We start from the raw sequence: 72,089 nt of genomic DNA, 5'->3' as shown, positions 1-72,089 counted from the left end.
ATACTGAGACGCGATATCTTAATTGCACAGCTGCGCACACAGCAAGAGAACGCGCCTAGACTTCTGCTAGGCTCGGTTCATTCCGTTAATTACAACGAATTCTGTAATGCGTGGTTCACTCCGTTAATTAAAACGGCCTCTTAATTACGCAGCAGCGCCGCGCTCGACTTCTGCTAGGCTCGGTTCATTTCGTTAATTAAAACGGAATTAAAACGGCCTCTTATTGCACGGCAGCACCACGCTCGACTTCTGCTAGGCTCGGTTCATTCTATTAATAAAAACGGCCAGCGTCGCTCATGCACTCGCGAAATGCACCGCGGATAGCACCAAACTCTTACGGAGAAGCCACAACTACAGGAAAAAAAGTTTCAATCAAGCAATGCACCGCGGATAGCACCAAATTCTTACGGAGAAGCCACAACTACAAGAAAAAATTTTTCAGCCAAATTTAGCAGTAGTCTGGCAACAACCACCTCTAAGTCTGGCAACAAACTTATGCAACGCCAAAAGGAACCTTGCCGTTCAGGCAGCGAACGACGCCCGTGTGAATTTCGGCATTGCCCTTGATTGGGAGCCTAGGTAACCTGAAGCCAATTAGTGAACACGTGCAGTGGATTGTGACTGGCTCTAAGTCAGAGCACAGCGTAGGATAATCGGACAACGTGAGTTTCCAAGCAGGAACCCAATGTTGACGCGAAGCACCACGGCGGATTTGTGGATTGTGTACGGGGCGTCGTGTGTGTGATCCTTTTGAACCGTGATGGCTTTTACGTGTGTATAACCTGCAGATGTCAGAATGATCGCCTACAAATCAACGTGGACGATTGGACCAGTTGGTGATTCACGATCGATGTTTACTGCGCGGTAGAAAAAACAGACGGGGGGAAGGCAAGGACTGCGCTTGTTGTCTTTTTCCCATCCGTCTTTTCTACCGCGCAGTATACATCGATCATCGCCTGCAAAAGCATGACATGTATTAGGAAGTGAAAGTATAGTTTTAGCCATGCATTTGTAGTGCATGTGGATGCGTGTCCATGTTCTACCAAGCTCAGGTGATTTTTCTCGCACGCTCAGGTAATTTTTCTCGATTTTTCTCGCATAGGCATTTGCACGAGGCGGGGGGGGGGGGGGGTCAGCGAGGCAGTTCCACTCTTTAGTCATTTAATGGGGGGGGGGGGGGCGTAAAGCCAGCCCCACACATTGACATAATGCCAGGGGGCTGCTGCGACTCGAATGGGAGGGGGGTTCAAAGTCAGCTCTATACCTTTACATAACATGAGAGGGGCGCTGCTACAAGCCTTCGCCCACCTGAAGGAGAGCCCTGCGCACGCCTATGCCCTCTCGGCCTCTTCATCATTATAAAAGCAGCTTTCATGGCACGTAAGCACGCCAGCGCCAAAAAGAGCATTTCTGTAGTTAGCGCTTAGCAATCCCCTTTGGTTCTCTCTTTGTCTTACAAAATGTCCGTAGCAAAACAATAAATTTTAGATTTGCAGTAAGCGCTGTTCTTCGTCGTCTCTGTGATCTCGTGCTGATACAGCTAGCTCCAACACGCCAAGCTACTACACCTCGTTGGAAAAGATAGGCTTGTTTCATGCCTTGACTTATGTGTTGCGTCATCCAATATTAATTCTTATAGCTTCTCTATTAGATGGCGCAAAGCAACACTCGAAGGCTGAATGTTTTGAGGTGAGAGAAAAATAAGGTTTGAAGAGAGGCCAAAGAATATGAAGAAAAGTAGATGGGCAGTGAAGGTGTTCCGTTATTTGTATAGAAAGAGCACTGACACACAGCGGAGAAAATAAACTAGAAGGCTCAACAGTAAATATACCGCTAGCAGTGTAAGTGGTACGACAACAAATAGCTATAAATGAAAAGTTGGAGAGACTGAGAAGATTTACTGGATGACAGCAATGGAGAAGAAAATCTCTATACGTAAAGTGCAAAATCAAAATAAGGAGAGAGAAATTTTCAAATATTAAAGGGGAAGCACTTACTGTTTCAAGTGAGACTGAGCTGCCTTAGAAAGTGAGATTTGGTAAAGAACAACAATGTATATGCTATGGGCAAGATAAAGAAATGATGCAGCATGTTCTGGTTGAATGTGGAGATATACACCCAGGTGTATGCTTGGGTTATAGCCTACATGAAGTCTTGGGTTTAAGGAATGGCAATGGAAAGCTGAACATACCCGCAATAGAAGTAAGGGGCGGTTAGAGTATTGGTGGCAGAAAACTGGAAACAAAAGACAAAAGTAGTAGGGAAACTAAGGACATTCTGTCGTAAATGGCAGAGAATTGGTCGATGGATTTGCATTTTTTCCTCTACACTGTGATAGGTTTAACTGGAATAGACAATTAGACATTAGGCCACCTTCACAAACAAAAGAGGAAAAAATCTTTTTTTTTCAATTTATTTATCAAACATGGTGGCACACTTCTCGTCACCCTGTTATAAAGGGTATGCTCATAGCATCTATCATCTAGGAAAGCCTGGTGACCCAGGGTGAAGCACATGTTTCGCATGTTGTGCACAGTAATGCTATAGAAGGCAGCCTCACAGTTCGTGCATGCTGCGCCCAGCACGTTGTGGGCGTACACTGAACTAAAATCCTGTATTATCTACATAGCAGGAGACAGAGGTGTTTTACTAGCTAATATCGATTACTTTCAGTTCGCTCAATTGTAATTCGCCATTTTTGAAAATGACAGAACACCACCCCGCCGCGGTGGTCTAGTGGCTAAGGTACTCGGCTGCTGCATTTCCGACGGAGGCGGAAATGTTGTAGGCCCGTGTGCTCGGATTTGGGTGCAGGCTGAAGAACCCTAGGTGGTCGAAATTTCCGGAGCCCTCCACTACGGCGTCTCTCGTAATCATATGGTGGTTTTGGGACGTTAAACCCCACATATGAATCAATCAAAATGACAGAACACATCACTTCAGGGAGAAGACGACTAAGCAGTGTGGGTCAATTCTATTTCTGGGCATACTTGTTTATGAGCTTATCTCTTTCATTTAAAATAACATCTTTTTGAATAATCTTTCACTGTCTTAAAAGTGCTGCTGCATACAAGCATGTTACAGTTTGCATGCATGTTTTCAGTGTGCATTTTAAATGAGAATCGTTTGACTATTTCTCCCTCCCATTTTTATTCATGAGGATTAATCATTGATAATTGCTGCCACTTCATTTTTGTGCATGGTTATAACCTTTTATAATTACTTTAAAAAAACTGGTCTCAAATATTTTTTAAATGTTGGTTTAGTCAGTAATCAGCAATAAAAACTACAGGGTACTGAAGGTTTCATTTGTTTTTCTAGTAATAAGTCTCAAGCTTGGCCAGATTTTTTCTTTTACCCGCTTCAAGCTTAGATGACGGAAGGCTGAAAGTAGTGCTATTTCATGTTGATTTTTCTTGCTGCAAACTTTCTGTGCAAAACTCCGATTCGGCCTAGTTGGAACACATTCATCTTGAAATATTTCCACAGGCACACAAGGACACAGATAGGATACACAAAAACAGACCTGTCTTGTGTCGATTCTGTGTCCCTGTGCTAACTTTATGTGAGTGCAAGACATATTCTTTGAAAAGGTTCACTCCTTTCAAGCATATGTGATGGCAGGCAGAAGGCAGTGCTATGTCACATTTGTTTTCCTTCCAATGCACTTTATGTAAATACAAGAGATCTTTTCAAAAGGGTTTCCTCCGTTCCAATTATCGTAGGTATTTTGACACAGATGTATGCTGCAACACCCTCCTTTGCTTCTATTGTGGCTACCGCTTGCTCGAAGTACTCATTAAAAGATTTCTTTCCCCAAAAATTTAGCTACTGTCTCCGTACCGACACAAACTGAAATGCCATATCTTAACTGCAAAAACACTGTCATTTACTATACCCAATCCACCTCTTTTTTATGTCATTGAAGCAGAAAGTGCAAAGCTGTCTTACTTGTACTGCTCAAAAACATTACAAATTTTATGCCTTGGTTTGACTTCGATACAAAAAAAATTTGTTAGCTATTGCCAACAAATAATCTTGAAAAAAATGTTTAATATAATTCTGCTTTGGTGGTAGTATAATTTTGCCCCGCCACGGTGGTCCAGTGGCTAAGGTACTCTTGCTTATAACCCGCAGTTCGTGGGATCGAATCCTGGCTGCGGCAGCTGCATTTTCGATAGAGGCAAAAATGCTGTAGGCCCCAGCTTTGGGCGCCCGTTGAAGAGCTCCAAGGGGTCTAAATTTCCGGAGCCCTCCACCACGGCATCTCTCATAATCATATGTTGGTTTTGGGACGTTAAACCCCACATATCAATCGATAGTGTAATGTTTAGTTTTAATAGCAGGAGACTGTAACTACAAGCAGCCCCGGCTTAACCGTTACTGTGGCGTTTGTAACCTGCATACTGGTTCTAACCACGGCAACGGTACTCCTATACGGGAAATAGAGGCGAGGACAAAATATTTAGTAGTGCAGGATTATGTGTGCAATGATGGAACATTATGGAACAATGATGGAACATTGCAGAAGAACTTCCCTAGTCACAGCTGGACATACTCACCGCTAATGAAAGACGAAGACAGAAAGAGGAAAAATGCTTGTTTTATCATGTGTACCTAAAAGCAGACTGTTTTGATTTTGGCATATTTTGGCCAGGCCAGTGGAAATGTGCACAAAGTGTGGAGAGAGAGCTGTTGCCTCCAAGAAGCAACCACCAGTGCTACATACCTAATGAATTCTGTGAGGCACTCTGTGCACGGGTTTGAATCATGTGTGGAGTTTCTTTGTAAATACCCTTTGACACACTACTATTTCGTATCTGGTGTTTTTGTGGAAGTAATCTGTGGTTAAGGCATCATTTTTTTTACATACTGGTCTTTCTTCTAAAGAAGCACATTAACATAAATATGCAAGCTTGCTTTTCAGGTCTACTTACCAACTTTGATCCATATGAAAGGTACTGCTTGTATGGGCCTCGTCTCCGGCTTGAATTCATCTTTCTGTCGAGCGGTGACAGGGTTTGTTTGCTTGTTCACTAAATGTGAAACATCAGGTGCATCAGTTTTCACACTTTCTTATGGAAGAGATATTGAATATTCCTAGGATTCAGGAAGCACAATGACAGCATTGGATTGCATCTTGCCTGTTGCTGTAATGTCTACAAACAAAATGCAGTTCGTGTCCTGGCTCTGGCAGGGAATGTGACATCTGGCACTCATTTAATGCAGTTGTTTCCATGACAGTAATGTAATATTCCCGGTATAAATGCATGTCTTACGTACACTTTTGACCGCTTAAATTCATAACTACTCAGTGACATTACAGAAAAAAATGTAAATTTTACATGCACATGGTTGCCTATGTTAAATATCATGCAAGAGTGCAACTACTTTATTTGAATATTTCTTTGGCTAATCACAGGCGTCAATCATCTTTTTTCTAGCATTTGACCGCGTCCTGACTGCACCGTACCACAAAAATAAATTTGATTCTTAATATGAAAAGCGCAACCAAACACTTCATTATGATTTGTTGGGCTGCAGTAAAACTTCGCCAAAAAATTTCACGTATACTGAGCCACGCTATCGACACGGCGGTTGTCCTTGCGCCGTTCGACATTGGCAGCTATAGAAGGGCCGCATTAGGGGCTCGTTAGTTGTGCATATAGTCGACACTTTCAACGCGCTGATCCAACACAAAGGCACACAGAAGAACACGCGTGTTTACACAGGATGAGTACTCGTCTTGTGTATACATTTATGTTTTTTCGGAGCGTTTTTCTTTGTGTTCGAGCAACACGTTGCGAAGCGTCTACGTCTCTTCTATGGTGTCAGAAAAATAATTTTTCCTACACCAAGGTCTCTTCGTTCTCAGGCTGCCGTGCACCGGCGGTGTTGTTCATGCACGTACAACTCGCGACGTTATTCGGCAAACGCACAGAGCGACGAAGGAGGGCACTGATCTACCAACCCTAGTGGAGATCAGTGCGAAGGAGTGGCGGTTGTCATGGCTACATTAGCCGTCTCCTCCGGCTCCGCGTCGTCTGCTTCTCGCAATTTCCCCTTCGCTCTTTTTTTTTCCAGCCCACGTTCGTGGTGTCGCGTGGATGATGATGAAAAACATTTATTATAAAAGAGAGAGGTACGGGTCCAAAGCATGGCCCTGCTACATGGTCGGCGTCCTTAGTCCGGGACACCGCATGACGAGGCCCCTACTCGCGCCCGTCTCACCAGAGCCCGTTGAGACTCTAGTGATGAGCAGTTGAGGAGGGCAGTCTCCCATGCCTCTCGGGAAGGGGTAGGGGAAGGTGGGGATTTTTCGGACATGCCCATACCATGTGGAAGATATCACACGTCTCCCCACAGTGTGGGCACCGCCCATCTGTGTTCGCATCGAAATGCTTTAGGATTGAGGACAGAGTAGAGTACCTGTCTGCAGGCGCCTTAGAGTTCGCTTTTCCCCCTTACTCAGCCCCTTTGCAGGAGCCGGGTAAAGGCGGTGAGTGTCACGATAATAGGTCAGAATTTCTTTGAACCGCAGCAGCGGTGTATTGGCCTCCGAGTCATAAGAGCCAAGGTGAGGAGCCCGGTGGGTAAGCGCTCGGGCGGCCGCGTCAGCGGCCTCATTACCTCGTAAGCCCTGATGACCAGGAGCCCATACGATGCGTTTCGGGGCTGGATCAGCGAGAGCCCGTTTTAGAATTTGGCTGGCTAGGGGGGATATCTCTCCTACCAAGTAATGAGTACATGCTTTCCGGGAGTCCGTGATGATAACTTTCGAGTTGGGGTCCGCAGCAGCAAGCGCTATCGCGACTTCCTCAGCGCGCTCTGGATTTTGTGCTCAGAACGAGAGCCCATTGACATGCTTTTCCCGGTGAACTACAGAGGCCGTGTAAAATGCCGTGGGCGAAGGCCCTGCTATGTCCACGTAGAATACACCAGGTCGGGAGCCGTGTTGCCTCTCAAGCGTCCGAGCCCGCGCCTGTCTTCTGCTTTCGTGCGTGTGCTTATCCATGTTACTGGGGAGTGGAGCGACCGAGAGCATATGCCGCCACAGTTCCGGAATACGCTCCGCCTCCTCTGCAGTGCAAGTGTGCTGTATATGTAAGCGGTTTAGCAGGCGGCGCCCGGGAGCCGTCTGCACGAGCCGCGTATATTGATTCATAGGGTGGGCCTCCCGCAACTCCTGGTAGGAGTTGAGCACACCTAACGCCCTCAGTTTGGCGTTGGAAGTGGCCACCGGGAGATTCAGAGCTCGTTTAGTAGCCTTACGAATGATGGCATCTATTCTTTCGTCTTCTTGCTTGTTAGTGCGAAGGTATGGGACGGCGTAGAGGATCCGGCTAGTCACGAAGGCATGCGCGAGCCGAAGCGCGTCCCTGCCCCGCATACCACCCCGCTTGTTGGAAACGCGGTGGATCATGCGCCCTACCTGTTCGTCTATTCTCTTGAGTTTCGCTATAGTGGAGTCCGGTCTGAGTCTGTGGTGAATGAACAGGCCCAGAATCCGGAGCTCCTCTACCTCTCTGATGGGAACCCCAGACAGGGAGATGTGTATGGCTGACTTATCTCTTGGCTTCGCTCTAACGTGCAGAAGCTCTGATTTGTTTAGAGCACATTGGAGTCCACAATCGTTGGGATACGCCTCGACTATGGATGCGGCCTGCTGAAGGCGTTCCTGCATTTCACCAAGGCTCCCTTCAGTGGTCCAGATTGTAATATCGTCGGCATATACGGCGTGTTGTGTGCCTTCCACCTTGGCCAATTCGCTTGGAAGGCGCATCATAGCAATGTTGAAAAGGAGTGGTGATAACACTGCTCCCTGTGGGGTACCCCGTGTTCCCATAATGTACGGGCCATATTCCTCGTCCTCGATCCGAAGAAATGCCTGGCGTTTAGAGAGAAAATCTCTGACATATGCAAAGGCCTTAGCCCCGCAATCAGTGGAGCTCAAGTTAGCCAGGATGCTGCTGTGTTTAACATTGTCGAAAGCCCCCTTCAGATCAAGGGCGAGGATGGCTTTATCATTGTGTTGCATACTTATGGGCTGTATGACGGCCCTATGGAGCTGGAGAAGGACGTCCTGTGCAGACATGTGTGGGCGAAACCCAAACATGGTGTCTGCAAAGAAGCCCTTGCCCTCAAGGTATGGGGAGAGGCGATCCCGTACCATCGTCTCCATAAGCTTGCCCGCGCACGAAGTCAGTGATATGGGCCTCAGATTTTCCGTATTCACGGCCTTGCCTGCTTTGGGGATAAAAGTCACAAGTGACGTTTTCCATTCGGAAGGGAGCGCACGGCCGTCCCAGATCTCGTTCATGTATTCCAATAAATGGAGGTAGGCTGTGTCAGGGAGGTTTGCCAACAGCTTTACTGTTATGCGGTTCAGCCCCGGAGCCGTACCCCTGCGCATTTTAGCTAAAGCCGCTTTAAGGTCATGCAACTCAAAACGGGCATCGAGTTGGTGGTTAGGCTTACCAGAGTATGTGTACGCCGGCCCAGGCGGGTCCTCCGTACGACAGAGATACCTATCGCACAGAGCATCCGCAAGCTGTGCCGGAGTGCCTTGGTACCCTTGCAGAGCTCGCCGGAGCTGCTTCTGCGCCTCCCCTCTCGTTTGAGAGGGGTCTATGAGACTGCGAAAGAGAAGCCATGTCCCCTTCGAGCTCATCTGACGAGCTGCGGCATCGCAGCGGGCTATCCAATTTGAATCTGAGAGTTGGGCAGCATACGCTGCAGCTTGTTCCGTGAGTTGGGCTATGCGGATACGTAATTTGCGATTAGTCTTCTGCTTTTTCCAACGTTTTGTTAAGCTTCGGCGCGCCTCCCACAAGTGCAGGAGGTGAGTGTCAACTGCGGGGATTTTTTCGTTGGTTTGGAGGGTAGTAGTAAGTATTTTCTGAATGTTGTTTACGTGTTGAGCCCATTCTGCATAGCCTCCAGAAAATAGTACGGGAGGGATAGTCTGATTGCGAAATTGTGTCCTCGGTCAACTTGGCTTGACCGCATTTTTTATGATCCGACTTTTCCAGGAGTGTAACCTGGAGAAGGCAGTGATCACTGCCTAGAGAATCGCCCAAGTTCTCCCAGGTAGCATCCTTAGCGTTTTTTACGAAAGAGAGGTCCGGACACGTGTCACGGGTTACCGAGTTCCCCACTCGAGTGGGGTACGCTGGATCCGTGAGCAGCGTGAGGCGAAGGGTGGAGATAAGCTCCACCAGCTTACGTCCTCTGGCCTTCTCGTAGTGATAGCCCCAGTGAAGGCTGGGAGCATTGAAGTCTCCCACGATCACTAAGGGGTCCTTGTCTGCCAACTTGATCGCCCGGAGGAAGATTTCGCTAAAAGTTACGCGGGGCTTATGTGGGGGGCTGTATATATTTAGAATGTGTATTGACTGGTCGCGACGTCTGAGAGGCAGTACTCTGACCATTGTGTATTCTTGTTCAGTACTTAAGTTTAAATCGACCTGAATCGCGGTATATGCCTTGTTCACCAGGATGCATGACGAGGGCCCCCCCTGGAAAGTGCTATAATCAGAGAATTTAACGTCCAAACCGAGCTCCTGCAAAGCAAGCAAGGCGGGCATGTTTCCGAGGGACTGCAAGTAGAACTGGAGGTGCGACCGTTTTTTCCAGGCTCTAAAACCCCTGCAGTTCCATTGTGTAATCTCAATTTTTTGTAGATATTTAGCTTGTTTATTAGATCGGCTAGCCATCTTTTAGTATTTATTTACGGTGCAGAGGACCGGTCCGGACCTGGAGCCGGCCCCGAAAAGCCTTCTTCTGCTGCCTGACGGGAGGCCGGCTTGCGCTTAACCTGCGGGGAGTCGCTCTGAGTGGTGTTTTTAATTTGGGCGATAACCCAGGGCTGCATGGCTTTAAGGACTGAGTTAGAGACCTGCGCCACAATTTCGGGAAGTGCTTGCGTTAAGGCTGCCATGAACATGTCCTGAAAGGACTCGCGGACTGCCGACATGATTTGAGTGGGGAGGGCTGCCACGCTCACCTCTAATTCCTCGGTTTTATGCTCTAGGGACTCGATGCGACCGATGGATCCGGTAATGGAAGCTGGTCCAACTACCGTGTCCGCGTCCTGCCGCGAGACGCTAGTGAGGCGGGATGTGACGGAAGAACCGTCATCCCTGTCCTCTGCCTCGGCTTCCTGCACTGGCTCGGATGACCCAACCTGCTTCGCTTCTAATTTCTGAATTTTGCGCGCAAGAATTTGATTCTGGCGCCTGAGCTCCCCTATCTGCTGCTGTAGGGCGGTTTCGGTAGGGGAGGGAGAAGAGGAAGGTCCAGAGACTGCCCCACCCCAATAGCTCACCTGTGCTTGGACGGGTGTCAAGGGTGGGAAGTCCTTGACCAAGGCAGGAGGCTCCGACGGGGTCCCAGGCTTTACATTGGTGGAGTGCCTGGTGTTGGTCTTCTTGAGTTCTGGCTTATTCGACTTGGCGGCTGGTGCTTTCTTGGGGCCAGTCTTGGGAGTCGGAGCCTGTTTGTTCCTCCCGTTCCCCCCCGTTGTCCTCGGCTTGGATCCGCGTGGGGATCCCGACTTGACCGGCTGCCGGAACCGTCCAGCACAACCGGGAGCTCCAGTCTTGTGGCCACCGCCGCAGAGGAGGCAGCTCGGAATGCACTGGTGTTCCGTAGGGCCGTCAGGAGTAGCACCAGGTACCTGAACGCCGCAGCTTGTGCAGCGGCCGGGCTGCGGGCGCGGGCAAGTATCTGCTCGATGGCCCACTGTGCCACAAAGTGGGGATGCAGGCACTGTTTCTTATACAAGCGAACAGGGAGCCGCTCACAGTTGTATAACACCGTCCGTGGCACCTTGGTCCCTGCGAAGGTGATCACCGCAACCCCAAGCTTGCGCACAGACACTATATTTGGCTCAGCACTCAGCTTGCTTTTCACAGTTTCGGACGTTTCGTCCTGAGAGACATGCACGATGCCCCGACAGAACTCACCGGAGAGTTTGGGATGTCCCCGGAATGTTAGCTGGCGGCCCCCGACTGGCAGCTTAATGTCCCGGAGGAGTCTCTCGGCGGCGTCCACTGATTTGAGCGTGCACACAAGTACATTTTGATCCCAGAGGGGCCACACCGCAAGTCCCACACTTGCGTCGGCTCCGAGGATGCTGCGGACTGCAGCGCCGGCTTGTCCAGGACCAAACGTGGCCTTGAGGTCGAGCGTCTCACGCGGTTTCAGCACCACTATGATGTCTTCTTCGATGCGCGGCGTGTTCTTCGGCCGCCACTGGAGTTGCTTGGCGCGCTGCGAGGCGACGCTCGGCGCGTTCTTGCCCTGTGCTTGCTGAGGGCAAGACGCTGCTTGTTGTTTGGCTGCAGGAGCCCTGGCATCTCTCGACGCCACTGCTGTGTTCTTCCTTCCGCGCCAGACGCGGACCATATCCTTGTGGTACTCTTCCTCGGTTGGTAGAGGTGTCTCGGTTTGAGCGGTATCCATCTGTATTATCTGTAGGGACTCCGGATCGTAGCCGGTGACTTGATCTGGAGACGCCATTACCGGGGAAACCCCGGGCAGGGCCAGCGCGGCCCTTACTGCGGTTAGGCTTAACTCCGCGGTGGTTTGGCGAAAGCTTCAAGTGACCAAAAAAGGGTCAGAAGACGGCCCACCTTGACAAGACGTGATGTCTTCGGTTGCGGCTGACGTTCTTGGAGACGGTGGTAGAAGGCTTGCAGGAGAACGACTTGATGTGACGCAAATAATTGCGATATTTCACAGAGCCGACGTGGTATGCGACCGCTCCCGGATGGATGGATGGATGGATGGATGGATGGATATGGCTGTACCCTTTAGATCGGGCGGTGGCTAGCGCCACCAAGCCGTACTACTTAATGAACTTAAAACTATATTTATTTTTTTCTTTAAAAAGTGAGTTTGAGGATTCGTACTTTGCAGTGAAGAGTTTAATTTTCACTCGTGCCTTGACTTTAGCCACCAATCAGATAACCTCCTTCTAGTTAAGTCTACTTGCTTAAAGTCTATCTTGCCCTCCCGGTCCCTAAACCCCAGTGCTTTGAAAAACTCTGCGCCATCATCCTGAACTATAGGGTGAAGCCCTTTACAGAACATTATCAAGTGTTCGGCAGTTTCTTCTTCCTCTCCACACGCACTGCATACTGTGTCTACCCCTTCGTATTTGGCCCGATATGTCTTGGTTCGCAGTACTCCCGTCCTAGCCTCAAATAGTAGAGAACTACCCCGAGTATTATCATAGATCCTTTCCTTGGCAATTTCCTCCCTAAATGTTCGATAGATCTCTAGTGCGGACTTCTTAATCATGCCCATTCTCCACATGTCAGTCTCCGTTTCCTTCACTTTCTTCTTAACCGATAGTTCTTTTTGGTTTGGCCACCTGCTGTTTTCTGAGTATTTACCAGTCAACTTCCTGGTTCGCTTCCTCCATTTTGTATCGACATTCTTCATGTACAAGTAGCTGAAAACCTTCCTAGCCTAACGCTCTTCCCCCATTTCTCTCAATCGCTTCTCAAATTTTATCTTGCTGCTAGCTTCCCTGCCCTCAAATGATGTCCATCCCATATCACCTTGTACTCCCTGATTTGGTGTATTCCCGTGAGCTCCTAAAGCAAGCCTACCTATTCCACGTTGCTTAATTTCTAATCTTGCTTGAACTTCTGGTCTCATGCACAAGACCTTCATTGCCGAACGTCAGCCCAGGAACCATGACCCCTTTCCATATTCCTCTCACAACATCATACCTATTGTAATTCCACAGTGCCCTATTTTTCATGACTGCTGCATTCCTGTTACCTTTAGTCGTCACGTATGTTTCGTGTTCCCTCAGATACTCGGTCCCATTGCTTATCCATACGCCCAGATATTTGTATTTATCTGTTATCTCTAGCGTGACCTCCTGTATTTTAAGCTCACTACATTCGTTGTCATTGAAAATCATGACTGCTGATTTTTCCTTACTGAATCTAAAATCTAACCTATCTCCTTCATTACCGCAGATGTCCATCAATCTCTGCAAATCTTCCTTGTTGTTGGCCATTAGCACTATATCATCTGCGTACATTGATGCTGGTAGTGCCTGGTCAATAAGTTTTTCTTGTTTGACTAAAGAGAGGTTGAAGCCCAGTTCACTTCCCTCTAATTTTGCCTCTAATCCTTGTAGGTACATCATGAATAATAAGGGTGACAGGGGGCACCCCTGCCTAAGCCCCCGTTTTACCTCTGCAGGCTTGGATACCTGTTTTTCCCACTTTATAACTACCTTGTACCTTTATAGATACCCTTTAAAAGGTTAGTGACTACATGTTCCACGCCTAGTGTGTCCAGTATTCCCCACAATTCCTCTTGAACTACGCTATCGTACGCTCCCTTGATATCCAAAAATGCTAGCCACAGGGGCCTGTGTTCCTTTTCTGCTATTTCGATGCACTGCGTCAGTGAGAACAGATTGTCTTCCAACCTCCTGTGTTTCCGAAACCCATTCTGCAGTTCCCCCAGCACCCCCTCATCCTCTATCCACGCCTGCAGTCTTTCCTTTATAATCTGCATCCCGATGGATGGATGGATGGATGTGGCTGTACCCTTTAGATCGGGCGGCGGCTAACGCCACCTAGCCGTGATACTTAGTGAACTAATCATTACATTTATCTTTTTTTCCTTTATATATTGAAGTTGAGGATTCGTACTTCGCAGTGAAGGGTTTAATTTTCACTCGTGCCTTGACTTTAGCCACCAATCAGATAACCTCCTCCTAGTTAACTCTACCCGATTAAAGTCTATTTTGCCCTCGCTGTCCCTAAATCCCAGTGCTTTGAAAAACTCTGCGCCATCATCCTGAACTATAGGGTGAAGCCCTTTACAGAACATTATCAAGTGTTCGGCAGTTTCTTCTTCCTCTCCACACGCACTGCATACTGTTGTCTACCCCTTCGTATTTGGCCCGATATGTCTTGGTTCGCAGTACTCCCGTCCTGGCCTCAAACAGTAGAGAACTACCCCGTGTGTTATCATAGATCCTTTCCTTGGCAATTTCCTGCTTAAAAGTTCGATAGATCTCTAGTGCGGACTTCTTAATCATGCCCATTTTCCACATGTCAGTCTCCGTTTCCTTCACTTTCTTCTTAACCGATAGTTCTTTTTGGTTTGGCCACCTGCTGTTTTCTAAGTATTTACCAGTCAACTTCCTGGTTCGCTTCCTCCATTTTGTATCGACATTCTTCATGTACAAGTAGCTGAAAACCTTCCTAGCCCAACGCTCTTCCCCCATTTCTCTCAATCGTTTCTCAAGTTTTATCTTGCTGCTAGCTTCCCTGCCCTCAAATGATGTCCATCCCATATCACCTTGTACTCCCTGATTTGGTGTATTCCCGTGAGCTCCTAAAGCAAGTCTACCTATTCCACGTTGCTTAATTTCTAATCTTGCTTGAACTTCTGATCTCATGCACAAGACCGCATTGCCGAACGTCAGCCCAGGAACCATGACCCCTTTCCATATTCCTCTCACAACATCATACCTATTGTAATTCCACAGTGCCCTATTTTTCATGACTGCTGCATTCCTGTTACCTTTAGTCGTCACGTATATTTCGTGTTCCCTCAGATACTCGGTCGCATTGCTTATCCATACGCCCAGATATTTGTATTTATCTGTTATCTCTAGCGTGACCTCCTGTATTCTAAGCTCACTACCTTCGTTGTCATTGAAAATCATGACTGCTGATTTTTCCTTACTGAATATAAAATCTAACCTATCTCCCTCATTACCGCAGTTGTCCATCAATCTCTGCATATCTTCCTTGTTGTTGGCCATTAGCACTATATCATCTGCGTACATTAATGCTGGTAGTGCCTGATCAATAAGTTTTCCTTGTTTGACTAAAGAGAGGTTGAAGCCCAGTCCACTTCCCTCTAATTTTGCCTCTAATCCTTGTAGGTACATCATGAATAATAAGGGTGACAGGGGGCACCCCTGCCTAAGCCCCCGTTTTACCTCTGCAGGCTTGGATACCTGTTTTTCCCACTTTATAACTACCTTGTTACCTTTATAGATACCCTTTAAAAGATTAGTGACTACATGTTCCACACCTAGTGTGTCCAGTATTCCCCACAATTCCTCTTGAACCACGCTATCGTACGCTCCCTTGATATCCAAAAATGCTAGCCACAGGGGCCTGTGTTCTTTTTCTGCTATTTCGATGCACTGCGTCACTGAGAACAGATTGTCTTCCAACCTCCTGTGTTTCCGAAACCCATTCTGCAGTTCCCCCAGTACCCCCTCATCCTCTATCCACGCCTGCAGTCTTTCCTTTATAATCTGCATCGCCAGCCTGTAGACCACTGATGTCACTGTTATAGGACGGTAGTTGTTTATGTCAGCTTTGTCCCCCTTTCCTTTATAGATCATGCTCATCCTGCTAAGTTTCCATCCATCAGGAACCTCACCATCGATTATTATTGTACTCACTGACTCTCTCAGAGCCTGCTTAGACTTCGGACCTAATGTTTTTATCAGCCTAATTGGAATGCCATCTGGGCCTGTTGATGTACTACTAGGAACCCTTTTCTCAGCCCTTTCCCACTCTTGTTGTGAAAATGGAGCCATTGCACCACTTGATTCGTCTTTGTCTATCGTGGTGCATAAAGTACTTCTTTGTTGAAATTTTTCTGTCACCCTTGTTCTTATATATTCAATAGGTTCGTCCCCTTCTAGCCTAGCACCTTAGGCTGTAGCTATAAAGTTCTGCTCTAGGCTCGTCTCATTTCTTAGGGAGTTTAGATGGTTCCAAAATTTCGCAGCTACCTTTCTATCTTTTTTATGTACTTCTGCCAGCCACTGAGCTCCCTTCCTTCTAATCTTTTCATTGATCAGAAGGGATGCATCCCTTCTACAGCTTAGAAAGGTTGCCCATTTTCTTTCCACATCATCTGTCGGTTCACCCCGCTGCTTAGCATGTCTGTGTTCCCTAGAGGCTTCCTGACGTTTTGCTATGGCTCTCTTAACTTCCTCATCCCACCAACTTTTGGGTTTGTGTCTTCTTTTCCGGGGTGACTTGTCACGCGTCTTAGCAAGCTGTATCTCAAAGAGTCTAATTAGATTCGTGTATCTCCACACTGTCTTATTATCCTCCGTGATTACTTTCTCAATTTGTTTAGTGGCTATTTCAATTTGCCTTTCTGGATAAAAATTTTCTTGTAGTTGCTCATCTTGTCTCCTTCCCACTTTCACTGCTCTTCCAAAACTTAGCTTGATACGTTTGTGATCGCTACCCAGACTTCTGGAGCCACCTTCATCTATGTGCATTTCCCTGAGCTTATCATACATCCTATGTGACATCAGTGCATAATCTATCGTCGACTGAAGCCTTCCTACCTCCCATGTTATTTGCCCTTCACACTTCTCGGTACTGTTGCAAATGATCAAATCAAGCCTTTCACACATATCCATGATCATTTTGCCTGTCGGGTCGGTATACCCATCTATATCTTCTATGTGCGCATTCATGTCTCCTAGTATAATTATCTCCCACTCTCTTCCTAACTCCTGAATGTCTTTTGATATACACTCTACCATTGCCTGGTTTTCCTCTCTGGCCTTTGCTCCCGTCCACAAGTACACGAAACCAAGGAGTGTCATTTGACCTGCCACTTTCCCTTTTAGCCATAAATGTTCCTTGCACTCCTGCTTGACCCTTTGCCAGTCTGTACTTTTATGAATCAATGCCCCAATACCACCCCCCTTTCTGCTGCCTTCTGTTCTATTACAATACTCCCACGCGTAGTCCGGATTGTTCGGAGGTTGTTCCATGTCCCTGAGATGTGTTTCTACAAAACCGTATACCATCGGCCTCTCTTCCCTTAGCTGTTCTTCTATCTCTTCCCACTTCAGCTTGTTCCTACCACCCTGCATGCTAATATACCCTATGTCTGAATTGGCTCGGCGCTCGTGGCTACGTCTATTTATGCCCCGGACTCTACCTATCTTGGGCACTGGTGCCACTTTGGAATCGTATCTGTCCATACCACCTGTCGAAGAGTCTCCCTGGTTGTTTTCCTCGTTACTAGCTATCCTGCACCCCGAAGGGCTCGCTTGCCCCCCAAAAAAGCTACTGCGCGTCCTGCAAGTCGCCAACCCACCTCATGACCTAGCCACCCATCGAAGTGAATTTTGTCTCGTTGAAAACCCCCCCACCTATGCACCTCTCTGTTTATTTCCACCACCTCAAAGCCTTTCTCTCGACTCATCCGCCATATCTCTTGGTTTGCGTTGACCACCGCTCTTTGCAGGTTGCTATCACGCACCGGTACTTCCGGTATCGTGCATACCACTACCTGCACCTTAGGAGAAGTGGCGCGCATGTCATCGACGCCTTTCGCCAGTGTGGCTGCTAGTCCTGCTGCATCTTCATTTAGGACATCGTTTAAACCACCTGAAATTATCACGAGGTTGCGTCTATCAGCTGTCGTTTTGAGCTTTGTGCTCGCTTGCTTCATGACTGCTTCCAGCTTGCGTCCTGGGAACGCCCCTACTGCAACCCTCTTGTCACCTCTTACCCTCTCTTTGATGGCTTCTGTGCATCGATTTAAATTTGAGTCCCCGGCGATTATCACATGCTGTGACTTTTCCGCTGGAGCGTTCTGCACCTGGGGGCTACTTGCACCTGTGACGCCGGCTCTTTTGTTCCCTTCCTGCCCCACCACTACCTCGCTGAAGCTGGGCCTTGCGACAGTTGAACCGGCTAAACCTGTTTTTTCCAAGCTTGCTTGCTTTTCCTTCTCCACCGTTCTGGTGTCCGGTTCCCTACTGTTCTCTCGGTAGGTCGCTTCTTCAGCTTCGCTAGTGCTTCCTCGGTGGACTTCAGTCTTTCTCCCATTGCCCTCGTTTTCTCTTGCTCTGTCGCCAACGCAGTCTCGAGCTCATCGATTCTCACCAGCAGTTCACTTTGGGCAACCATCATTTTCTCCATTTTTTCCTCGACCTCACATTGCCTACACTTCGCGACAGCCTCTTCTCCCTCCGCTTCTACGCTCGAGTCCACTTTCAAACCCACTCCACATCCTGAACACTTTACAGTCTTTTTAACCATGTCTTTCTGACACCAATTGTCCCTATACTCGATAATTACTAAACTCGAGCCCTGCACTACGAAAAAAAAAAGGGAAAGTCCAAGCTCTACTACAAAAATTAGCGTGTTCAATGTGCGCGCACCTCCCCAACGGGGTGGCAAAAGAAAAAAAAAACAACAACCAAAAAAATTTAAACACACACACCCGCACTAACTAATAAATACCTGGTGACTGGCCCCCGAAAAAGCCGTACCATAAAATAAGTGCTACGAAGATTTCAACCGCTGCCTTATAATTATAGAGACAAGCTAAAAACATGCAAAAACACTTATCTGCGCAGTCGATCCGGAGTGCTCAAAAAACACGTCCATCCACCTTGACAGCCTGAACTGAAAGTTCAGGCTGTCAATCGACGCCAGCGCCCCCTAGTGTCGCGTGGCGTTCACGTGGCGATCCCGCATGACGAGCATGGAAGTTATGATGGTGAGTGTGCGTTCCAGGCTGCAGCGTTTCGTGTAACTGCCGCCCCGGCGAAGCCTAATTGCCGTGAATTTTGGACACTTTTCGCGCAGCCAACGTTCTACAGCACCGAACGCAGGTTTGCCGCTACGACAGGCTTGCCTTCAGCGTGGCGCGGCCTTAAATGTACGTGCTTTGTTTAAATTGTGAAGTATCGAGCAATTTTATGCCAGTGCTGTGCTGAGTTGAAAGAAAGCGCAATGCGAAGATACGAGGCGCTTCCCGAGAGCGATCAGTCTTTAGGCGCCCTAATCTCGAATGGGCACGACCACAAGCTGCGCCACAGACCCGCAGCGCTGTCTGTGGCCTTGTGCCGTGGTTCGATATTCTCAGGCAATATCACTGTTCTCTCCCGAGAAAATTCTAGTGAATGTTACAGCTCTCTCTGGACTAAACTGAAATCATCAGTGGTTGCAGGATTGCTTTTTTTGCGATGAGGAATGCGTTTGGTTATAGTTTGAAAGTGGTAATTAACACCTCAATAATCTAGCACTTTCTAGGTTGAGTGACAGAGTGCGAAAAAATACTTACGTTGAACAGCGTCTTCGTTCGTAAGCTTGCTCAAGCAGACGTTGACGTTAACCACGATGCCTCCACCCTGACAAGACCGACACGTTGTTTCTTGGCGCCGGCCGTCTCGCAAATCGAGTGACTACGGAGCGCGCACGATCCCGACAGGCGCGATTGTGCCACTATGTTCGTGACCAGCGAAGGCACCTCCTTCTCTGGTTTGTATGTGGGGTTCAAGGAAGGGACAACACTAATATGCATGACCGGATATTGCCTCTCCGAAAATGCGTCGCCTTTCGCGTTCCCCCCGCGGACAGAAATTCCTTCTTTGAAACGCTAGGGCTAACCTCATCGTTCCCACGGTACTAGGTCCATTGAGCAGTCTGAGGACATTCCGTTTCTATACGAATGACACAAACTGTCCGGTTACTTTAGTCTGTAGTTTGGGGACCGGTGCCAATATTTTACCGGATCAGACAGATCACTGTGAAATATGTTTCACCTTTAGATATTCCGTCTTTTTATTGAAAATATCTTAACTCGACACTTGCGCAAGATATTTCGTGGTCAACCTTCGATAGGTCTTAACTTGAACCTGAACGCGCATGATACTGAGGAAAAAAAAAAAGAAAGGCCTTTAACGTCTGAAAATAAATCAAAATGAATAAGTATTATGTTGAGCTATAATTAAATTCACTAATGCGCGACAATGTTAACAGCAAAACCAAGTCAATTCAGCGAGTTACATCGACACATTCGCAAAGCATGCAGGAACAAGTGAAGAATGGTTCCGTTACGATACGAACTGACGATCAGCGGCGTATCGTACGTTGAAATATCTACGGTAATTGTACTGATCAAGATAAGAACCATGTGAAGATATAAAGTAAAACAGAGCAAAAATAATAATACCAACTCATATAAGCTGCAAGTTCATCATTAATGGGTAGGCATGCCGCCTGAAGAACGTGACTTTATTTCGCGCAACGAATTCACTATTGTCTAGGAATCTGAACTCTGAAAATCTATATATTACATTATTTCATGTTTCTCAGGATTGTAAAAGCGTTCGTCGCAGTCGGTCGTCAAACAGAAAAGCGGTTGGCCCGACAAATAAATAAAGGAAAAACAAGAACCGCAGTTTGTTGTAAAGCATGCAACCAGTGTCAATTGAATTTTGTGAAATATTTATTCCTGTAGGTTTAATTAAACCTGCAGAAATAAACATTACACAAAGTTTAAACTAATGAAATGCAGCTTTCTTCAGGTAGGAACACTACTTTATGCAGTAATAACAGTTTAGCCTAAGTTTATTCTCCTCTGTTCACAACTTCGCCGATGACACACTTAAATGTATGACTGCGCAAAGTATACTCAAACGGAATACTCAAACCAACAAAACAGTGTCCCAATAAGTTGAAAAGGAAATTCAGTGATGCGGCACGCACGCGCTGCCTATAAAGTGAATTTTAGCGACTGCACAAATCTGCAGCATGCACGTGCGACCACGGCCTCTACAAATATTATCCCCGCAGAATGTACTGTATCGTGCTATACAATGAGGAAATATGTTTTCGTTCGTCGTCATTAGTGTGATATATTATTTCACTAGTTGTAATCATGGCAATATGCATGTGCTATAAAAAATTGGCCGATTTTTTGCCTTGTTGGAATCGGTTTCACGAATTCCATAATTTCCAGGAACGTTCTCTACACTGGCGTTTATAGGGTGACTTATGGTGTGATGATACTTACCTCAAAGTCATCACTAACGTAGTTCTTATCGAATCGATGTTCTCTTTACGGTGAGAAATAGATGTGTTTCATACGTATAGCATTCGTTTGCGTGTTCCTCCGGGGTCGAGCAACGCTTGAATATATGTTGCGGAATCGTAGGGACACAAATATAATGTACATTAGAGTGCTATATAAAAGCAGAGGTAACACTGGAACCGCAATTGGTGTAATTCGGACATGACGCCTCTATTACATAGGTATCGTATATACTGTGTTATGCTATTCTTATAAATTGAGATGACCAGCAATACAGACGCAACCGACGTTGCACCGACACTACGCCCGCATACATGGCCGATTTTGTAAGCAGTTCAAGCTATTCGTTAGAATATACCTGTCACGCAGATTGTGTTTGGTTCGTGCTGGATACTGATTTTTATTCTTTGTATTCGTCGAGTCAACCTTGCCGATGTGGGCTTCGATCTCAACGATCTTTCATTTCATTTACCAATGTCAGTTTTTGCGCGCTTTGTATGCCGATACAAACTGGGAATCAACTAGCTGTAGCGCATACCCGCCTACCGCGGCGGATGTGTACCCGGTACACGAGTCTGGTGAAAAGGGTTTGACGCCGTACGCGACAGGATTTTCTCGTTGTTCATGGCACGACCTGACAGTCATATTCGTCGAACCTTTTTACCCTTCCATCTCAATTTCGATCTACTTAAGGAGGTGATCACGATAGCATCCTGACGCGTAGATAACAATGCTCAAATTAAGTGCATGTGATTCGCCAAGAAAATGGTCCGCCATTAAAGCTATAGATTCATAGCCTCATTACATCAAACGTGACAATAGTATTTGTAAAATATTTACTAAAGTTGAAATCGCGCAAATAAACGAAGCTTCATCTTTCACATACAATTCTTATAGAAGCATTGCAGTGTTTCATGGATTCGGTCACTGCTCATCGTCTTCACGACTGTTTATAAGGATTATGCTTGACATGCACGTGCAGTCTCGATCGAAAACAACCCAATACATGGAATTGCCGTTTGCTGGGAGTGTAGATGTTTAAAATTCTGAAAAAAAAAATCGAAACAAGACCGGGGGGGGGGGGGCGTTCCCGGTGTGCTAGTACGCCGCAAGTTGTGCGCTTTTAAACCTGCATTTACGTCATCTCAATCTGTGCTACGTGTTTCATTTTAACTGGCTATTTGTGAACAGCAGTTCCAACTCCCCACTCCTGGAAAAATAAAAGGACAGAACATATTTTGATTTAATTGACCATTTTCAGAAATCTGCAAGGCAGCTTTCCTGCTAGGTTGTTTTCCAACCATAAGAAAAACAAACAAAATAAAGCTCTCGTGCTCAGACTGCTTATCTTGCTCACTGTGCTTTTACCACTCCGATTCCAGTCAAGGCACGTGAATGCGACCAATGCGTTGGTGCGACAAAACAATTTTTACTTTGTGGTTGTCCCGTGGAGTTGCCCCACCTCGAACGAAACCGCAGTAGCGTTCTGGAAAGTGTAACCGCAGATCGCATGGCAGGCAATAGGCAGCCGTAGCTCGTAAAAATAAAGGATTGGGGTAATTTAGGCGAAAACACAATGAGTGAGAAAAGTAGTCTGGGAACGAGACTTTTTGGTTGGAAAACACCTTTGCAGAAAAACCAACTTGAAATTTGCGCATATGGTCTATTCTCGTCACACGTTTTTTTTTTCAACTTTTGTGGCACTTAGATTTTGGCTTAAAAAATTACATCGTTGTGTAATTTTTGTATATGCATATTTTTATTTTGTTTCCTGGCCACATCCTTCACAAGCCAAGCCAGGGTTAATCCAATCCTCTCTCTGAGTGGCTAAAAGCGTTTTAGCGCCACACGTGTGTTGTTGCGTTGCTGCAGTTATTTTTATATCAGAAATGATGCAGTTCTGCTTAGTGCGTTTTGATGGCGATCCGGACAAGCGAACAACTTTCGACGTTGTCAAAATGACTCGCGTCGTGAGCAAAGAAGATGATGATCCCTGCGAAGGATCACAGGTGCAAGTTCGGTGGCGGGACAAAGGGCTGTTTAAGGCTACGCTGATTGCCATATCAGGTAAGCTTGAATTTTGGTTTCTATCATACAAATACCGATGTCACACAAGCTGTTTTTGATCACGATCTGGACCGGATTTCGATGGTAGCTCCTGCTCGGACAAATCTTATCCGGGTCGAGCCTGGCGCTCATGTCACCCCAGTTGCGACCTGGAAGCCAAATCTGGATGCACAGATCGTTGTCGGGCCGGATTGCGATTGAAAGTGACCTTGTAGCAGTGCCTGATGTGGATCGGTGATCGCCGGGACCAAAAGTGACCGTGTGACCCCGGTATAACTGGTGGCATTATTACAATGTCGGCCGCGCACCACGTTGGCCCCGGTGGTATTTCCTGTTGCTAGTATTTTTGCATTGCATCAGGCCTTCATGCTTTACTTTTCAGTGTAACTAAGGTGTCCCATGAGCACTTTTTATTGCTATGAAGCCTGAATGGGAGAAAATGATCAACACATGTACATCGCGATCTGGCCGACTTCTGCGCCGAAACTGATCTGGATTGATCTGCACAGTGTAGCAGCGACTTTTGTTAATCGTGACCGAGAAATATGGTCTTGATTGGCCCTGATCGTGACCAAACATGCCCGTTTTCACACTGATACTGTCCTGTCAACTGAGGAATGTGAATTTACGTAAGCTCATAGCTGTTAGGGGCTACCTTTTGCCATACGAAGACGTATACCGCGGGCGCTGAAAATGGCGTTAACTTTGTAAGGCCTTATGATCTATCGTAATTTGCGCCGCGTTCCACGGACTAATCAAATCGATTCATCTTAAGGACATCTGTCACCCTTTGCTAGAACTTAAAACTTAGAAATACGTACTTTTGACAAAAATTTTGCTTACTACACCACAAATGTAACATTTGTAATAGCATCTATGGTTCAGACATATTTTGTACGTCACTTGTAACAAATCCCATGTGGTTCTTAAGGTTCACTTCAGTGAAAATCACTTCATAATTGTACATCGTCAATGTAAGAGCAATGGCTGGAGTTGCTGTGATATATGTTGCAATGTTGTGAAAGATACAAAGTCAAGCTAATGGCACCACATTGTGCTTGCTTCCACATTTCAATATACCTGAAAGCAGATTGGAGTTGGTATAATGCAAGTTTATTTCATTATTAACCTAAGATTTTTCTTTTCAAAAGACACTGTTGTTGACATCATCAGCTGAAACGTGAGTAACCCTTTACTGCCAAACGCCACGAATTCATAACATAACAAAAAACTGAGCAAGCAAGTCATGAAATGCGTGCCTCCTTTAATGCCAGCTATCAACTACTCATGGGGAATGTAGGTTTTAGCATGAAAAATCTATCGCTATCTTGCACAATGTATTGTATGCTAGAATCAATTGTTTTTAGCTGGTGGCAGAGTGTGCGAAGCACGTGCAAGAGCGCTCACTTTCACTCTCTTTATTTTTTCTCACATGGGTGACGGGAGTTCTATCTTCGATAATTTGTTTAATTTGGTGTGTACACACTCCAGGTATGGCACATGACATGTTGCGTAGTTCTGAAGTACGTTTTTTTTTTTTTTGCGAGGTCCTCACTTCCGTGGCATGTGGAAATTTTGCCACGTACGTAAAAGTATGCATTAAAGGTAGATTTTAGATACCTTGACTGTGAAATCATTTAAAGGTTGCTATTTAAAGCTGAGGAGGAGGAAAGAACTTTATTCAGAGTCCGGCGAGTAGATGGGGTGGGCGACTGGCCCCGCCTAGGTTACGGCGAGGAGTCCTTGAATCCTGGCGGCTTCCTCGGCCCGCTGGACGGCCCACATTTGGTCTTCGAGGACGGAACTGAGCATTGCGGCCTCCCAGCGCGCGCGAAGGCTGTCAGCAGAGGCCGCATACTTGTTATGAGTACTAATCCCTCTACATTCCCATAACATATGCTCCAGAGTGGCTCTGGAGTCGCAACGCTTGCACCTGTCCGTTTTGTATATATCAGGATATATAATGTGCGATAGTGCAGGATTCGGATATGTCCTAGTTTGTAACTGCCGCCATTCGACAGACTGTCTTTTTGTTAATTTTGGGTGAGGTGGCGGGAATATGCCCCTCTGTAATCTATAATGCTTTGTAATTTCATTGTATCTGGTCATTCTGTCTTCCCACTCCCACTCGTCTGCCACGCCGTAATCACCGGAGGAGGTTGGGGCGGCACTTGAGAGGGCAGCTCGGTCGGTGAGCCCTCGCGAAGCTGCGTCATGTACAGCCCCATTGTTGCTGTCCCCCGCGATGGCATGAGCAGGTCTCCATATAATATATGTATTTCTGGGGCTTGTTCGACACCCTCCTTTGATAATACGTAGTGCCTCCGGGGAGATGCGGCCGTTGGCAAAGTTTCTCACTGCCGTTTGAGAGTCACTGACTATCACGGTTGCGTTTGTCTGAGCTACAGCGAGCGCTATGGCTACCTCTTCCGCTGTCTCGGTACTTGTGGTGCGTATCGTCGCGCATGTCATACAGCGTTTGTTGCTATCGATTACGGCTGCGGTAAACCCCCGTTTGCGCTTGTATCGAGCAGCGTCTACGAAAACTGCGTCCTTGTCATTACCGAACTTTTTTTGTATTTGTTTTGCTCTTGTCTCTCGTCTAGCTTTATTGTGTTCGGGGTGCATGTTTTTTGGCAAGGGTGGTATCATCATTGTTTCCCTGGTCTCTTTTGGAATGTACACCTTAACGCCGTGTTGCGTGTGATACGTTATACCTAGTCGCTCTAGAATATGTCTTCCTGCTCGTGTCTTAGAGAGACGTTCATATTGCGCCGTACGCTGCGCCTCAATAAGCTCATCTATTGTATTGTGCAGGCCTAACTGTAACAGTTTGTCGGTGCTTGTGCTAATCAGTAGCCCTATAGCTAGTTTGAATATTTTTCGAATGAGGCAGTCTAGCTTGATCTTTTCCGCGACTTGCCATTTTAAGTATGGCGCTACGTATACTATTCTGCTAATCACGAATGCCTGTATCAACCTTATCGTGTTTTCCTCCCGCATGCCACTGTGCTTAGTTGCTATCCTTTTTATGAGTCTCATTATTTGGGCTACAGTTGCATCCAATCGCCTGAGGATTTCTCCATTGTTGCCCTTGGCTTCGATGAGCAGACCCAGTACTCTGATCCTGTCGACTATGGGTATGGTTTTTCCATCGGCTGTTCTTAACTGTATTTCTTCTCTATGAGCAAGACCTTGCAGGCAGTTGCCTGGTTTGCGACCTCTACGAGTAGGTCTGTACAGCAACAGCTCTGATTTTTCCGCAGAGCAGGCTAGCCCAGTACCTTCCAGATACCGCTCAACCGTTTCGACTGCTGTTTGAAGCGTTTCCTCTATTTCGCCATCACTACCACTTCTCACCCATAGGGTGATGTCATCTGCATATATAGTATGATTCAGTCCTTCGATTGCTTGGAGTTTGGTTGGCAGTCCAATTAGAGCCAGATTGAATAACATAGGTGATAATACCGAGCCTTGCGGCGTACCTGCACTGCCCATCTCAATTTCCTCTGAAACTAGGTCCCCTATCATGATCTTTGCCTTCCTTCCCGTCAGGAAATTACGCACGTAATTGTACGTCCGTTGTCCCAGATCTAGATCGTTTACCCTTTTTAGCACCGTTGCATTGGTTACATTATCAAAGGCCTTCTTGAGGTCTAACCCTAGAATGGCCTTTGTCGCTGTTCCCGGATTATCTATAATCTGATGTTTTAACTGTAGCATTGCGCCTTGCGTTGAGAGGTTCCTCCTGAACCCTATCATTGTGGGTGGAAGCGCATCCCGGTCCTCTAGATAGGTAGTTATCCTCTCCAGAATCACGTGCTCCATGAGTTTCCCCACGCAAGATGCGAGAGATATGGGTCTCAAGTCCGCAATCTGCACTCGCTTGCCTGGCTTGGGTATTAACACGATTTTTGCCGTCTTCCATTGTTGCGGAATCTGTCCTGCCTTCCATGATTTGTTAATGAATTCAGTTAACTTAGTTATGGACTCGTCATCCAAATTGCGTAGCGTTTTGTTAGTTATGCCATCTGGTCCAGGTGCTGATCTAGTATTGAGTTTTTGCAAGACGGCCCTCACTTCTGCCTCCCCGATCTCGTTGTCTAAATCATCATTTGCTAGCCCTGTGTAATCAGGGTGTGTAACGGGAAGCGCTTGAGAGATGTATGTTTTCTTGATTTCATTCAGGAAATCCTGCTCTGTACCTTGATATCTTTGTATTAACCGATTAATATTGTGCCTTTCTGCCAACTTGTTTCCGTCCGGGTTTAACAAATGTCTAAGGATGGTCCACGTTTTCGCCATTGCTATCTGGTTGTCCATGTCATTGCACTTTTCCTCCCACTGTTGTCTGCACAGCTGCTGGGCGTATTGCTCTATATCTCTGTTCAATTTAGCTATCTTTCTACGAAGTGTCCGGTTGTGCCTTTGGTTTTTCCACCTCCGTTGTAAACCTTCCTTAGCTTCCCACATGTGGAGAAGCTTATTGTCTACATACTCTAGCTGCGCCTCCGGTGGCACCGTTTGCGTAGCGGCCTCCACGTCTCGTTTTATTTTTTCGGTCCATTCCTCAATACTCCGTATCATTTCGTCGGGCTCCTCTCTGATGTTTCGGAACTTGTCCCAATCGACAAGTTTAAGTTGTCTGCCTTTTGCCTTCCGCGGCCCTGCCCTCACCGTTATTTCAAGTATAAAATGATCGCTTCCCAAGTCATGTTGCGTATTGGTCCATTGCGTGTCCAGTATATTTTTGGTGAACGTCAAATCTGGCGTGGTATCCGCGCAAACGCTAGTACCTGTTCTTGTAGGAATGGATGGATCGGTCACGAGCGTCAGGCCCTCCTCCTGTGCGTCCAACCACAAGTTCCTGCCTTTCTGGGTTTCGATCCTGTATCCCCATGCACCGTGTGGGGCGTTGAAATCTCCTCCAATCACTAGCGCCCGGTTGCCCGTTATAGCGAGGGTTTTTCGAAACAGCGTGCGGAATTTGTGCTTTCTGCATTTAGGACTGCTGTAAATATTCAATACGAAAAGACTGTCCTCTGTTTTTCGCGTGGGTATGAGTTCGAGGAGAATGTGATTTATTGCCTTGATTTCCGTGTCATGTTGCACCACCGCGTGATTTCGCTTAACCAACGTTGCTAATACCTTTGTCTCCCCATCAGCACTGCCAAATGACTTATATCCCGACAGTTTGACCAGCCCGTGCGTTTCTTGCACCATTATAACATCCGGGGTGCTGGTGTATTTAAGATGTTGTTGCAAAATGTATCGTTTTCGATTATATCCTCGACAATTCCATTGCCAAATCGTGTAGCTATTTTGTCTGTCCATGGCGGCGTTACAGGCTCTCTAATCCCTCGGTGGGCACCGAGGTCCTAGCGTACGGTTTAAAAGACGTCTTAACTGGGCCCCCACCACTTGACTGCGATCCCCATATTGCTAGCTTGGCGTCGAAATCAGCCACCATTTGCTGCACTTTCTGCAATATCGTCTTGCCGAGCTCCTCAATTTCGGCCTATATGTTTGCCTCAAATCTAACTTCTTGTTGTTCGAGCTTAGTTTGCAATTTTTTTTCAATTTGTTCCATTTTGGCTTCCATGGTGTTTGTGAATTCCTCCTGTCTTTCTTGTGGCGTCGCCACTGCTTTTGGTTTCTTTACCACGCTTTTAATCGGAGCGTTCTCAGGTTTACGTTTAACAGGGGTGAGGGCTGCTACCTCTTCCTCCATTGCTGCGCCTTTTCCCTTCATTATAACTTGTGAGGTTTCCTCGTTGCGTGTAACCCCTCCGTTTTTCAGAAAATCATTTTCTTCCCTGAGTATTCTAATCTCATTCATAAATACAACATTGTTCTGCCTGATCTGCGCCAATTCGTTCTCTAGCGCCTTAATTTTACATTGAAAAGCAGCCTCTGCCTCCGCGCGCGCCCCGGAGGCCACATCAGCCCAGCTCACCTGGAAGGGTCCCGCGGTGCCACGGACGCCGCTCGGTCCTTTTGAGCTTTGGGATCCTCCTCCCTCCTTTGATCGGGGAGACCCGGTGTTGCCGGTCTTGGGTCTAGACCTCGATCTGGACCTCGATCTGGACCTCGATCTGGACGCCGATCTGGATCTCGACATAGATGTGGTGGTAGTAAACGTAGAGCGATTTTTGTTTTGTGCTTGAAGCTTGGTGAAGGCTTCTGGTCCGGATGCGTCCCGCGTCCGATGTTCCGATCTTTGACCTGAGTCACCCCATCTTTGCCTGTGAAGTGCTTTCGCTTCCGTCTCGTAGTAAAGTGCTTCTTCTTCCTCCCGTCGGGCTCGTTCCCAGCGGCGTCGTTTCACCAGATACGGTACCTTAAATCTGGCCTTGCAATGGCGATCTGCCGTCGGGTGGTCTTTGCCACACAGCTGGCACTTCACTTCGCACTCGTGCTCCTGCGGTGGGTTCTTAGTGCCACACCCTCTGCATATTCTGTTATTCGGGCTTGGGCAGACGTCAGCTCTGTGACCAAGGCGTCCACACTGGTAGCACACGTCTATTTTCTTGCAGTATAGTGAGCACTTGACCAGTGCTCTTCCGTAGCTCACATAACTTGGAACGCGATGCCCATCGAAGAGGACGATGACGTTTGTGGTGTTTCCCATCCTCTTGGCCATGAGGACTGTCGGATTTCTCGGGGTTACCAGCATTTCCATGATCTCTCTTGGAGACACGTCCTGCGTTACACCTCGGATCACCCCTTTAGATGTATCTTCCGGAGCTGACTCGTACGCATTGGCTTCGAATTCTTTGTCCCCAATCTTTAGTTTAGCGATGGTTCTGTATTTTTCGGCGCGCTCCTCTGATGGTGTGCTGACCACTAGAATTTTCTGTTTATAGTTGGCACATACCGTGTCTTCTTCCGATTCATTCCTGGGTATTTTAGCGGCGTTGGCGATGCAGCATTCTAGACGATTGATCCCGTAGTCAGTGACCTTGAAGCCGTCACGTGGGCGCACAATTATCTTGTAATCTTCCTTCGGCAGACGGGGCATCCTGCTCGCAGCCGCAATTTGTCTTGCTCTCTGTCCCTTCCTCCATCTATTACTGACCACGTTCTCGCTTGAGAAGTGCGTTTCTTGGTCCTTGGCTTCATGCGTTGTGGTTTCTTTGTTGGCTCGTCCTTTTCTGTTCACAAGGCGCCAACCTGCGTCGTTCTCATACTCTTGTTGCGTGATATCTTCGCCATCCACGCTCATCGTAGCCATCCTGTGGCATTAACCCGATAAGACGCCGCCTTGAAGGGGCTCAAGACGCCAGCGTCCGTGGGCTAGGCCAAGCGCATTATGCACAGCAGCAGGAGGCAACGGCGTCGTGCGTTCGTCGGCGTTACATAAATGTGGTCAATGTGCCGAAAATTAAACGTCCACCTACTTGAGAGTGGTATCGCGGGGTTCCGTGGAACTTCCACTTTCTTCACTGTAAGAAGGCGTCCGTCAATTCTTCGATTTCACGCTGAGAATCACTGAAAATCTGCGGAGCCGACGCGACATGCGTGTCTGCACTCCGTGGCCCCCTGGCGGTCCCCAATTTAAAGCTGAAAAGGAAAACAATTTCATTTTCTTCAGCAGTTTCATAATGTAGGTATTAAGGGGTTAAATTAGATGTGCGGCACCTTGGACAAAAAAATGTTAAGCAACCTAATACATCAACTTGTGAATGTTACTTGTGCTTGTGTAGAATGGGTATCTGCCGCAGGTTGCTAAGCCAGACTGGCTTACGGACTAATGCCGTGGCTCTTTCTTGCCCACAATGAGTCGGGCCTTGAATGATGTTCAATACTATAGGCTGCGTTGCCTTCATACGTCATGTGCTTTGCTCCTTTGTCCAAAAGGTATCAAATATGTGTAATGTTTATATAATTTAATACTTAATTGCTTTCAAATAGTGCAGCAATCGAATTAGTGTTCATGTAAGGGTTGGTTTACCACCTGCAATCTTTTCCTTTTTGCTATCTAAAAAATATTAGTGCCAGTTCCCACGTGTGAAATCTGCACAAACAACGGAGCAAGTGCCACCACCGTGCAATTGCAGATTGAGTTCTTTCATCATCTTATTGTGTTTTCTTAATCTCTTTCAACGTCGTCTTTTTTCTTTCATAATTTCTTTTTATTTCTGTATATCTTGCACTTTCTCCTTTTTTTCTTTCTCCATTCCTGTTCACCCTCACTTTCCTTAACCACACCTGGTTATGCTACACTGTATATGGTTATGCTATGGTCTACAATCTCACTTCTACATCAGTACTCCTTATCCTTGCTTCCCTTTTCTACCCTTTTGCTAAACTTCTTTATACAAGGCTATAACATGCTGTACCTTCTCTCCTTCCTTCTTTTCTCCTCACCATTACATTACTCCTTACTCACTTCTTTCCCACCCCATTTCTATATTGTAATATGCATGGCTATGCTTTGCTATAAAGAAGTCTACTGTTAGAAGGGTTGGTGTTTTGACATAAAAACCATCCTGAATAGCGCAACTAAACAGAGTATGCAGTAATAAACAAATGAGCACAGGCGCACACTAACTACTGATTTTATTGAAGGCAGATTCACACCTTTATACATTTAACAAGCTGCGCAGGCACATTGTCACGATAAACAATTTAGATAAAAAAACAAGGTACAAAAAGAATTGAGTTGCAGCAATGCACGGCACAATAGAAATGTTGTTTATGTACTACTCACTTGCTTTCCTAATAAAAAGTGCTTCTAATATTTCGTGAGCCGTTTTGTCCGCTTCTGCCTAGGATATTTTGAAATTAGAATCATAGTTAACAATGTGAACACGCAATGCAGTGGTCAATGAGGTGACTTCTCTCGTTATTCAGATTTCTTTGATGTTCTCTACGTCGGTCATTGAAGTAGCACTCCATCTAGCCGATGTAGACATATACACAGCATAGCGGTCATGCCGTGCTAGAAGCTGCTTGGCACAAGTTGTTTTCGGTGGTTCATACCTGATGAGTTTTCAGAAATGACAGCTGGCTCAACCTCTCTTTCTAACAGCTCTGCTGTCAGAAAAAAAAAATGTGGGCATGTGTATTCGTTGCTAGTAATATATTATACGTGTAGGTGTTGTGTGCATTTGTCAAAAAGTATTAGGGATGCTTGTACCTACTTAGCAGGAGATTGAGTTGCAAAAGGTATACATGTGAACGTGGTAAAATAATATGCCTCTTTTTTTACCTTGCCGCATTTATTCTATTTACTAAACACTGCAGGTTAGACAGTAGTTTGGCGGAAGTGCAGTCAAACTCAGTAGCTTTATTGCCACAATGCATGTTTGGTGATAGAGCTCTCAGTAGGATTGTTTCCCATGAAATTCATACTTCTAATACCTATTTCAGAGGACCGTCCCGAGCTAATTAAGGAAATGGATAAAGCCATTTCAGAGTATAATAGACAGGCCTTGGCAGACCCTAAAAAAATGTAAGTTGTTTTCAATCTATTGTACAGTCATTACTAGCTTCCACAAATTGTTTTGCACAAAACCCAGGCTCTCACTTCACTCCCATTCGACTGAAACTACAACAAGAATAAATATAAATTTCCTTCATTTCACAACTTGTTCAAATTATACTTTAAGTAAGTTATCAAGTTGGATGGTATCGGCTGACACATTCTGTGGGAACCATTATTTACGCCGTTCTCAGGGCACTAGCCCACTCGCTGAGGTTTAGTGATCATTGCTGATGGTGCGTATATTTTAGAATTACTCCGCTGAAGCACTGCCTGCCAATTTGCTGCTCTTTCACTTTGCTTAAGTTTATTGTAACACTTTATTATCAAGCAGTGTCATGCAAGCACTCACTCTGTAAGCAAACAGAAGGGACCACTTCTTTGTCTGTTGATGCTTAAGTATTGTTGGTATTGTGTCTTGCAACAGCTATGCCTTTCGTTTATATAGCAAAATAAATAATGCAATAATTAAAAGCCTGTCATGCAAATGCACTGTGCATTCTGATACCTTGAAGTGTACCTAAGGATGCTGCTATTCATCATCATCAGCCTGACTACGTCCACTGCAGGACAAAGGCCTCTTCCATTTTCCGCCAGTCAACTCGGTCCTGTGCTTGCTGCTGCCACTTTATACCTGCAAACTTCTTAATCTCATCTGCCCACCTAACTTTCTGTCTAACCTGCTTGCCTTCTCTTGGAACCCAGGCAGTTACCCTTATTGACCAGCAGTTTTTTGCCTATGCGCTACATGCCCAGCCAATGTCGATTTTCTCTTCTTTATTTCAGCTATGATATCCTTAACGCTGGTTTGTTCCCTGATCCACTCTGCTCTCTTCTTGTCTCTTAAGGTTACACCTATCATTTACTTTCCATCGCTCGCTCCGTCGTCCTCAATTTAAGCTGAACCCTCTTTGTAAGTCTCCATGTTTCTGCTCCACAGCTAAGTACCGGCAAGACGCAGCTGTTATATACCTTCCTCTAGAGGGATAGTGGCATCTACGTGTCATGATTTGAGAGTGCTTGCCAAATGTGCTCCACCCCAGTCTTATTTTTCTAGTTACTTCAGTCTCGTGGTTCGGCTTCGCGGTTATTACCTGTCCTAAGTAGACGTAGTCTTTTAGAACTTCAAATGCACTATTGCCTATCTCGAAGTTCTGTTTTCTTGCGAGGTTGTTGTATGTTACTTTCGTTTTCTGATGATTATTTCAAGACCTACCTTTCTGCTCTCCTTGTCAAATTCAGTATTCATGAGTTGCAATTTGTCCCCTGAGTTACTCAGCAATGCAATGTCATCGGCAAAGCACTTGTTACTTAGGTACTCTCCATTAACTCTTATCCCAAACTCTTCCCACTCTAGGCCTCTGAAAACATGTTGTAAGCACGTGGTAAACAGAATTGGAGAGATTGTATCCCCCTGCCTTACGCCCTTTTTGATTGGTATTTTTTTCCTTTCTTTATGGAGCACTGTGATGGCAGTTGATCCCCTGTATATTTCTTCCGGGATGTTTATACATGCTTCGTCGACGCCCTGATTCCGCGGTGTCTGCATGACCGCCGATATTTCTACTGAATCAAACGCTTCCTCGTAATGTATGAAGGCTATGTGTAGTGGTTGGTTGTATTCTGAGCATTTTTCTATTACCTACCTGGTTGATAGTATGAATGTAGTCGATTGTTGAGTTGTCCCTTCAAAATCCTGCTTGTTCCTTTGGTTCATTGAATTCTAATGCTGATATGTAATGCCGACTAACCTCTCACTTTTTCTTTTACAGTCATCCTTTTTTCCCTCACAATATTAAATCCTATATATTATGCCATCTCAAGGTCATAATAGTGTGAGGAAACTATGCTAGTGAACATTATAGAATAATCTTTATTAAAAAGTAAGAAAACAAAGCTTATTGAAAGCAGAGCTGAAATGACCAGCAGCATAATTGAGCACAGGCAAGGCACATCATTTTATGTTGGTCCCTATAGCCTGTTTCATATGCTAGCTACTCAGAGGTGGTAGTTGCAGCGATGAGTGGCAGCAGGACGCGTGTATGCAGCTTTATTTTACATGCTTTACTTTTTCACGGCACGCTTTTGCAATGCACAGTGATACTGTGGAAAGCGAGTGTTCGCCCGGGTGTCTTTCTCCAAGTTGGCTTGTTATGGTGAGCTTGAGTTTCAGGTTTCAGCAGCCTTCTATGGCGACGCGATTTCAAGCGTCTAAACCTTGCATGTTGTAAATATAGTGCGTCAGAGTGCAACAAAACAACCTCCAGAGCCATGTTTATTTCTGATCCAGTCTTTTTTTTTTAAGTTTTGTTCTATGATCGTACAGTTGGTCATGGAAGAGCACTAGAAAGAATGGGCTGTTGTAGTTTCAGGCTTCCGCGGAGCATTCGGTGGCTTTTGTTCTCGAGTGTTGCAAGGCGTTGACGCGCCGTCTGGGCCGACAACTAGTTGTAAGCGGACTAGTCAATATTGTGAAAGTAGCCCTTCTCTCCACATTATAATTTTTTAGCACACACAAAATACAGAACAACAAAGAGAGAGACGAGCGCTAACTCTCAACTGATTTATTTTAAAAGGAACAAAACATATAAGTACCTGGGAACCAGCATAGTGCATGTGCAAGTCATGTGACAGGCAAACATAAGAAGAGAGGGCTAAGCAGAATTTAAAAACTGTACTCCCTATCTGTTAGAGCCACTGAAGGTTTACTGATGCATTTGTTTGTATATCTGTTTATGGAAGGCTCCCGTAAGTTCATGTGTTAGTTTATCTCAATGTGTGAACACTAATCTGCATCGTGAAACACATAAATGCAATGGCATGATTTACAATGCTCTGATAAGTATGACATGTTTTCTTTGATAGTGAGTTAGTGTGCTCTTTTATTCGTGTATTGATGCAGCGGCCAGTCTGTCCTATTTACACATTTCCACAGGTTAGTGGTATCAGATATACCACCCCTTCTCGGCATTTCATGAACTTTGATTCTTCTTTCAGGAGATAACTACGTTCCCCCCCCCCCCCCCCCCCGTTTTTAACTTTTTGCCAACAACCTTACACAAAGACACAAAATAAGAATCAAAGTTCATGAAGTGCCGAGAAGGTGTGGTGTATCTGATACCACTAACCTGTGAAAATGTGTAAATAGAACAGATTGGCCGCTGCATCAATATGCGACTAAAAGAGCACGCTAACTCACTAGCAAAAAAAAAACATTGTCATACTTGTCAGAGAACTGTAAATCATAAATTAGTTGAGGGTTAGCGCTCGTCTCTCTCTTTGTTGTTCTGTATTTTGTGTATGCTAAAAAAGTTGTAGTGTGCATGCATACCAACTCGCCCAGCTATCTGTTTTACAACCATTCTCTTTTTTTTTCTTTTTTTCTTTTCGGAAAGCTAATGGAGGAGCTGGTCACCTTAATATCAGTCGCATATACACAGCTGGACTCTCCCATTTAGTTTTGTGCATTTTGTTAGCATTGAGACGTTGTTGCATTTCACAGCGGTTGTCTGTCAATTCTCCAGAATTGATGCGAAATATTAACGTTAAGACTAGGTTTGTGCAGAACCCCTTTAAGGTTATAACCACATACTGTTTTAAAAATGTTAATTCCAAAAATATTATTATTATGAAGATTTTTTCTTTACTGTGCTTGTGTTGAAGCTTACTGAAGAACTAATTTCACAGCGTACACCTGTATGACTGTTCTTTTTTCGTTGTTTAGAGAAATAATACTGAGAGCATTTTGTACATGATATTTATAATAGATGTAAATGTTTATGTAGCTTTTTGTGAAAACCTAAATATCATATTACCTTCTCTTAATATCTGCCATTTGAAAAATTGCTCCAAATAAGAAGTTAACTGATTACCTAGACATACTAATATATTAGCCTGTGCTCGAGGAACTATATAAATAATGACTTCACCATAAACAAATTACATCACAGTTTAAATGTTTGCTCTCATTTGGTTACTATAGAAAGACAGACAAAGAAGAAGCCAAGATTTGGTGCTGCTTCAAGAACTACAGAACACCGACGTGAGCAGCCTTCGCAAAGAAAATGCGTCTTTGCGGAAAGAAAATGAAAAGCTTCGGGAGGAGCTCAAGAAATATAAACGTAAGCATTATACGGGCTTTTTTGTCACTTACACAAGCTTAATTACTTCAGGGGACTGACAACTGGCCAGAGCATGTCATTAGACTCTGGTTGAAATAAAAGTAGAACTACAGTAAACGGAACCTCAAGTGACGAAAAAATGTGTTCAATTTAACAGGAGTTTCTTTGACTGGGAGATAAACAAGGGTGGAGAATTCAAGTATGAAACCAATTGTGTTGGGTGCAGTTGTTCTATGTAAGCAGCAGTTCCATTTAACAGATTTCGTTCTACTGGGAGTCTACCGTAGATTGGTGACAGGTCTTACGAACCTCAAGTGACCAAAAAACTCTGATCTGTAATTGTTAGGTTGCACTGAACAAAATAGGTTCTGTAAAAGTTTGTTGTTGGTCCCTCACATCTGCTGCAAAAACCTAGTGTAGGCACAATGTTGGGGCATAGCACCAAGCACTTGTGTCCTATGCCCCTACCTTTTTCTCTTTGCCTATTTCTCGCCGTGAGTGTCAATTACTTAAAATTAGCTTGCCTGAAACAGCATCTTATTTAGCACATTATATGTGAGGTCATTAAACAGAATTCTAGCTATAGCTACGAGTCATTCTTTTGTAATTTTCAGCTGCAGTAAAATGAGCACGAAAAATCTTGAAGCATTGCTTTATTTCAAAGGTGCTGAACTTTTTTATTGCAGTGGTGGAAGGAAGTTTACAATGTGGTTCAGTTGCAACAGCTTATTTTGTACTGAATATGTGTAATACATTCAATGTTGTCTATAGAGTCAGCAGTACTAATATACTGTTTTCAGTGTAACATTGCAGAAGTTCAACTGTTTGCTGCTTTGTTTGGTGGTGTGCATTATTGCTTTCCATTATGGATATCATAATCACCTAAATCTCGAGTCATTTACCACAAACCACAAGACTAATGTTGGAATTGTTATTAAAAAAAACCTGACAAAGGTACTACCAAATGTGTGACCATTTCCCAGTGCGAAGTAGGTAATGATAGCAGCTTTACTGTTTCTTGTGGCACTGATGGCGGTGCTTTGCCCAGAGGGAGTTTTTTCCTATAGCAGTTGTTCAATGACTTTCTGAAAAGAAACTGCTGCCTCAGTTTCATATTCTACACAGTTACCACATACCACTAGAGACACAGTGGTGCATGAGAGGGCATGTAAACAGTGCTGTCCTTTTGCTTCAGATAGTTCTCTCTGAGTTTCTTAGCGAAATGGCACCACTTCTCAGCAAGATTTCAGTCGAGTTACTGTAAGGATACAAAAATAAACGCTTTTGATTGGGTTTTTTGTGTAGAAATATGGGAAGCCTTACGTTAACAAAGTGAGGTATTGGGCTACTTGGTTTCTGGAAAAAAATTGCGATACAATTGCTGCAAAAAACGAAGTTATGGAGGAGACAAAAAAAAGAAGTGGACGGTACAAGTGCAAACTAATAACTGAAGTTTATGAACAAACTTGGAAGAATGAAGGCTTCCTGGAAAGAGAAAAATCAGTTTACGAAGAGAGTGGGAATCGGCGATCTTGCTCCACGGTTTTCAGGTGCAACACCTGGTGTGATTACAATTACCAGATGTTGTGCTGATTCAAAGTTCTTATCCAAGTATGCTGATTAAAATGCTATTTATGGCTTCTGATTAATTCGTTTTCCTGTGTGCTCAGATTTGGACAAACGTTAAAGAACCCCAGGTGGTCGAAATTTCCAGAGCCCTCCACTACGGTGTCTTTGACAGTCATATAGTGGTTTTGGGACATTAAACCCTATATATCAATCAATCAATCAATTATGAATTAGATTTTAATGGGGGTTGGTACAATGGAGCTGGAACTGATGCATGCGCTTCTTTTGTCTGATATGTATCCCAAATTTGGCGTGTTGTCTTATTTTTTTATTTGGCCAGAATTGTAGTTTTTTCAAACAGTGGGCTGCACCCACATTCTCTGCAGTGCATAGAAAGGTTGCCTGCGATGGCTGTCTGCTGGCATGCATAGCAATGCTTTTTGAGCCGCACGTTGATAGTTTGGTTCCGCAGCAATCGTAGCACAATTTTTTCCAGTCGTGAAGCCTTGCGACATGCGTAGGGGGAAATCAAGTGTATTGTAATGGGGCGCTTGTCATAGTGAGCGTTATTCTATGGTTTTGTAGATGTGTGAAAAAGCTCGGCACTTACTCACATCTCATATTTTTGATATGGGAACAATGAGGCTAGGCTCCATAGTTTGCAGCTACTTACTAGAGGTTAAAGCTTCTTATTAGTATAAAAAGTAAACTGCATTATAGTTTAATCAGAAAAAGAAACACTGTATTGGTTTGTTGAGGCATACTAAAAGATCCTTCAAAAAGTTTTCGGACATCCTTTGACCTTCTGCTTGTCCCATACTAAGGACAGGACAAAACATAAATCCTTTGCAGTGATGATGCCTGTTGCATCAGAAGTGTTTCACTCACACACTTGTTTATTTAGATCTAAAGTTGAAATCACTGCTGGCCTGCAATGGTACGGCCCTCTTCGATTTTTCGTGCTGCTTGTTTTACTTGACAATAATTTCCAATGGCAGAGTGGGAGCAAGTTTATTGCAATTACAATATAAATAACACTTTATAATTACAATTATAAAGGTGGGAGTCAAATGTAACCATGAGAGAGAGTTGGTGTCGCTCTGTGAAGCAGGAAAAGTTGCTCCACCTAAATCTGTGGAGTAGACTTGGACGCGGCATGACATACCCCCTTTCAAGCCCGTAGCCAGCAATATCATTTTTTGAGAAGGGGGGTGGGGTCACTTGTTTACAAACACCTATTTTCAATTTTATTCTTTGTAAAACACTCTCTACCTTTCAAATACGGGGTGGGCCTGCATGGGCCCCTAACCGCCGTATTCATGAACCGATCTTAAGTTGTGGTGGTAAGGATACTTACGAAAGGACGAGGAAAGTGTAAGTGTAAGAAAACTACAAGGTGCATTTCCGGAACCTCCCTTATCCTGTCATAAGGGCACCTTATCAAAGGCATCCTTGACTCGTTAAGTATAGGCCCTGGGCGTGAGGGTAGGTGAATGTTCGCTACCAAATCATTACCTAAAGCAGTAATAAATTAGCCTTACTGCAAGAATCAAACAACAATAAGCACAGAAGCAGCCAAATGCAAACAGCAGAAGTGTTTGTTTAGGTGCCTGCAGTTTTCGGTGAAATACATATTTTTGGTCTGGCCACTTTGCTGCAACTCTAGTCGACACAGTTTTTTTTTTGTTATTTCAACGTCTTGTATGATTACGTTGTATTCGGTTGTGTTATCGGGCTCACTGCAGCGTTTGCTGTTTTCTTTCATTTTTTTCTTTAATTTCACTTCATTTATTTCATAATTTGAGTAGCATAACAGCTTTTTTTTTTACGAAGTTGCACGGATTGTGGAACGGTGCACTGAAGTGAACTTCACCGACAAAGTAGCTACGCCCTGACGGATTTTGTGAACAAGTACCAAGACGGATGCCGTGTGCCTTCAGAGAAAAGGAAAAACGTGGAAACAGCTCACAATAGAGTTCAACGAACCACACACTGTAATTATGTGAATGACCGACCAAACAACTAGAAAAGTATTTGCACCACTTCGAGAAGTTTTACCAGTACGGTAAGAAGTGTTTGCAGCCATAGCAGGTATCCACTCGACTGAATACTTGTGACATAGTCAGCTACGAGATGTTTACAAGGTCGTTACTTCCAAGTTGGAACGTGTCAACTCCATAAAAGCGTGATGTGATGAGCAGCTGCATGAGACATGGCACATTGAACTCACGACCATGGATATTTTTCTGCAGAAACAGCATAGCGAGCAGATTCTTCACGACACTTTTTTTAAAGCAGGGGCGGCACAAAATGCCCTGCTTGTCATAGGTCTCAACCAGGTCCCACCCATCGGTCAGGACTCGCCATGTCAGTGACGTGTACACGTACGCTGTGCCGTTCAACATTTACTATTTGCAGCCCACATAATAAACAAAATACGCAAGTTGTCGTCCCCCGCCATATTGTTTCAGAAAGCCTTAAGGTAGGTCATAGGCTACCTTAACTGAACTTTACTTAGGTACGAGGAAAGTTCCACGATAAGTACAAGGTAGGTTCTTGAAACGCGCTAACTGCGAACTTATAGTTAAGCTGCGAACTGCGAACAGCTGATAACTGCGAACTTATAGTTAAGCTTGACTCAAGTCATAAGGATAAGGTTAAGTTAGGCTTGTGAATATGGAGATAAGGCTCTGGTTGTGGGCCTGCTTCTTTCAACAAATTTATCTGCTTGAGGGCATCGGCAGTATTGGTGCGTGTGGTTATAAGTTTTCATAGTAATGACATAGAAAATGTACGGCTTGGAAAATATTGCAGCATTGCTTCTGCTGCTTGATAGCAACATCTTCAAGTGGCAGAGCTTGATTTCTTGAAAGATGGAACTTTCACCAGCTGCCTTGTTCAAGTGGTGTTTGTTGTTTTTCACTTTTTCAGTTGCGGATATGCAGGTACTGTTCTTTGCCAGTGTAGGAGTTCAGTGGCTGCTTTAATCTAGCTGCCATTACAATTAAACACTGGGAAAACAATGTTATTTTTTCATTATCCTGCAACCTGAACTACCCTGGTATGCAAGGCACCCTTAGCATCGGCCCACCCCAACGTTCGAACTGAGTAGAAAAATGACAGCATACATATTTACTCACATAATGTGCACACCCCTAATATTTAGTCAGCTTTACTAAAAAAAGGTTAAAAAATGTTTTGCACTTCCTGACCATCCTTTGCGTTCTCGGCGCACGCATGAAGTGACTTAGGACCTTCTGATACTTTGGACGGGTGTGCCCCTCACCGAACAGGTTAGAGCAGTCATGTATACAACGGGTTGCAAGTGCGAAGTCCCTTCTTTCAAAGACTTCTCCCGAACGACGGTCCCAAGAATACCATACCCTAACAGTGTGGCTTACTGAAACACCCACACCTGTTGATGGGTTTTCAGAACTGCTCGAGTTTCTGCCTCCATATATTGCACCATCTTTTCTGCCGTGAGAAAGCAGAGCAGACTTGCGACACGGCACAGACTATTCTCTGCATCGAAAAGATTTGATTTCTTTTTCTTTTTTTTAAAGGGACACAAGCTCAAATAACAATTTACGTTAGAGTGAAAGCTCAATGTATGACAATACCTAAAACGACAATATTATCAACAGCAGTGTCCTACTTATAGAGAAATTGATTGATATGTGGGGTTTAACATCCCAAAACCACTATATGATTATGAGAGACGCATAGAGAAATTAAGGTAAATGCACAAGAACACAAGCGTTTAAAAATGATCCCGACGACATCAGACGGACCGCCAACAATTAATCACCAGTGATCAATCTAACTGCACTAAATAAAGAACTTTCCGCGCATCAAGAGACTCAATAAAAGGCTGCTTGCTCGTTTATGTTTGATTCATGGAAAAGGGAACTGCTGGACGTTACTATTGCGAATTGCGCGAGTGGTTCAAAAATTCAATTTTCGCGTGGGTACACGAGACAGGTAGTGCCATCTAGCGAGGCGCAGTTGAAACAAAAACGCCTGCAATCTCGGAGCTAATGGAGGGAAATTGATCAACGGCCGTTTTTGCTGCTGTGGCTCCCACTGCTTTCGGTCTGCTGCTACTAGCACAGTAAAGCCGGGCAACGTTGTGTACGGCCACAGTTACGTGAGACGGACCAGTTGGTGCACTTCTTGAGGCGGGTAGTTTAAAGGGCGCTAACCCGATGCGGACCACTAAAACGTGATTCTATTTCAAAATAGGCCCTTCCTCGGCACAAAATTAACACTACGAGGTTTCTTGACCACCATTTCAACAACCGACGTCGACTTAACAGTTGACTTTAGTGTCCGTTTATTGTCGAGAATGAAGATTCGCTCACACCTCCTTGAACTAAATTCTTAGCTCAGACTTGAAAAATAATAGTCTATTCTACCTTCCTTGGACTTGGGCAGGGTCACGCTGCAGGCTTAGTGATAATAATTGTTGGGGTTGAGGATCTCAAAGGTCAGGCTTTTTGAGGCAGCTTGTACCAATTTTTTGGCCACAGCTAAATGTCAGTTCCAATGTTCTTAATGCATCGATTATACATCTGAATTATAGAATGGTTTTTCATGGTCACCTCACATTCATAATCAGGGCTAGACTGTGTTTGCTTGTTGACCAAGGGCAGCAATTGATGCAGCCTGTACTTAATGCACTGCTAGTACAGACACTGATTACTGGCCAAGTTGCCTTTTTAGTCTAGTTGACAAGAATCATCTTTGTATTTTGTTCGGCACCAGCGTTTCATTTAACAATAAGTATTTAGCTGAAATTGTCAGCTTGAGATTTTTTTTTCACTGGCACTTACATTTACATGTTTATGCTGACAGTGACCTTTTTTGCTTTATCCAGAACTTGATGGCTATTTGAAAAGTGCAGAAGCGCTTGTCGAAGAGCTGTCAAAATGCACATCTTCCCGAAGTCGCAAGGAAGTGGAGGAGGAGAAGCGCGGTGCGGCCAAAAAAAAAAATGGGCGCAATAGACCGGCCTGCCGTGCTGAAACAATTTGTTTCAGCAACGCTGCCAACATCAGCAGACGCGCGTGGACCTCAACTTACCTGTGACCCACACCACGAGTCACCGGACCTGTGAGTCACCCCACACCTGCATGCTGAAAAAGAGCAGGGGCCATGTTTGGCCTCGAGGACAAGCAGCTGTTCACCAGCCTGCCCTGCTGCAGAAGAGAGGCCAGTTTATAGCTGCAGCCCTGCGGGCCCAAGCAGGGAACCTGTTTCTCGGACAGCCACGCAGTTGCTTTTCTGTTGGAGTGACCCTCATGTAAGTCTATTTATATAAGGCTTTTATTGTGCACAGGTGTAGTTAAAGTGAAGAAAAAGGCTGCACTGCAAAGTTGAGGACAAAAAACGGGACTGACACAGCGAAAGTGCATCGAACAACTGAAAGTAATTGAAAGAAATAGCCAAAAAAAGAGGGTAGAGTAACATACAAGGGAGTAGCTACTGGAAGCAAACCACGCATGATCCTACTGGTATGCTATCTATGTCGTAATACACATGCTTTTATCAAACTCCTATTTTTTGCTTATCTTATTTGTCATGATCTGTAAACATGCCACTTGTCTATCTGTAAGTGCTATCGAAGGTGTTCGCCAAACTTCCCTTGTATGTTACTCCACCCCCCCTTTTTTGGCTATTTGTTTCAATAAACTTCAGTTGTTAGATGCGTTTTCCCTGTGCCAATCCAGTTTTTCGTCGTCAACTTTGCAGCGCAGCCTTTTCCTGCAGTATGTTCCAACTAGCCTCCACACAAGCTTTTCTAATGAAAGTGGAGACAGTCTCATTGACCTAATATGAAGGCCCTCGATGACAGTATTTGTAGCCGCTGATTGATAAAAGATAAATCCCTGTGATAGCTCTGGTATGAATTAGGTGGATAAAATAATATTTAAGAGGTAAGCATAGTTTTTTGGAAATTTACGTATCTTCTTATCATGCTTGTTAATGTAGGCCTTGTGTGCCGGAGTGGTGCCAACAAGTGTTTTATACTTTGTTGACGCATTTTAAGGCTCTGAAAAGGCATCAAATTGTTAAAGATTGGGTTTTATTAGATAGCAATAAGTATCTGAGCCTGGAATTTCATCGCAAAATTTCGTTGTGGCGACAATATTTATGCATCGACTCCTATGGACTGCTGATGGGGAATCGTAAATTTTTCGTTGTAGTGGAAATTTCGCTGAAGCGGTGTTCGTTGTAACGGGGTTCGACTGTAGTACTATCACATACACTGCGACACATTGGTACTTAAACTGTACTTGAAATACAGTTACTGTGCTCAACTGTGCGCTTAAATTTAAGACCGCTTCAAAAAGCCAAGACGTTGAAAATTAATGCAGATTGCATGGCCTATATATAATGTTGCATAATTTCGCTGAAAATTTCATCTTTTTTACATTGTCTTTAGCGTTTATGTGGCATTGTTGGTGACCGACATAAGGCAGTGGTCATTTGTTGTCTAAAAAAAAACATGCTTGTCCTGTTAACCAGGCCTTTGTTGTAGCACTGTCATGCACGTAATCCATCGATGAAAGCTAGGTTTTTATATTTTTACTGGTGCAAGAACATGTGCATACGCGTGGTAAATGCTGTGTAGCGCAAAGTGCTGTCAGCCACTGAGCTTTTCTGTTTAGACTTGTCGACTGTCTCACATTTCATGGCGAACAGAATGAGAGAAAAAAAAATCAGGTGTGTAAGTTGCGAATGGTGGTATTGAAGTAATCGCACAGATAGGCGGGCTTTCTAAGATAATTCTTTCTTTCTCTCTTTTTTGTAGTATGCAGATGACAGACAAAGATGTAGATAAGTACAGCAGTGCATAGTAGGTGGAACACAAGCTAACCACGTGCAAACAGCACAGCAAAGACATGATTTAGTGCGAAAGCGTGAAGAGTCGCCCAGGGCGAGCATGAAAGGCAGAATGCGCTTTATTCTCGGGTAACGTTGAACGTTGCATAGGTGTCATGCATCGATTCAGTAGAGAAGAGTGTAACATGAGTTACAATGCCTGAGGCTACAAAAATCTAACTGCGTGTAATTTCAAGATTATCGAACGAGCACATTCCAAGCTGCCTGGCAGAAAGACCCGCATGACATGTGTTCTTTGGCTCAGCAACATACCACTAGCATTTTTTGATGTCACTTCGTTTCACGATTGGTTGATTTTGCGACAATAACTGGGGCAGTTTTATCACAACCACTTTTTTTTGTGGAAGTCTAATTGTTTTGAATAATCGACCTACAATCGCTGAGGCCAGGTAACTACCTGAACACGTACATTCATTGTGATTCTTCTTTAAATGAATTTTTTAAGAGCGACAACTATTTTATTAAAAATGGGCACACTTTTGGCATATCGCCATTGGTGGCTCGCTGCGCTGAAAGGAACTTACGCTATCATGCCGTGCTTCGAGATGTATAAGACGTTTATTTTCACTTTCTCTCTGTGTTGCTTCTACGTCGGATTTCAAGCTCATTCGTCATACACCCGTTCGTTATCCAGTGCAGTGATTAGACACAAGCTTGACGACACGAATCAACACACACATCAGTGTTTGTGCTTTCATCGTTTCATAAACTTTGTATTGCGACATTCTGAGCCGAACCAAATGATCTGCTAGCGATTGTAGAATTACATTAAACTTAAAGAGTGAAGGGAAATAAGCAAGAGTTATTTTAAACACTACTGCACACCTTAAGTGCCGTTGGACAATGGTGTACGTATTCGCTCGTCTCGATTTACATTTCACCCATTACTTCGACAGTTGTCCGTAAATTTATTGCTAGTGCTTACTGTATGTACAATGTTCATGCATGTTAAAGAGCTCCAGGTGGTCCAATTTTCCAGAGCTAGACTTTCACTATGGTGTCATATTGCGGTTTCGAGGCGTAATCTCAAATATTAGTACAATATTTTTTTTGTCATAAACGTGTGCACTATGGCAAGGACTGCACTGCGATTCATGCATGTCTCATTTTCGTTCCCCCTAGCGTTAGCAATATCAGTCGATCAACCAGTCAGAGCTATATAGCTTGCGTTCTGGCCAGTGGATGGCATCTACAAGTGTTCAACATGAGCAACAGTGCGACATGATGTATATATGCATTAAAGATTTAGTGATGCACTATAAAATTATTGTTCTTGAAGAAACCAGCTGGCTGCCATACAGGTGGAGCTACTGATTAGTATGTGCATATTCCCGTAACTAAAACACTTTACAAAGAATGGTGTCTCGATTCATGTGTTAGCAAGTCACCCTCCTAGAGTTTTTAAGTAAGGACCCCAATAGTTTGGATCCCAAAAGTGCGCTTTGCGTGCGTTGACTGTGGGCCTTGCAGGATCGTACAATATTGGCCTAAGGGCAAGCTATATATACAAGAATAATTAATAATAGCTGACACTTGTCTGCTGCATGAGTTTGGCCTAATTTTCACTTTTTTATATGTGTCCACAGGTTGTAGAACTGCAGCCGGGGAGCTCAATCTTTGTTGAGGCACGGGCACTGCAAGCTGTGCTCAATTCAGCGAAAACATCAACTGCATTGGCCCGGGGGCTCCTCCCTGCTGTTTTCAACAAGCATGCCCTCCTGATATGCTCAATGAAGGGCCATAAGGCCAAAGGGGCACACAAACCAGTGGCCCAACGGCCTCCTCTTCACGCTGCTGCAATTGATGCAATTTTAGGTAAATATATGTTTCTGCTACTGAATATCGATTATCCGAACTTGCTATACACTTTAAGGTATAATTTATGCTTGATTGAAGTAATGGCATTTAAACTACATAACCAAGAATTTTTCATTGTAGAGGGTTTGATCATATGCACATATTCAAAGTATAGTGCCAGAAGCAATCATTAATTTGTTTTTATTCAGGCCTTGTATTCATTATTAGAGGCTATTACAATAAATTTAATAGAGCTTATTGGCGGGGCTTATCTAATGAGTTTGTGTACACATCATGGTACATGTTAATCTGATTTTCTATTTACAGCGTACACGAAAAGCACAGCAATCGGGAAAGGGTGGGACTTCTCAGAAAAACTCCTGGTGCCCTCAATGGGCACGAAGCTGGCGAGCGGAGAACTGAAGAAGAAAAATGCAGTCCTCCAATAAAACTAGTAGTTTTTACAGAATTATGTGTTTGTGAGTTTTGTAAAAAAAGGAACGTGCCTGTGCATGCGTGGTGCTGCCATACGTGCATCGCCATGCAGCTCTCGTGATCAATGCACACATAAGCCATTCAACTTAGCTTTATTGTACGTGCTAATTATTAAATCCTGCCTGCTGCTAGTCCCCGCAGTGCTTGCCACGTGCTGTGGCTGCTGTGTAACACCTTACACTCACCTGATACTTTAGCAAATTAACCTGCTGTACAGGCAGATGTGTGTGTGTGTTTGTATATATATATATATATATATATATATATATATATATATATATATATATATATATATATATATATATATATATATATATATATATATATATATATATTATACAGCTGGCTCGATCATATATCTACAGCAATATGATTTGTGTGTGCACGTACGTCACACAATTTTACTGTTGTGTTCCCCAGCTTTCTAGAGCTTCAAATCTGGAGTGGATACTCTGGCCATACATCGACCTTTGTTATATTCACCAAATAATAGACTAATTAAACTTAATCCTTCATCAATCTTCATATAAACCGTTGACACTAAAATTTATAAGGTGCATGAGCAAATGGATATATAGGCTGAATTAATTCACTGGGAACCATTGAGGGCACCATCAATTATCAGGCAGTAATAATTATAGCTGTAGAATGATCCGTGAAACTGTTTAATTATGCCATCCACAAGCTGAATTCATATATGCGTGGAAATCGTCTATATATGGCTATATATAGAAGTGTTTCTATAAAGCCATATATAAGTATATAAGGCCATATATGGCTTTGTAAAGCCTGATATACATTCTATCCATATATGGGGACATCAGGATGGGCATATCTGGCCATATATGGTGAGCATTCATATATGTCTTGATATGCCCAATTCCTGATGTGGCCATATATGACAATTTTTATATATTTTTTTAACACTGCCAGCTCCAGTTCAGCGGCTGTTGAATTGAAATACGGCTTGTCCGCGAGACGCAATCACGACGTGTGTCTCAAACGACTTTTCAGGGTGCGACAGTAGATGCACAACGTCTAGCGTTGAGATGAAACAAGGAAAGACTGTACGGTTTGCACCAAACTGCTGTGAAACACGATCAGAATCTTAGGTTGAGAGCAATACTGTTTACCGTTAAACAAATCGCTTTCGTTGCTCGGCTGTCGCTTTCTATGCCGCGGCCACCTCCAGGTCCGCTTGCGGGCGCCTCCGTGCCGCTTTGACTCTACGGACCCTCACCACCTCCGGATAAACTTGTCAACACTGCCGCTTCTGGAGCCGGCAACTCCAGGTTGAACTGACGGCGAGCCCACGCTCGCCTTCAGACTCACAGAGTGACAGTATACTGTCACTCTGTGAGTCTTTGCGTTCGTGTTGTCGAAGCGCACCGACCGACGACTGTCGCTTATCAAAGCGGAGAATGCGTCGAAGTGGTGCCATAAAGAAATATACTTGTTTCTCACTTGTGGTGCGAGCGTCAATGAATAGAGCGAGCGCTGCTACCGCTGCACATCTAGCGGGCTCTTGTAGTACTAGCAGTCACGCCGCGGGGACAAGCCTCGTTCATGAGCTGCTTGGCATCGATAAAAAACAATCACGCCGTTTACTTACATGCATCCGGCCAGAAAATCAGGAAGTCGTTCGAAACACGCCAGTGTTCCGCTTCACGACCACTTAATAAAAAACCACATGGTATCTTTTTCATTGAGCACCTGTTGCCGCTTACATCTTATGCATTGGGGTATCTACCAAAAAACCGTTTGTCACTTTGACCATATACGTTGTCGTAAATCGCCCTTTCACCTGGCCCATTGCCTACAAGTAGCGTTATGGTGGTCAGCTCCTATATTCAGGCATATACAGTGAAAAAAAAAAGCAAAACCGCCTGGTTCCTCAGGGCATCATGTTGGTAGACTCGAAGGCGTAGTTGCAATTCATTATGATGGTTGCTGCATTTCGACGGGGACGAATTGCAAAAACGAAATCGAGTGCGATTAGCTTATGGTAATGTTCCAAGAATCTTCATGTCCAAAATGAATCCAGTGCCTCACTAAGGTATGCCTCGTACTTATATTGTAATAATAAATCTGTAATTGGTAATATTACACCGGGCAGTCGACTATGCAGCGCACAGTTAACACTTCTACACGCGGCTACAAAACGGCCGACCACGGCGAAGGCACGCAAGCCTGCTCTTAGAGCATGTGCGGTTGCTAACGGTAAAAGCAAGGGCTTGCGCATAACGACAGTGTTTTATTGGTCTGTACAAAGATACTTATATACTGAATGACAACGCTCGCAAAATATTGCTTATATTAGGTGCTTACAAATATGCTTACATAAGGAACGACAACGTTGGAAAGATGATTGCACGCTTGTGGAAAGCATCCATGTCAGCAGTGGACAGTGATGGTTGTACTTCAAACGAGGGCGCTGTGGTAATGCATGAACGGTCCAAGACGGTTTGCACACACCACAATAGCGAAGCCAGTCTGATAAAAGTGAAGGACGATAATATGGGGCCATGTGACGGCATCCTGTAAGACCGCAGCGCGTCTATGTTAGCCTCCTTCCCACGGGCAGCCCACCTGATAGCGTGCATTGTTCGCCGTGGATGCCAACGTGGCTGACTCAAATAAGCTTTGGTACTTTCTGTTATGAACACGTGTCATGGTCGATCCTTCGCTGGTGACACTTGGCTTGCGCAATTCAGTTACTGCGCCTTTTATCCTGCAGTTTGGCGCTCACTCCGTGGCACACGTCAATGGGCGATAGCGGAGGCTCAGCGCATTGTCAAGACACTGCATGCATCATGAGAGCTTGCTCGCTGTGGTGACCCAGCGTTGTTCATCTCCAGGCTCATGACCCGCATGCTCAAGCTTAACTCTTCACATCTCCGCAACACTTGGTGCATCGTCGTTTGCTCGGCACCATCACTGTCGCTGCTGTCCATCACGCAACGCAGCGGTTGCGTGGTTCCCCGCGTAGGTGCCGTCTGCGACTTGTCCTTCACGTAGTCCACCGTTGCGGAGTGCAAAGACCACATAGCTAGTCTCGAGCTGGGGTTTGACGTAGATGCGCTCGAGTCAGACAAGCTCAGGCCCTCCAGGACGAGCTGCTGAAACACGGGTGACGGCTGCTCTCGAATCTGCTGCTGTTGCTGCAGCTGTGGACCTGGAAGCACATCAATGCAGCATCTCGGATACTGCAGCATCTAGGATACTGCGTAACACAGCGGTAACGAATTTCCCAGCGTAGGCACTGTCTGTGAGTTGTCCTTCACGTGGTCGCACATTGCCGAGTGCTCAGACTACGTAGGTCCGTTCGAGCTGTGGTTTGACGTGGATGCGCTCGAATCGGACACGTTCGGGCCCTCCGTGACGAGCTGCTGAAACACGGCTGATGGCTACTCTTGAATCTGCTGCTGTTGCGGCAGCTATGGACCTGGAAGCACATCAATGCAGCATCTCGGATATTGCTGAACTTGTCCGGTGCACGAGAGCCGCGTACTGGGTTTCGGTGGAGACTCCGGTACGTAAAAACCCTTCTTGATCTCCTCCCGTTCATGCGACGTCATCTGCAGCATCTGCAGGTCCGTAAAGGCTTGCAGGCTCGAACAGTGGGCCTGTACGCTGATATGTCGATATCGTCCAGCGTTGTCCAAGTTCAGGGTCGCAATCCACTCGCGCGAGCCAAACTCTTCTCCTCTTGGCTGTTGATGCAGAATCGTAGGCATCGTCATCTGTTGTGCACTGTTTCACGAGTTCTGTTCTCGTCGGAGTGCATATACTATGACGGTGGTGCAAAGCCCAGTGTGGGCACCGTCTGTGCGTTGTCCTTCACGTAGTCCTTCACAACCAAGAGCTCAGGTGACGAAGGTAGGCTGAAACTGCAGTTTGATACAGGTGAGCTTGAGTCAGACTCGTTCGCGCCCACCGTGACATGTTGCTGAAGCACAGGATGCGGCTGCCGTTGAGTTCGTTGCTATCGCGGAAGATTTGGCTCTGGAAGCCCATCTATTAAACGGGTACACCACTGCTCCTCTCCTTCGGTGGGTTGGAACAGCGCAGTTAGCATCGGTGGTCTCTCCGGTGTGCTGAAATCGAGTAGAACCTCCTCAAACTCGGGCGTCGTCAGTAGCGGCATGTTTGGGTCCGGAGAAGGGAGTGGGCTCGAAGTACGGGCCTGCTCTCTCATATTTTGGGATGGGCCAGCGTTGTCCAGGCCCAGGATCATGCTGCGCTGGCGTGAGCTCAACTCCCCGCGCCTCGACAGCGGCTCCTCCATCTGCTGCGCGGGGTGGTACATGGCTGTTCGGTGTCGCCTGTTACCACTTGTACTCTGTTCGAAGAAAGTCGTGTATTCACAGTCGGCTTGGCTCTTATTGCTACGCGGAGACGTCAACACAGCGAGTAAGGAAGTAGCGCATTGGGCCGCCTTTTTATGCAGCCGACAAAGGAGCAAGGGGATTGGAGGGAGGTGCCTCAGGAGAGGGTGTTGATGGGAGAGGGGATTGGTTAATAACAGAGATGAAGAATAAAGCACTAAACTATCAAAAGCGCACATGTCGCACCTAAATGTTACCCACCAGAACAAATATATAACTGGCACGCGGCATACGCATCAGTCATCAAAGTCATTCGCTGTCACTTCTGATATCTCAATGAATGTGTATGTCACACAATGTTGAGGGTATCAACAATTTCAATAGGCGATGAGAAAACCTAATCACAAAAAGCCAAAGACTATCACAGTACAAAAAGAAAGGACAAAACGCGGGAAACTACAAGATAATCGAAGGTCCTTGGCTTCTTCCTTTTTTGTCCCGCTCTTTTCATCCTGCTCTAAATGTATCAGCAATTTCAATTAACGGTGACAAGTCCTGATTCCAACTAGTCATCGTGTGCTTTTAAGACTAGTACAGTACAGAACAAGGAAGGAAAAGCGGGAAAACTGCACAAGATAAGCAAGGGAGCTCGTCCTTCTTGTCCCTTATCTTTCTTGTTTCCCGCGTGCAAAGTATATGCATTTATCAACTAACCCGCTACAGTTCATACTATCTCAAGTACCTTTCGGTCATTGATAAGACTAAGATATCTGAAGACAGAGATATCTGTTACCGCAACTTCTGCCATCTTGTTAAAAGTGACTAAGACTGTGACTTCGACGACCCTGTGGACTCATCGAATTGTTAGAATCATCGCGTTGTTGGTTAGTGGTTACATTTTTCAATTCACTTGTCTGGAGGGCTGGAATTTGAAGTAAGCTTGAAGATGAGCTTGTCATCGAGCGGAAACTTCATTGTGCGATGAAGCTTCATACTGATACTTCATACTGAAACGAAGCCATACGAAACGAAGCCATTTGTCACAATAGGTTCTGTTAAAAATCTGGAGTGCTTCAACAACGACGATCTCTCAGGGCTTCCATCGAAATTGCAAATGGACGAATTCATGCAGAAAACGAGTGAAGTGTTTGATAAAGAGCGGTTATGAAGTGTTTGGATGATTGCGGATCAGTATGGATTACCCCCCCCCCCCCCTTCTTCCAAAAAAAATTCGTTCATCGTGTTCTGTCAAGAGACCTTCTTCTAATGATCAAAGTCTCCACGAAAAGCCTCCAAAGGTGCGAGTGAGACGAACGATGAGTCACAACACGCTAAATGTCTTCGAGTTGCACGTCCAGATGGGTGTGGCAACGGTCCTCGCACCGCAAGATCTTTTTTATTTCTTCCCGGTGACCAACGGAACCCTGGAAGGAACTGCAGTATGTGACGATGGAGATGGTAAAAGCATCTTCGATGACCTCACCAAAGTCATCTTTCATTGACGGCTTCCAGGGCGGCTTCAATGATTGGCAGCAATGCATCAAACCGGTGGAGAGAGTACCTTGAAAAGTTCTAAAGCGATCGCACACTGGTAATGACTGAGTCATTATTAAAATTAAAAGTAGGGCCACATTTGAAGCAGATATTTACCAGCGCAAAAAGACACACACACACAGCGATGTGATGTCTCTTCTTGAGTCTTGCATTTTTTTTTCGCTGGTAAATCTGTCTTTATTAAGAACAAACCCGCCGAAGCAACAGTTTAAAACGACTCCATGAGGAGATTTAATATGGTTGCGGATAGGCCGTCGCGTGCCATGTCGTATATAAGCAGAACCAGCTTCGGAGGCACTTGTTGGTTTTCAGCTAGTTGATGAACGCTTACCGAACTCGGAACCTATTTAGGCCTAAACATGTAGCATCCAACCCAGGGTGCTGAACCCAGTCATACACGAAGAAAGCGACGCCCTCGTTCATAGTATTCATATTATGTTTTGTAATGCGCCAGATGCTGAAATCTATTGCAAATTAACATTCCAAAGCTTACAATTAACAACGTATAAGGTACTTCAGAAATATTTCGGTCGCAGGGACTAGCAGTGCACTTATTTAGCATTTCGATGATCGAACCGTGATTGGATAGTGCGCATGCGTCTACACTGCAAACAGGATATACATGTGGAGTAACTTCACAATCAACCGCCGCAATAATAAATATAACACAAATGGTATGTTGCATTTATTTTCATCCCTTTCTTTCGCCAAGTTTTCTATTTTGTAGTACAGAAAAAAAAGGTTCGTTATTTTTTTTATTGCACAAGGAAACATGCAAGATATGTTCAATGTATTGCTTGCTTTTATTTTTTGTATTATATTTTTGGAGAATCATGGTGTGCACCCTAACAATTTGAATCATTTCGTATACATAAGATATGTATAGCATTTATGTACTGTATAGAGTCTATGCGTGCAACCAAATGTTGACCGAAGTTTAAAGTGCATGGGGTGAGAGCTTTGTCAAGCTGCCGGAAGGCCGCTTTTTCTCTCAGTCTTCATCATCTCTATTGCTCATGAAATAAACATCTGTTATACTCCATTCTTAAAATAAACGTACAAGATAGATATCACCTACTACCTTTTCAAAGTCGGTACACATGCTGAAGATGATAAGCTGAGTGTATACGTGTGTACGAGAAAACAATTAGTACAGCATTACAATATTCTCAGATCCGCCCCCAAACAAGATTACAATTTTCATATACCACTGGCGAACCAACCCTTCTTAACTGTGCAGAATTAGCCAAAAATTTAGATTAGTATACTGGTAGAAATTTTATTGCACTAGAGGGAATTGGGGCAAAGGTTGGTACAGGTCCCCTATCGTCCAGAGCCCCACTGGCCTTTGCTGCTCGCTGGCATCGATATTTGATTGATATGTGGGGTTGGGCCTGTTCGAGAAGAGCAACTCAACCCTCTCGAGACCCCAAGGAGCCAGATAACTTCGAATTCCTGAGGACACTGTTCTGTCGAATCATTCAGGACACGTTAGTGCATTTTAGAACAACTCATAGCGTCCTAAATTCAAAGCTCTCTAACGCAGCAGCGGAAATATTCAGCTTTTACTAGAGTATTGTTATCAACACTTTTTTAACGCTGCTTAGTCATACGAGGGCGGGCCACCCGCTTTCGTACGGGTAACCTAAGTCAGCTGAAGGATACTAGAGGTAATTATTTGATATGTTGGGTTCAACGTCTTAAAACCACCACATGATTATGAGAGACGCCGTAGTGGAGGGCTCCGGCAATTTCAACCACCTGGGGTTCTTTAACGTACACCCAAACGTGAGCACACGGGCCTACAACATTTCTGCCTCCATCGGAAATGCAGCCGCCACAGCCGGGATTCGATCCAGCGTCCTGCGGGTAAGCAGCCGAGTACCTTACCCACTAGACTACCGTGGCGAGGCCATACTAAGGGTAGGGTTACTAATACAAAAGCGGGCACTTTCGCACGACTAACCTCAACCCTCTAAGGACGACCCACACCAATCTTTCGCGCGATTTTTCAGTTTTTCAACAATGCCAATAGATAACCTATTCCTGACAATAGCATCGTCTTTTTCGGTGATAACACCTACGGAAACGAGGTAAGGAGATAACCGAACGTCCCAGTTGGTCGAATAACTTTCAGCAGCCCACTGTTACGGCTTTCCTAATAATCTTATCGTGGTTTCGGGGCGTGCAGCGGTGCAGCATGTCAACATACTTCGATGAGTCATAAGATGGATAGCTTCAGAGGTGGCTTCCTTCGGCTGTCCTCTCTTTCGCTGAACTGCTAACACACTCGAGAACAATGCGGGTAAAAACCAGAATGGTCCCATCGCGGCTCAAGGCAGCCACGAAGACCTATGACCATGACTACAGTGTACTAGAATTGTACACGGCAGTTTAACCACGACCAACAGCTTTGGACTGTACAGCAGATCATCGGGGCGCTCGAAAGGCAAGAACCCAGCGATTAGAAACGCCGAGCTGATATGCGCACGCGCAATATAAACACAGCCCACTCGATGACATATGCCATCAGCGCAGCTCGCGAGCGCCCTAGTTCAGGCACATATAAAGTCTGTTCTAATGTATGACAGTTAGAGCGACTGTTCGATAGACTGCTTTGGCGATTAATGGCTTCAGTGTTACTGAACGCGTGCGCATTGTTTGGATGATATAATATCCAACTTCTATTTAGGCACATGTGCACTCAAAGTTAGACTGTTCCATGACTTTTCCTCTAGGTTTTCTCTCGATATTAGGTGGGCTAACTTTGCAGATCTTAGAGTAACCCACGATATATAGCCATGCACCTGCGTTTCCGTGTACCAATCACACGATCTCTGAAGGCGCGAGCGTTCACTCTCCGAGCAGAAAGTTATTCACCAACCGGAAATGAGCGTACCGGTGCCGAGATACCGCGATCGTCAGCGCGGGAGCGCATGGTACTCTCAAGGCACCATTGAGGAGATAACGTCACACAGTACCTTGGCGTCCAATCCTGAAATGTTACCCCTCGGCACCACTCCTTGAGCGAAAAAGCAGTGGACAGGTGCGCACAGCCGCGCTTCCCTAAGTACACATTGAGGGGACTCTAAAGTCAACTATTAAGTCGAAGTTGATTTTTGAAATGGCAGTGCAGAAACCTTGTAGTGTTGCTTCTGTGTCAAGGAAGGGCCTATTTTTAAATAAAACCGTGTTTTAATGCTCTGCATCGGGTTAGTGCACTTGAAATTAGCCGCCTCGAGAAGCGGACTGACCGGACCGACTCACGTCACTGTTGCCATGCGCAACGTTGCCCGGCTTACTGCGTTAGTAGCAGCAGAGCGAGAACAGTAGGAGCCACAGCAGCAACAACGGTCACTGATCAATTTCCCGCCATTGGCTTCTAGATAGCAGACGCTTTTGTTTCAACTGCGCCCCACGAGGTGACACCACTTGTCCTGTGTAACCAAGCGAAAATTGAATGCTTGAACCACTCGCGCCATTACCCACAGTAACATCCGGCGGTTCTTTTTTCCATGAATCAAACATAAACAAAGAAGTAGCATTTTATTGCGTCTTTTGATGCACGGAAGGTTCTTTATTTAGTGCAGTTAGATCGACTGCTAGTGATTATTGTAGGCGGTCCGTCTAACGTCATCGGGATCATTTGAAGATGTCCTGCTGTGGCGCTTGTGTTATTGTGCATTTACCTTAATTTTTCAATACGTAGGGTACTCTTGTTGATAATATTGTCGTTTTAGATGTCATACGTTGAGCTTTCATTCTGACGTAAATGGTTATTTGACTTTAGTGTCCCTTTAATGTATGCGAGATCTGAGAACAGGCTCAACCCTAATACATGCCGAGAAAATATATGCAAGGTCTACCGTATTGAGCTCGCCACATTAACCCGCATACCACGGGCTTGTACCAAGGCACGTATGGTGTGAACTCTGGATCCCTTCCGCCCCAGCCCCAGCCTCGGCGACCAAATTTGGGCCACCGGGACCAAGTTTTTCCGCGATCCGTAAAGTCAACGATAATGCTAAGTAATTAGTCGCCGATGCAGCGCCCCATCCATCGTAATTTTTCAGCGAACTGGTAGCGCGGAAGGAACACAGACACGAAGCAAAGAGGAGGCACCCAGCACCTCTTTCCTTCGTGCCTGTGTTCCTCCCGTGCTCCCAGTTCGCTGAACAATCATGAATTACAAACTAGCCCACCTTTCGATCTTATTGCCATCCATCGTACTTTCTTGCCGTTGTTCACTAGATCGGTACCCAATTTTCCGATACGTGCATCGTGTTTTTCGCGCTTGAGGTCATGCAGGTAGTGTCTTATAATCGTGTAAGTTGAAAACCGAGCTATCTTACCGTCGGAGTGCAAGTCCACCGCTCAGAGGCATTCAAGGAAAACCCGCTGCTGTTGTGGCCACTCGTTAAGGCGGACGAAGTTTTGTGCGCGCACTGCGCGTGCATATAGCTGACATTGGCAGGGCGTGCTCACACGTCGGAGAAGTGAACCCCGCGAACTCGGTAATGTGACGCCGATTCTTCCAGGTATTCGCGATGAATTAGGTTCAGCCATATACAGAATTATGTGCCTTCACATCACTTCGGTTATCTCCGCACACTGTCCTCTTGGTCTTTCGGCACGACATAGAAACCTTCCTGTTGAATATCCCAGTTGTTAATTGAGCTTGTTTTTCGTGCGGAGCAACTGTGGAGCAACCGAAGATCGTGCAGTTGGCCATAGTTAATTTGACGCAACTCGACGCGCAACGAGATGTTGATTGATATGTGGGGCTTAACGTCCCAAAATCGCCATATGATTATTAGAGACGCCGTAGTGGAGGGCTCCGGAAATTTCGACCACCTGGGGTTTTTTAACCTGCACCCTCTGAGCACACGGGCCTACAACATTTCCGCCTCCATCGGAAACGCAGCCGCCGCAGCCGGGATTCGATCCCATGACCTGCGGGTCAGCAGCCGAGTACCTTAGCCACTTGACCACCACGGCGGGGCGCAACATGATGTTGCTGCCAGGGCAGTTTTACGAGTACATGCAGCACGCGGTATTAGAGGAAACTTCCAACGCTGCAGAGTTGTAAATGCCGCACACGAGGGCCACTGAATGCCGGGGAACACCACACAACACCCCATCACATAAATACAGCAAACGCATAGTCGGGCATGGGTCGTCAACTGTGTGAAAAACTCAAAGATGACGCCCTGTCTGACTCACCGCAGCGTCACGTTGCGGCTGAGTTTCAGTGCGCACTCCTTGCCACCGTCACTTAAGCCGTTTATAGCTTGCAGCATGTCACACTCCTCTAACAAAGAGCACAAGGCACAAAGTTTTCCAGTGGGACCACGGCTACATGTAGTTCACGCATGAAAACAATGCGTACAACAACAAAGCCATTAATCGTCACATGCTGTTAATCGAACCCTTCAGTAAAAACCACCAACGCCTGCGCGCATGCAATTGAAACATGAGAGAAGGAAACTTCATAGTTACCTTCAAGAGGAAGAAGTGGGTGGATAAGACTGGATGAAAAAGCCCGACGCTTAGAACAGAGATCCAACCGGGAGCAACCGTGTTAAGTCACAACACCTTCCGCATGAATAACTGTCTCAAAATTTCGTTTAATTAACGATATTCGTGCACAACAGCTTCGTTAGAACTACGTCTCCATTTACTACACAAAAACGCGCACCTCTCAGACGAATTACATAGCGCCTAGAATACTGCCTAGAACATGTACAACAGCCATGACGCACACAACACGTGTGCTGTACGAAAGTAGAGAGATGGGCGAGTTGGAACTGATATGCATTGTATTTCGTCTCGTTTGCGCCTAAACGTTTTCAAGGCTATACAAAACTGCGGTTATTGGTTGTAGAGCTATCCTGATTATTCACATTTGCTCTTTCGACCGTAAATGATCGCAGCATTGCTCGTAAATTAATACACTGACAGTTTGACTGTATCATGTATGTTTGTGTAAGTGCCAGTGCACACAAGCACTGAGCGGAAGTCACAAGTGAACTCACAGAACAACAAACATGGCGGCTACTACGATGGACGCTCCTGACGTGTTGGAAAAGTGGCGTTCGAGAGGGTAATCATGATCAAGATCGAGTGGAGCAAGCGTTAAGCAACGACTTTGATAGTGGCTATATATGATGACGTTTTGTGCACAATTGATACCGTTTCACGATTACTGAAGCCTCCCCCCCCCCCCCCGGCAAAGGTATTCTTGCTGAAATTATAACAAACGTACTATACTGTTGGGCTTACCCACGTAAGAAATAAGGCATTTCTGCTTATAACGCTGGGCACGTTGGTTTACAGTGATTAGGTCATTCTTATGCTCCGTTGTGGCGCACTCAATTAAGGACAGTAACATGTAAAATAAATTGACGCCACGACACCTAGCTCTGTGTGTCATTGTGTGTGTCTTTCTTGAGTACCTCCATGTCTTTTTGCCGCGCAACGACGAAGCTTGCGAAATTCTAGCCAGTTCTGCAGCCAAAACATTTTCGGGGCGAAGCTCTTTATAGCGGCACCCGTTCGTCCCTCGGAGCCATTGTAGTGTGTAACAAGTATAACATTTTGACGTTTAACGTGGTGCCGGTGAGAGATTTCTTCTGTGCTTTGTTGAACAATAGAAAATAGTGATCGATGTACATGCCAATGGCTGCTAATGAGGAATGAGAGACAGGAGCACACGTCTTTTAGTTGCCACGCACGCTGCGATCATCATTATTGGCATGTACATTGAGCACTATCTTACAGGAAAGGGTTGCTACGTTATAGTCGTTGGGTGTAATCTTCTTAGTTTTAGAAAGGTTTAGCGAGCATTGAGCCGCGGTGCCATGAGTACAATGAACTAGTATGTACCATGAATGAACTCGAGGTGGTTAAAGGTGGGAAGCAGACACGAAGCGCAAGCCGTAAGAAAGTGTGTGTGTGCCACCTCTCGTTTAGTCCTTGGAATGTCGACTGGATGGCGGTGCTTCTATATTGGGAATATATGATGAAAAGATGCGAGACGGTGGTACTTTGAGTGTTGAATAGATGGACGAACGGACACACAGACAGATGCATGGATGGACGTATTAACGGACGCAGAGGCGGACGCATGGACGAACGCAGGGACGGACGCACGAACAGACGCATGCAAGGACAGGCGAATGGACGCATGGACGGTCACAAAGACAGACGCATGGACGGACGGAAGCAAGAACGAATGAACGGACGAATGCTTCGCCCCACTCCCCATCATTCACTGCGTAGATATGCTGCCATTTTTTTTTTCAGACAAAAAATGACCGCTGCATTCCGTCAGTCACTAACAATAAATGCCACAAAAATGGTGAATACAATGTGAAAAAACAAAATTTTCAGTTAAATCATACGACATTATATATAAGGCATGTCGTCTGAATTATTTTTAACGCCTGGGCTCTTTAAAGCGTTCTTATATCTAAGCACACGGTTCTGCGCGGTAGCTCTGTTTTAAGTACAGTTTTAGTACCGATGTGTCGAAGTTTATGTGATAATATTATTTCCATGTACGGCCAGATGAACACAACTAAGGCTCCTCGCATGATTGGTAAACTGCAGTGTTGTAGTTGTACACCTACGAACAACGCGCAAGTTCATGGCCAAGAGCCTATTTTTTTTTATTATTATTACAACTAAGTCGCTATAAACAGCTGCATTTACACACGATTGAGAGGATGCCAAGGACGTTTTGCGATGTGCCTGAAACAGAAAGCGGCACCCACTCTGAAATAATTCTGCTGAACGGAGGGTACGACGACAATAAACAGCACTCTGGCATGTTGCACTCGCCGATCTGATTACAATGCATTAGCAGCCGAGCAAGATCAAATGCTTTCATACGCCGTTTCAGGAATACGTAGAAACAGTTACACTCACGCTGACGTGACCGGACAAACCACACCTTGGGAACATGCATGACTTATGCACAAAAAGAAACACGACGTGGCTAGCAGACGACGCACGGAGGCATCCACACTTCGCCACTTCGGCCATCTCGGAGGCCATGCTCTGAGCCGTAGAGTTTATATATATATATATATATATATATATATATATATATATATATATATATATATATATATATATATATATATGTAAACACTGGAGGGAATTACAGCGCTAGTATATACATGGGAGCTACCAAGGCGGATCAAAGAAAAATTGCTGGAGTGGAAGCTCCCGAGCTCCCGCTGGCGTCACCTCCACATTCTAGCCACCATAGCGCGGGTGTCTCGTATTCGAGCGCGGTAGTTTACTGCCCATGCGTCAACTCCCGGCACCCGCGCCAATGTCCGATTTCGTTCACTGGCGACCGCGAAGGCAGCGCCTCTTTTCATCATGCTCCGTTTACGTCGTAAGCAGTGTGGAATTGAGCGGCGCTGTATAATAACATACATACACTAATTTTGAGGAGTGTCACGCACGACAGCATAAGAGTACGCGAACACAATCAGCAAAGTGATCGACTCCATATTACGTAATCCAGCTTGAAGTATTTTCCGCTAAGCTGCGCCACAAAACGAATTTTGAAAATTTTAAGCACGATTCAAAATTGCAAATCCTAGTCACAAAGCAAAAAGAATGCTGGAACATGTCACTATATATTTCACGTTCTTTTCATTTCTGCTACGATGTAATCGCACGTTCTGGCCAGATTTTTGTCATTCATCGTCAAAGCCGTCGATCGAATTGCCGCTATGAATGTCCCATTGACATTTGATCGGTAACAAACGGTATTTGTGCCTGCAATCCGGTGCTCGCTCGCCACCAAGAGGGCCTACATCATTGCCGACGTTGCCGATTACCCGGCGCGGATCCCCACTCGCCGCTACCGGCTCGCTGGGTTTCTTCCTTTTAAATGCCCCGTGGACCTTCCGGACGGTCCAGAGCTCCTGGTTGTCATCATATGTTTTCGTGCCTGCCTTGAGCCGCGGCGGGACCATTCTGGTTTTACGCGCATATCGCTCGAGTGCGTTGGCAGCGAAGCGAAAGAGGGGACAACCGTTGGAAGCCGCCACTGAAACTAACCATCTTATGACTCATCCAAGTCGGCTGTCAAGCGGCACTGCGTAAAGGAGCAAGGAGTCGACAACTTTTCGGTTACCTCAATAACTGTTGGGGTTCAACGCACCGAAACCACGATAGGATTATTAGGACACCGTTATGAAGTGCTGCGGAAAGTTCCCCAAGCAGGGATGATCGGTTGTCTCCTTACCTCATTTCCGTGGGTGTTATCACCGAGAGAGAGAGAGAGAGAGAGAATAAACTTTTATTAATAACAAATGCACACTGAGCCTTCTTTGAGTGGGGCTCCAAGAAGACGATGCTATTGTCAGGGTTGGGTTATCTATTGACATTTTTGAAAAACAGGAAAATTGCGTGAAAGATTCGTGTGGGTCGTCTTTCGAAGGTTCAGGTTAGTCAATCAAAAGCGCCCGCCTTCGTGTGACCAGCCTTACCTTTCGTATGATTTACCTAACTAAGCTTAGTCATACGAAAACGGGCAGCCCGTTCTCGTTTGACTAAGCACAAAAAATATTGATAACAATACAGGAGAAAAAGCTGAGTACTTTCGCTGCTATGTTAGAGAGCTTTGCCTCATTCAGATGTTCTAACATGCACTAACGAGTGCTGCATGGTTCGACCAAACAGTCCCCGATAACTGGAAGCTCAAAGTTTTCTCCCATCTTGAGCTCTGTCAATTATTGGCGCTGACTGCACAATTAGAAGGAAAAAAATCTCAGCATATACACGGAGTGAATAATGATGAGTGGGGCGAAGCGTCCGCCAGCCCGTCCGTGCTTCTATCCGTCCGTTTGTTCTAGCTTCCGTCCATCCGCGCGTCCATCCGCGCGTCCATCCGTGCGTCCATCCGTGCGTCCATCCATGCGTCCATCTATGCGTCCATCCATGCGTCCATCCATGAGTCCGTCCATGAGTCCATCCATCCGTGAATCAGGCCGTTTATGCGTCCATCCCTTCGTACGTTCATGCGTTCGTCCATCCGTTCGTCCGTCTGCTAGTCTGTCTGTCCGTGCGTCCGTTCGTGCGTCCATCTCGTGAAGAGTCCAAGTACCGCCGTCTCACATCTCGCATCCCCTGAGGCACATACTTGCTCTAGAGCGGGTATGTGCCACCGGTGGCTACTTGCTACTACTACTACATACATCGGAGGATGTATAGACCCACGCCTTAAAAAGATTCGCTTCTAAAATAGGATTGCTTGGGCGGTGATACATGAAAATTGCGATCTCGTTTGAGGGCGGATTCGCGAAAATTGTAATCGTGCATTAAACTGTTTCTCGAAAACACGTATACTCTTGTTTCTCACTATAAGTTCATACTTCTGCTTTGCAAAGATAGGAGATAATATCTGTCTCGTGCGTTTATTTTTTGAGATTAGGATATAATAGGTGCTTATTTCACGAGTGATACAGATGGTGCAGAGTAAGAAAATAAAGCTGCCTTTCGGCAGCTCAACAAGCTCTCACACCGCTCATTTTAAACTAGTGTCAACGTTTGGCCACGGGCATACTATTGATATAACATATCGATGTAATATATGCTAGTTATATATGCAAGGTGATTGAAATGGACTGCACGCTGATCATCCTGTAAAGTGGTAAAAGCAGAAAAAAAATACACGATGGGTGTATTTTGCATGCAAATTACGCCAGACATATTATGATCCTTTTCAGTATATTTCAAAATAAATAATTTTACGAAAGCAGGAAAATTAGAGTGCAGCATAGAAGTCATGTTATATATGTAATATTCCTTAAAGTGGTCGAATGTGAAGTCACTCTTTGTGTATATCATGTTTGGAGGGTATAGATGCATGCGAACTCTCAAATCGTGGTTCGACCACCGAAACGATTAATGAATGCACTGCCACTCCATTCGACCAAAACGTTTTTGAAGTACCTCAGCTCATTGTAAGCTTGGGAATGTCAATTTTCATTCAATTTCAGCATGTGGCGCACTGCGAAACATCAGTTGAATGTAACGAACAAGGGCGCCACCTTCTTTGTCAATGAATTTATCCCTGCGTCGTGCGCTACGTGCTGAACTTAACTTACTAGCTGCGTAAGTTCAATGAGGGTTCATAAAGAATATGAAAACCAACAAAAATGCGCCCGATGGTGGCTCTACTGCTACGACATGCCACACGGCATCTTTCTTGTAATTTTAAACAAATCACTTCACAAGGTCTGTTTCAAACTGTTGCTAGGGTGACTTGGTTCATAATAAAAACGAATTTGCCAGCAGAAAAAAAAATAAAACGAAAGACTTCACAAGAGACATCGCAGTGCTGAGTGCATATGTGGCTTTTGAGATGCTCCGTCTTTTTGCGCTGGTAAGTCTGTCTGATTGAAAGGTTCACAAAATTTGGATCTTAATAATGATGCATTCAATATCATTTTACAATACCTTTAAAACTTCTGATTCAATTCCAATCACTGAAGCCGATCTAGAAGCGGTCAATGAGAGCCGACTTCAGTGAGTAGGTCATCGAAGATGATTTTACCGTCTCCAGCGTCACATACCTATATTTCCTTTCGGGGTTCCGTTTCCTACCGGAAAAAAAAAAACTGGTGGTGCCAGATCGAGGTCACACAGTGGCTGAAGCAGTGCTGCCACACCCATCTTGACCTGCAACACGGATACAATTAGCGTGGTGTGACTCATCATCCATCTCACTCGTCATAACCTTTGAAACCATTTTCGCATAAACTTTCCTCGTTACAAGGTTTCTCGTCAAATCACGATGAATGATTTTGTTTTTTGGTACTGCACGCTCCTCCTCAATCATCCAAACACTTGATCGCCGGTCCTCATCAAACACTTGACGCGCTTTCTGCACGGAGGCGTCTGTTTATGAGTTTGACAATCGTCCCGAGTGGTCGTTGTCGTTGAGAGACTCCAGACTTTTCCAGAGCCTCTTGTGCGAAATCTAGGTATAGCTTTGTATCATCGCGTCGTCACCATGGGCTTTCCAAAATATTTCGCTCGTCTCCACCCCGTTTTTATTCCAGTTTCACTCATAAATTGATTGCGTTGCAATGCTCCAGAATCTCGTCCACTCTTTCCTCAACAAGGATGCAGTAGATACCTCTGCATAATGGCTTGACCAGCTACAACAAGTGCACACAGGCGAATGCAACGGATGCCTTTCAAAGCTTGTATCCCAAACTGACTTCTGGCAACAAAATGCTGTCCCGCCAGACGCCGCTACCAACTGCAAAAAAAAAAGAGTTTTTGGGCCAGATCCCATATCAGACAACGATCAAGAAATCGATGACTTTTTCCACCACTTCTCGGAATATTGATGTAATAGAGCCAAGCTTATTTCGGAAAGCCACGTTGAAGGAAGGCTCGACTACTGCATCAGCGTGACGCTTCATCGCACAGTGAACTTTGTGGACCATGACGAGCTCCTCTGCAAGTTTACATCAAACTGCAGCGCTCCAGGTACGGGCACGGGAAAACGGACGTAACCGCTAATGGGCAACACGATCAATCCAACGGACCGGTAAGTTTACGGGGTCATCGAAGCCACGGTGTTAGTCACTTCTAACAACGTTTTCGAAGTTATGGTTACTGATATCTCGGTCTTCAGATATCTCAATCTTATCAATGAATGAAAATTAATCGAGATTGAAAATACTCATAGACCATTCAAATTGCTGATAGTTTTAACTGTAACGGGTCAGTTAGCGTATGCATATTTTTAATGCGCGAAACAAGAAACATTCGGACAATAAGGGCGAACTCCATCGCTCATGTTGTGTAGTTTCTCTGCTTTATTCCCTCCTTTTTTTTTTTACTGTATGAGTCATAACAGTGCAGTGATGACTAGTTGACATTAGGACTTGTCAACGCCTATAGAAATCGCTGGTGCTCTTACAGCGGGACGGAGAGAGGGGGACAAAAAGGGAAGGAGCTGAAGGTGTTCGCTTATCTGGTAGTTTCCCGCCTTTTCTCACTTCCTATATTGTACTGTATGAGTCATAACAGCGCACGATGAGTAGTTGAGATTAGGAGTTGTCACCGCCTATTGAAGTTGCTGGTGCTCTTACAGCGGGACGGAAAGAGCGAGAAAAAAAGGGAAGAAGCTCAAGGCGTTCGCCCTTGTAGTTTCCCGCCTTTTGTTCCTTCTTTTTTTTTTTGTGCTGTATGAGTCATAACAACGCCGGATGACTAGTTGATATTAAAACTTGTCACCACCTATTGAAATTGCTGGTGCTCTTACAACGGGACGGAAAGAGTGAAAAAAAAAAGGAAAAGCCGAAGGCCTTCGCATATCATATAATTTCCAGCGTTTTGGCCATTTTGTTTTTGCTGTATTAGTCGTAACAGCGCACGATTAGGACTTGTCCCCACCTATTAATATTACTGATATTCTTACAGCGGGACGAAAAGAGCGGGACAAAAAGGAAAGTAGCCAAAAGCCGTCGCTTATCTTGTAGTTTCCCACCTTTCGTCTTTCCTTTTTCGTACAGTGATAGTCTTTGACTATTTGCGATTAGGATTTGTCGTCACCTACTGAAATTTCTGATACTGCTAACAATATACGACCATCCACATTCATTAGCATATATGAAGTGATATAAAATGACTTTGATGGCCCATGCGCAAACCGCGTGGCAGTGATATAAGTGTGTCGGCGCGAACCTCAGGTGCGACAGGTGCATGAGTGGTAGTTTAGTGGTCTATTCTTCTCTTCTGCACGTACTCCCTTTCCCGTCAGCACCCTTTCCCAGTTCATGGCTCCCATTCTCCTCACTCCTTTGGAGGCCGCAGAAAAAAAAGGGCAGCCCAAAACGCTGCATGACTCACTCAATGGGCTGACGTACGCGCGTACCAATAAGAGCGAGACTGTCCGCAAAAGACGGCACTTCCCACGAAGAGAGTAAAAGTGGCAAAAGGTGACACCGGACAACGATGTACCACCCAGCGCAGCAGATGGAGGAGCCGCTGTCCAGGCGCGGAGAGTTGAGCGCACACAAGCGCAGCATGACCCTGGACCTGGATAACGCTGGCCCATCCCAACCTACGAGCGAGCAGGCCCACACTTCAAGCCCGCTACCCACTCCGGACTTAAGCATGCCGCTACTGACGACGCCCGAGTTCGAGATGCTCCTGACTGATCTCAAAGCACCGGAGACGCCACCGATCCAAACTACGGTGTTACCGCTCAGTCAAGAAGAGAAGCAGCACTGGAGCCGCTTCGTTGACGAGCTCTCCAATCTAAATCTGCCGCAACAGCTACAAAACACTCAACAGCCGCCGTCACCCGTGTTTCAGCAGCACGTCACGATGGGCGCGAACAGGTCTGACTCGAACGCATCCACGTCGAACGCCACCTCGAGCCCACCTCCGCGGTCTGAGCACTGCGTAACGGGTGACCACGTGAAGGGCAAGACACAGTGGGCACCTGCGGTGGGAACCATGCCACCACCACTGTGCTACATAATCTCCGACGAGGACAGTAGCAGTAGTGTCGGTGCACAGCAGATGGCGATGCACGAGGCACCACAAGAGTTGTCGAGGTGTGAAGCATCGAGCTTGAGCATGCGGATCATGAGCCTGGATATGAACAACGCTGGGCCACACCAACACAACAGTGAGCAGGCTCGCATGACGCATGCTATGGCTCCGCTGTCGCAAAGTGACATGCGCGACGGAAAAAGCGCCAAACTGGAGGATAAAAAGTGCCGGAACCGAATCGCACAAGCCAGGTGTCGCCAGCGGAAGATCGACCATGTCACGTTTCTACAAGGGAAAGTGCGAAAGCTCAAGTTGGAGACGGCGGCGTTGAAATCCACGGCGAACAGTGTACGCTATCAGGTGGAATTGCTCCGGCAGCAGTGGGCGATTCACGCCAGATTTTGCGGTCTGACATGAAGCTGTCACGTACGGCCCTGCAGGATCGCTGATTACTTCTATGAGAGAGACTTCGCGAGCGTTTTGTGCGACGAAATCGCCGTAGACTGTTCACGAATCTCCACAACAGCGGCGTCTCGAGCACAACCATCACTGCCCACCGTTGACGAAGATGCTTTCCTCCACGAGCGGGTAATCGTCTATCCAACGTTGTCTTTCCTGAAATTGAGCATCTTTGTAAGAACAACAAAACAAAAGTGGCTTGTCGTTATCGCCTGCTGCGATGAATCAAGTCAAGGTGCTCGGCTGCTGACTCGAAGGTTGTGGGTTCGATCCAGGCCACACCAGTCGCAATTCGGGGGAGGCCTGTACTGTGTACTGTGCAGACCCGTGTACTGTGCGATGCCAGTGGACGTTCAAAAACATCCAATCATCAAACATTCCGGAGCCATCTACAACGGTGTCCGTTGTAGACATATCGTGGTTCTAGGACGTGCAAGCCCCGATGTCATTATTTGTTACCCTTGGGTCTTCTACCGTTGACAGCCGCATCTGCTTTTGGAGCGGACACGGACGCCATTGTATGGTCTGCCATTCTGTTCGCAGACGAATATGTGTGTATGCTATCTGTGCAGCGTGATCGACTGTCCTGTTGACGTCCCCGAATTACTATAGGATCGCGAGGCACCCCTTAGTGGGGGCCTCAGGAATAATTTCTGGCATGCGGATTTCCGTAACGTAAACATAAATTAACTGAACTCACTGGTTTAATTTGCACTTCGCCCCCCTCCCCTCTCCTCCTTTCTGAATGCAACCGCCTTGCTCGAGAATCAAACCAACGCCCTCTTGCTAACGGACAGAATGTACTTAGCAACTCCGCGGGTTTCCACTTTTTCTATTACTGTGCTCAGCACAAACCTCAGTGGCAACACTGTGTGCTTCCTACAAGAACTGACGCAAGCGTATTTCGTGTCTGTTCAGTTTAAAAGACGAACGTATGCTGTGAGCGGTAGATACCACGACACACAGAGTATAAGCGTTGCACTTCGATATTTTACACGACTTGCCGCTGTCCTGGACAGATGCATGTTGCTATAACGTGATTTTCCTTTCTAAATTAGCCCCTTTTCCGTTGCACTGGAAGTTCCACTCTGAAGAGAAAAGGCGGTCGCCGTTTTTGTGCACGCCAGGCGTCTCCTTACCAATATAATCAGATACATTCGTTAATGTACAATTCAAATCAGGTAGATCCTGTAGAATTTCTAAATGCTGGGCATGCTATAAAATTTCACGCCGCCCTATTGGTCAAACGAAGAACTGGCTTCAAGTATATAAAAATAGCTCGTATTTCATTTATTAATTTATACTTAACTATAAAGTAGGGGAAGTAGTTGCACTCAGACAATTCATATCTCCACATGACAGGTTCGGGACAGCGGAGCATTTTAATAAAAGATATTTCTTTTACAAGGACAGTATATTCGTGCATTTGTATAGATAGCTTCAGTGCAAAGCCCCAATGGACCTTACTTATGCAGGCTGATGTGTTCCTGTGTACCCACTTTTCCTGTATGGTTGGGAGTCCAAGGAAATGCAAGAGCATACGTACACAATCTGCTGGAATTATTAGCTGCATTATTAGCTGGAGGTGGAACACTAGATGAAGCACAATTACACTATTATGAAATTGGATATATATATATATATATATATATATATATATATATATATATATATATATATATATATATATATATATATATATATATATATATATATATATATGTTTCATGTTCCGGCCAGCCAAATATGGACTCCGTAGCTCAGGTACCAGTTTGAGTAGATGTACTACTTTTTTTTTTCTTTTTTGTTATTGTGCTCTGGTGTGGCCTGCTCGAATAGGTGCTCTTGTTCTGTAATTGATTCATGGTAACTCCCTCCTGAAATGCCTGCTTTACATTTAGGGTACTTGAATAATAAAAAAAAAGTTTTCTGCATAGGGCTCTTTATTTTGACGGGGAGGTGGGAGAGCGGACTAAGTTTAGCGTGCAAACTGGTGATTCATTTGATGCTGCGTTTTTTTTTTTTGCCAACGTGAAGTGGAAGATAATCGAAGTAACTGCATCGTTTTAACCAACGACAGGCGTTTCCAAATGCTGCTACAGTTTCGCAAATGACATTACGAAATGCTAAATAACTGCTCTGAAATAAAATGTTATGCTCCTTGCAATGCCTTCGAGAACTTCCTGACTGCCGGCGTCATCTGCAATAGACACTTACATGAGGACCAAGCGCGGTGCTTGGAGAGGTAATGAGAGGCATGCTACTTCTTTCCATGTAAGTTCGCATCAGAAAATGGGACGTGGGTGAGATGACCAGCATGCGCAAATTCGCATTCCTGTTTAGCATTCATAGCCGTATGAATAACGACGCACGCGGATTATCCGCTTTGTAGGAGGTACCCCAACATGCTCAGAGCTGCATAGGGCCGCATCATTTCTGATACTCTCGGTGGCAAACGCAACAGCACGCACCTGCCTCATTTGGCACGATCTTACCGAAAAGAAAAAAAAAAGTCTGCAAGATGACCGAAATGAATTGCTAACATTGTAGAGATTCTTTTCCTTAAAAAAATACGGTACCTGCGTTTCGATGAAATAACGCGTCCTAATTTTTCTATCTAATTGCACACAAAAATACCGCAGGCACGGCGTCAGATGTAGCAATGCGATGAAAGACGCGGCACAGAAGGAGGGAAAGAGAAAAAAAAAACTCTGCCGAAAAAAAAAAAACATTCCGCAGATCTTGAGTGAATCAATGGTATGCGAAGCATGCGGATGGAAGGTGACTTTATTACATTTTTTTATTCAGCAAAAAATTACAAAATGGCGCTAAAGTATGTACAAATTGCCACGCAGTATACGTTAAACAGCCGCGTATATTTTCATATTACCAGTTGCTTACAGTTGCGTAACGATGCTAAAAGCAACATAAATATTAGCAATATTTGAAGCGGCAAGCTAATATGAAGCACTCCATGGTGTTCGCGAGGATGATAGCCCTGCACACTGCTACATAATTCAACTTCAGCACATGGCGTTTAACTACGATTTACGTTAACACGACGTTACTGCTACATCACAGGAGTACATGTGTAATGTTTATAAAATTTGATAACGAGTACGTACTGCATTTAGACCTGACGTTTCACGAACATTAGGGTCTACTTGCAAATTGTTTCCGAGACCTGGCGTGGCTCTGTGGTAGAATATTTGATGCAGAATGCTGCGAGGTTCGACTCCTACTGGGACTCTGACATCTTTTTCTGCATTTTTCGGGTCAACGCTGCCGAGGTCCAATTTTTCTTAACGCTCTTGCGTTGATGTTACCCATGCCTGTTCTCCCCGTTCCTGGTTCAATCGCCTGTGGCACATTCCTGTTAAATTGTGGTTTATTTAGAAACAAAAAACACGTCTTAGCAGCATACATCTCCTCAGAAAAGTGGCAAGTCGTATAAAATATCCAAGTGCACCGCTAATACTATGTGTGCCGTGGCCTTCGAGTCAGTGGCCGAGGAACCTATTCACTGATTCACCGCGACGAACGAACCTGGAAGTAGCTACAAACCTTTTTTTTGTACTTACAGATGTACTTACATTACCGAACGACAAAGCTTGAAAGATTATGATTACTCTCTCGTGGAGTGAAGAATTCATGTCAGTTGTGGACAGTGACGGATGTACTTGAGAGGACAGGGCTGTGGAAAATCAGGAACCGTCTTTTACAATGTACTCACACAACTTGAAATCGCGAAGTCTCTCTGGTAGACGTGAACAGTAATCCAACGGGACCAATTCTGACAGCATCATAACCGGCCGCAAAACATTACGTGTCTCGCCCACCGATGCCTTGGACAATGTCACCTGTTAACGTTCACTGTTCTCCGTGGATTTCAATGTG

The 72,089-nt window shown here is 45.3% G+C and overlaps 2 protein-coding genes and 1 long non-coding RNA gene across 3 annotated transcripts; all 3 read left to right on the top strand.

Annotated features, from left to right (window-relative positions):
- The first annotated feature begins 31,877 nt into the window (after positions 1 to 31,877).
- Positions 31,878 to 43,093, top strand: LOC142774790 (uncharacterized). The gene is made up of 3 exons (XR_012886560.1): positions 31,878 to 32,389; positions 36,402 to 36,540; positions 42,986 to 43,093. It is a non-coding gene; the product is annotated as an uncharacterized LOC142774790 (long non-coding RNA).
- A 170-nt stretch (positions 43,094 to 43,263) lies between these two features.
- On the top strand, positions 43,264 to 47,261 carry LOC142774319 (uncharacterized). Its single transcript, XM_075874713.1, has 4 exons — positions 43,264 to 43,320; positions 43,385 to 43,411; positions 46,602 to 46,830; positions 47,140 to 47,261. The coding sequence occupies exons 1-4, from the start codon at positions 43,264 to 43,266 to the stop codon at positions 47,259 to 47,261; spliced, it is 435 nt and encodes a 144-aa protein (XP_075730828.1).
- A 19,926-nt stretch (positions 47,262 to 67,187) lies between these two features.
- Positions 67,188 to 68,150, top strand: LOC119181603 (uncharacterized). The gene has a single exon (XM_037432853.2). It carries the CDS (start codon positions 67,188 to 67,190, stop codon positions 68,148 to 68,150), a length of 963 nt encoding a protein of 320 aa, XP_037288750.2.
- The last annotated feature ends 3,939 nt before the right edge of the window (positions 68,151 to 72,089 follow it).

Source organism: Rhipicephalus microplus, chromosome 10 (assembly GCF_043290135.1).
Source record: "Rhipicephalus microplus isolate Deutch F79 chromosome 10, USDA_Rmic, whole genome shotgun sequence".
Classification (NCBI taxonomy): domain Eukaryota; kingdom Metazoa; phylum Arthropoda; class Arachnida; order Ixodida; family Ixodidae; genus Rhipicephalus; species Rhipicephalus microplus.
The sequence above is the reverse complement of the archived record's forward strand: the minus strand, read 5'-3'. Positions and strand labels throughout refer to the sequence as shown.

Coding starts and splice junctions, on each gene's coding strand:
- LOC142774319 (XM_075874713.1), top strand. CDS start 43,264: ATGTTTGGCCTCGAGGACAAGCAGCTGTTCACCAGCCTGCCCTGCTGC. Junction 43,321..43,384: donor TGCCCTGCTGCAGAAGAGAG/GCCAGTTTATAG, acceptor ACAGCCACGCAG/TTGCTTTTCTGTTGGAGTGA. Junction 46,831..47,139: donor TGCAATTGATGCAATTTTAG/GTAAATATATGT, acceptor TTCTATTTACAG/CGTACACGAAAAGCACAGCA.
- LOC119181603 (XM_037432853.2), top strand. CDS start 67,188: ATGTACCACCCAGCGCAGCAGATGGAGGAGCCGCTGTCCAGGCGCGGA.